The following is a 72089-nucleotide window of genomic DNA, read 5'->3' on the forward strand; positions in this document are numbered from 1 at the left end:
ATTTAAAACTACTTGCGGCTATTAATGAATTGTCGGTCCGACAATACACATAAAAGTTAATTGATAAAAACTGCATGGGATTTCCCCACAGGGAACCCCGAACCAAAATTTAAAAAAAAATGGCGTGGGGTCCCCCTAAATTCCATACCAGGCCCTTCGGGTCTGGTATGGATATTAAGGGGAACCCGCACCAAAATTTTAAAAAAAAATGGCGTGGGGGTCCCCCTCAAAATCCATACCAGACCCGGCATGGATTTTAAGGGGAACCCTACGCCAAATTTTTTTTAAAAAATGGCGTGGGGTCCCCCAAAAAATCCATACCAGACCCTTATCCGAGCATGCAACCTGGCAGGCTGCAGGAAAAGAGGGGAAGACGAGAGAGCGCCCCCCACCTGAACCGTACCAAGCCACATGCCCTCAACATTGGGAGGGTGCTTTGAGGTAGTCCCCCAAAGCACCTTATCCCCATGTTGATGAGGACAAGGGCCTCATCTCCACAACCCTTGGCCGGTGGTTGTGGGGGTCTGCGGGCGGGGGGCTTATCGAATCTGGAAGCCCCCTTTAACAAGAGGACCCCCAGATCCCAGCCCCCCTGTGTGAATTGGTAATTGGGTACAAATGTACCCCTACCATTTCACAAAAAAAGTGTCAAAATGGTTAAAAAACACAAGAGACGGTTTTTGACAAGTCCTTTATTAATTTCTTCTTCTTTTGGCTTCTTCTTCCATCTTCTTTCTTCTGGTGTTCTTCTTCTTCCTCCATCTTCTTCTTCTTCATCTTCTTCTTCTCCATCTTCTTCTTCCTCCGCTCTTCTCATACCGCATCTTCCTCCAGGCTTCTTGTCCGCTCCGTCCGCACAATCCACCTCAGTTGGAGTCTTCAGCCGTGTGACGCTTCACTTCTTTTGACACTTCTTTTATAACAGAGGGTGGGGCCACCCAGTGACTCCGCCCTCCTCTGACGCACGGGGAATTCCCGGGACTTCCCTGTGGCTTTCCACATGTTGAGGGGGGCGAAAGAACACCAGAAGAAAGAAGATGGAAGAAGAAGCCGAAAGAAGAAGACATTGATAAAGGACTTGTCAAAAACCGTCTCTTGTGTTTTTTAACCATTTTGACACTTTTTTTGTGAAATGGTAGGGGTACATTTGCACCCCATTAACAATTCACACAGGGGGGCCGGGATCTGGGGGTCCCCTTGTTAAAGGGGGCTTCCAGATTCCGATAAGCCCCCTGCCCACAGACCCCCACAACCACCGGCCAAGGGTTGTGGGTATGAGGCCCTTGTCCTCATTAATGTGGGGACAAGGTGCTTTGGTGGGGCTACCTCAAAGCACCCTCCCAATGTTGAGGGCATGTGGCCTGGTACGGTTCAGGAGGGGGGGCGCTCTCTCATCCCCCCTCTTTTCCTGCAGACTGCCAGGTTGCGTGCTCAGATAAGGGTCTGGTATGGATTTTTGGGGGGACCCCACGCCATTATTTTTTATTTTGGCGCGGGGTTCTCCTTAAAATCCTTACCAGACTAGAAGGGTCTGGTATGGATATTAAGTGGGACCCCATGCCAATTTTTTTTAATTTTGGCACGAGTTCCTCTTAATATCCATACCAGACCTGAAGGGCCTGGTAGGGAATTTAGGGGGACCCCCATGCCATTTTTTTTTAAATCTTGGTTCAGGGTTCCCCGTGGGGAAATCCCATGCAGTTTTTATCAATGAACTTTTATGTGTATTGTCGGACCGACAATTCATTAATAGCTGCGAGTAGTTTTGAATGACTTATTATTCTTTGAAACTTAATTTTGCTGTCAGACTGTTCTAAACACGGGAAACATGTGCCCCTTTACAGGCATACTTTAGACACCCCCCAGGTATGAAATTTAAAGGAATATTACACTTTTATTGTTTCACTTTAAGCATTATTAAAATCACTGCTCCCGAAAAAATGGCCATTTTTAAAAATTCTTTTTGCATTGATACATGTCCCCTGGGGCAGGACCCAGGTCCCCAAACAATTTTTATGACAATAACTTGCATATAAGCCTTTAAAATGAGCACTTTTGATTATTCATGTTTGTTTCCCATAGACTTTAATGGTATTCGCGTGTTCAAACAAATTTTTTGCCTGTTCACAAGTTCTGCTGTGGACCGACTAAACACCGACTTCAAACAGGAAAAAATTAAAGCCCGCTATTACATCAAATGGCACTCCTTCATGCTCTCAGCTCTTTCTCCAGAAGTACTAGCCAATTTCAGCCAATATTCTTTCTCTTACTACGGAACTCCCCCTTCAAACCCAAGAGAGGCAACTGCCCCTCCGAAGGATAACCCACAACCAGTGGACATTAGCCCTACCCACCAACTTCGTTCTTATTCTTATCAATATCTACCAACATTGTGAAGAAAACTACATTACAATGTCTTTACTTCGGTCATGATGCCCCCCTCCTATGCCCTAATCTAACCTCCTTCCCCCCTCCATTTTATTTTGCTTGGTTTTGTTTTCTTATGTTTCATCTTGCAATCCTAGGGATTTACAATAAACAGATCCATCCAGGTATCTTCTCTTAGAAGATAGCTATTGGAATGTTTTGTTCTGTTTTTTTTTTCTCAGTTTCCCATCCTGGTACGTATGTATACGACCCCTAGGCTATCTTATCTACCTAAAATTTCCTCTGTAAAATGTCTTACAAAATATTGTTTACTATATTTTACGCTTTGTACATCACAAGAAAAACTTCTTAAACAAAAATCAAATTTCTATATACATGTTTGGCTAGAATGTATTCTGGTTCATGTCTTTGATAAAAAAATACAATAAGTGTATATTATTTAGTTTGTGTGAAAGTTATACAAACTATAGTATATTTAGTTAAAAAATGTATCAAGTCTGATTTATTGAAGACTAATCTAATTTCTTGAGGCCCTTAAAATGGCAGGACGGTACAAATACTCCACAAATGACCCCATTTTGGAAAGTAAACAGTCTGAGGTATTTAGTAAGAGACATGGCAAGTTTTTTTGAAGTTGTAATTTTTTGTCACTTTTTTTGAAAATTAAGAAATTAAATAACATTTGCTATTTTTTTCTATTTAATTTTTTTTACATACTGGGGGTCATTTACTATAGCATTGCAGCGCTAATTACCGCAAATTACTGCGAATTAGCACTAAAATGGTATTCACTAAAAAAATACTCCCAAAAATCTAATTTACTATAGTTCCCTGAAACCAAATAGCACCCAAAACCTTACACTGCTAAAACCTGGAGTAGTGCACATGGAAATAATGTTTAGAGGAATGATATAGCTGCCTAGATGGTACTGAAACATTTGGTATACTATTTAAAGATAATCTGCTTTTAAACCGTGTGAAAAAGTGATTTCTACACAGAAATATCTTTAAAAGTTTGAGAAGATATAAATTCCTCGTTTTTGTACAACTAGGTGCCAACACAACTGAGCATGCTCAGACCTGAAAATAGCTCTCATTTTAGCTCCAGTGTCTTTTTTACAGGGCACCATAGTAAATACCAGAATGAGCGGTGTGTTAAAGAGCATTTTTTGGGAGTGAAAAATCTGCGCTATTCTAGTCCAATGCAAGTTTTAGCCATTGATTCTAATGGTACAATTGTAACTTCCCCAAATAAATCCTTTTAATGTTGAGATGAAATGTATCTTTCTCTGAAATAAGCAATAAGGATTTATTCCTGCGCTACCTTGGGAAAAATTGGTGTATGTGGACAGCTGCAGACACCGAATGGGATCAAACAGGGCCCATAGGCAGTGTAAGGCTAAAAGAAATGGGTGCTGCGCTAATCCAAAAAATGAAAAAATGTGATAGCTTATAAAAATGTGAATCAACTAAATAAGGTAAACGAGTAACACGCTTGTATGCACAGTGTCCTGTGATGAATTCCAATAGTAACAGTGTAGCGATAACTAACCTATATCAAATTAACCTTATGTGAAAACCGTGACAGCACAGTATGTGTAGGGAACCAGCCTCATACACACATAATATCGTTGTGACATGTTCAAAGTAAAGCTTAAAGTGCTAATGTGCCCCTGTGCAATCCTCAATAAAATATAATCATAAATATGTGTACAACAGACATAAGTATTATAACAAAAGATAGGACAAAAAACATATAATGAATATAACACATGTATATATGATACCTAAATAACATGTGTAGCACAATAAATAAGTAAAAAGTGCAAAACAAGCAAAATAAATAATTGAAAAAAAGTGTAAAAAACGTATCTGTGCAAATAAATGTGTACCATATATCTATAAGCCAAAAATAAACAAGATAAGATATATTAAAAATTGTGCAACAAACGCATCAGTGCAAATGAATATGTGGCATATATTCATAAACCACAAATGAAAATGACATAAAAAGTGACCACAAATATTGTCATTTAAAGTCCAGACACAGTCCAAAACACATCCAACATATGTGCCAGTGATAGCTCTAACATGCAATATATAGTGATCCTTTGGATGTGCAATAAATAACCAGTGGGGTGCCGAAAGAGAGAGAGTGTGTATCCTCTTCGTGCTTGAACACACACACAGGTGGGTAATGGCCCCTTACCTTGCGGTAATGGGACAACCGCATAGAAAACAAATGGAGATGGTCTCTCTTTGGGGTCCCTGGACCGGAACCGGCGGTCCCTGTGCTTTAGTCCCTCAGTATCAGCATCAGTAACGGCAGAGCGAACATAAGGAAGAACAGAAGGGTACCAGATAGTGTAGTATTTTGAACCAAACTATGTCTTTATTAAGTTTAAAAGCATGTACTCACATGAAGTAAATACACATCCTGTATATCTCCTACGAGCGGCAAGCTCGTCAATCTGAATCTCTGTCAGTGCCTATCCCGTCCCTACGCGTGACGTCACCCAATCACGAGACTTCATCAGGGGATACTAGGGGAGGCACAGTCATGTCCTTAAATAGTGTTTAACATTGTGGTGAATGAGCGGCCATTTTCTCGTGGCCCAATGTGTTATTATGGCAGCCATGTATCGAGAGATCAGTCTCCGGCCGTGTACGCGGCCATTTTGTTGGTTGAGAGGCAAGTCATTAGTGCCATAGACATCAGTGGTAGATGAGCGGCCATTTTCCTGTGGCCTAATACGATGTTTATGGCGGCCATGTCTCGGATGATCGTATGTGCGGCCGTTAACCTAATTGAAAGGCACATTAATAGTGACATATGCTATTGTATATGTATGTACGCAAGAACGGGAACAAATTATAAAGGCTACTAGATACATACCGTGCTCTTATAAAAGAGCCTTAAAATGACAGCTAAACAAGCTATGCCAAAAGCTATGTCAGAGTGACTATAAGCATTAATGTGAGAAAGAAAACTTATACTGGCAGCTCAGCATAGCACTCTGTAGGGGTAACGTAAAAAAATATTATAACTCGCATATATTTAGATTAAGCCTAATTAGTAACACTGTATCCTTAATGGGACCTTTTTAGTACAAAAAATCCTTTTATTAATACAAAAAATTTCATTAATACAAAAAATTTCTGCAGGGCTCTGTCAGTATGAGTAGGACGGGATAGGCTCTGACACTGCCAACTATATCTCAGTCCATACCAGACGGAACCATACAGATGATATAAAATACAATATAATTAAAACCCAAATATACATGTAAACATAATGTGCATCCATCTCTCATATGATGCACGAAAATCTAAAATAATAATAATTAAAAGTTAAAGCTTATAAAACCTCTACATAAGAAATATGCACAGCGATAGAGAAAAAGGAGGGGGGGAAGGCAGGGGAGAGGAGGGGGGGGCAGATGTGTGGAAAATAATCGTCATGTGTATAAAATGAATATAACTCAAATAAGTGCATGGAAGAGGAGCCCATCCTATATAGGTGACCATATAAAAACACTAAGATACATCAAGAGAGAAACGGGGGGAATCCAGGGCTAGTTAAGAAAATTAAAAATCACTAAGAAAACAGTTGAGGTCAAACTCGATATTCAAACCTCTGGGCGAGAAAGTGTCTAATGTGTATATCCATCTAGATTCTAGCTGGCTAAGGGTCCTCACCTTGTGTCCACCCCGCCAGTGTCTAACATATGGTTCTATTCCCCAGAACCTTAACTGCGTGGGATCCTTGTTGTGGTATAACAGAAAATGTTTCGACACACTGTGCTTGTCGTATCCTTTTAGGATGTTTTGCACGTGCTCTTTAATGCGCACTCTAAGAGGTCTTTTTGTGCGGCCTACATACTGAAGGCTGCAACTGCACTCCAGGACGTATACGGCCCCTTCAGTATTACAACAGATGAAATTGCCAATTTCATACGATTCTCCTGTGCTAGTGGACCTAAACTGGAATTTTTTCTCATTGGGACGCTTCGTTCTCAGACAATCAAAACATCTTTTGCAGGGAAAAAAAACTTTTCCTGTAAAAAAGGAGAAATTTTTCTTCGGTGGGTCAATTACACTCTTGACTACTTTATCTCTAATAGTAGGTGCTCTCTTATATACAAATTTTGGATTGATGGGTAGGGTATCATATAGGTCTCTATCTGCCAGAAGAATGTGCCAATGTTTTTTAACTATCTTCTCCACCTTCTTATATTGTACATTAAAATCTAGAATTATAGGGGTTACTGCTGATGGTGTCTCCTTCTTGACTTTTTCTTTGATTAACTCCTTACGATTCATCCCTGTCACCTCTGTGATTTGCTTCTTAATAAACTTCTGGTCATAGCCCTTCGTGACAAATCTTTCTCCTATTTTTTCTGCTTGATCCAGAAAGGTCTCCAAATGGGTGCAGTTACGTCTTACTCTCATCAATTGTCCCTTGGGTATATTAAAAAGCCAGTTTCTGTGGTAGCAACTTTCTATTGGCAAATAGCTGTTCCTATCCACATTTTTAAAGTGCGTTTGTGACCATAGTCTGGAATTTTCTTGTATGATATCCAGATCGAGGAATGTTACATTTTTCTCGCTCATTTCCCAGGATAGTTTAATATTCCTGTCATTAATATTCAATCTTTCTAAAAAACTGGTCAGCTGATCAGAGTTACCTTTCCATAATATAAATACATCATCAATGTATCTTTTATAGATTGCCAGTTCACTGGGTCTGTTGTTAAAAACGTATTCTTCTTCCCACTGGGCCATGAACAGGCCAGCCACACTCGGGGCGAACTTCGCTCCCATTGCCACACCTGTCTGCTGATGGTAGTAATTCTTGTCATACCAAAAGTAATTATTCTTAAGGCAGAACTCCAAGCATGTATCATATATACATGTGTTATATTCATTATATGTTTTTTGTCCTATCTCTTGTTATAATACTTATGTCTGTTGTACACATATTTATGATTATATTTTATTGAGGATTGCACAGGGGCACATTAGCACTTTAAGCTTTACTTTGCACATGTCACAACGAAATTATGTGTGTATGAGGCTGGTTCCCTACACATACTGTGCTGTCACGGTTTTCACATAAGGTTAATTTGATATAGGTTAGTTATCGCTACACTGTTACTATTGGAATTCATCACAGGACACTGTGCATACAAGCGTGTTACCCGTTTACCTTATTTAGTTGATTCACATTTTTATAAGCTATCACATTTTTTCATTTTTTGGATTAGCGCAGCACCCATTTCTTTTAGCCTTACACTGCCCATGGGCCCTGTTTGATCCCATTCGGTGTCTGCAGCTCTCCATGTACACCAATTTTTCCCAAGGTAGCGCAGGAATAAATCCTTATTGCTTATTATCATTATTCATTCACACATTCCTGCAGCAACCATGGAGGTGTTTTCATTCATGGAAAAGAGGAAAATCAATCTAGAAGAGGTTTTTAATACCACCAACACTCATACCATTAAGAATGTAGATCTTGAAAGCCTGATGAGAAAATTAGGACATAATATGGAAAAAAAGATAAGCCTGTGGTGGGACATTAGTGCTTTCGAAACATATCTTAAAGAGAGTATTGTACCAAGGAGGCTAAGATGGGACGTACCTCCAGACCAGGAGTCAAACGATGAGTGGTTTAAATTTTTTAATGAAAAGGGTTTGGAACTACTGGGGTTCCTATTGGATAGGAAACGAAGAAAAACCAAAATCATTGACCAGAACATTGCCAAAATAAGAGAAGAATTGGAAACATTTAAGGATACGGCAGAATTCAAAACACTAACGACACAATTAAATAAAGATTTAACGAAAAAAGACAGAGAGGTACAACAAAGGAAAAGTAAAAAATACATCAGAGATACTAATGATTTTAAGAACGATCAGGTTTTTAAATGGCAAAGCCAACTCGGGAAAGTGGATGCTATCTCAACATATTCAACACCAGAAAAACTAGTAAGAGTTTACTCGCAACAGGCATATGAGCCGTCTACACAGAACGCCACCAGGAGAGGATATCCAGACTCAAGAGAGGAAAATGAAGGAATGACACCAAGGAGGACACCGAGACAAGAAACCCATGATGAGAGATATGTTAATTATGAAACATACACACCCCACCAAGCTACCAGGAGACCCCAGTATAACGATCGAACACCACAGCAAGGGGGTAGGAAAGCATTCTATTGGAGAAACAATAGGAGATTTCAGAATGGGAACAATTGGTACAAACCCCCTTACGATCAAAGGGACCTTAGAGGACCACCACAAGATCATAGGGACCAGAGAAGGCAACCCTATGAATATAGAGATAACAGGGACCAAAGAAGGCCACGCTATGGGTATAGGGACAATAGAAGACCACCATATGACCATCAAGGCCCACGTGGCAGAAGTCCCATACGGGATTATGGACATAGTGAGAGAAGGGGGCCACATCAAAGGGAGTACCAACAATACGAACGGAGCCCAATACCCACTTATAATCAGTATGCACCACTCACGGATCGAGATGAAAATAATTATGATAGACAATATCCGACAAATCAAGGTGGGGCGGAGTATACCAGACCTTTTTTAGACAGAGGCAGGGAAAACCACCCACCAAGGAGTACAGAAGAAATAAGAAGCTCCAGAAGAAGTCAAGAAGGAAGAGAGGAAAAGGATCCGGGAAGAGAGAGCAAAAGAAAAAGAGAGTGAAAGGGGAAGGCATTTTTAACCTAAGTGGTCAATCGCTGACGCATGAGGAAATAGGAGTATTGGATAAAGGGCTGAAATATGCACCTATTAAGAACTTAGATAAATTCCAGACATACGTAGGCATCCAGAAATTTGTGAGAAAACTCAACATTAAGAAATATATTCTGGGAAACCCTTCAAAACAGAGATATGGAGACATAGATACTGATGGAATCCTACATAGCACACTAAGGAACAAATCGGTTTTTAATCCACCTGTGAGAGATAATACATTTTTAGACGTTTTTAAGAAAATGGTTTTAGATGATATTAAAGATTTGAGAATAAAGAGGAAAGAGGAACCTTGTTACATCAAAAGTGGTATTCGGAAACTGACTCAACGCAAAGATTTAGTCATTAGACCAGCAGACAAGGGAGGGGGTATCGTGATTTTATCAAAGGAACAATACCATGAGAGCATGATGAACATGCTGAAAGATGAAATCACCTACAACAAATTATTGAGTAACCCGATGTTTAAATGCAGAAGAGCACTCGAAAAGGTAGTACATCTAGGGGTAAAGAGAAATATTTTAAATAAGAAAGAAGCCCGTTTTTTAATACCAGACTCCTGTCAGACTCCAATCATACATTCATTACCAAAAATACACAAAAGTAAAACTGATCCACCACTAAGACCGATAGTAAACGGAATAGATTCACTGACTGCCAGGACAGGTGAATATATAGACTTTTTCCTACAACCAGCTGTTCAGAGCACGAAAGCGTACTTAAGAGTAGGGATGAGCCGAACACCCCCCTGTTCGGTTCGCACCAGAACATGCGAACAGGAAAAAAATTCGTTCGAACACGCGAACACCGTTAAAGTCTATGGGACACGAACATGAATAATCAAAAGTGCTAATTTTAAAGGCTAATATGCAAGTTATTGTCAATAAAAGTGTTTGGGGACCTGGGTCCTGCCCCAGGGGACATGAATCAATGCAAAAAAAAGTTTTAAAAACGGCCGTTTTTTCAGGAGCAGTGATTTTAATAATGCTTAAAGTCAAACAATAAAAGTGTAATATCCCTTTAAATTTCGTACCTGGGGGGTGTCTATAGTATGCCTGTAAAGGGGCGCATGTTTCCCGTGTTTAGAACAGTCTGACAGCAAAATGACATTTTGAAGGAAAAAACTCATTTAAAACTACCGCGGCTATTGCATTGCCGACAATACACATAGAAGTTCATTGATAAAAACGGCATGGGAATTCCCCACAGGGCAACCCCGAACCAAAATTAAAAAAAAAAAATGATGTGGGAGTCCCCCTAAATTCCATACAAGGCCCTTCAGGTCTGGTATGGATATTAAGGGGAACCCCAGCCAAAATTTAAAAAAAAAATTGACGTGGGGTTCCCCCTAAATTCCATACCAGACCCTTCAGGTCTGGTATAGATTTTAAGGGGAACCCCGCGCCAAAAAAAAAAAAAAAAACGGCGTGGGGTCCCCCTAAAAATCCATACCAGACCCTTATCCGAGCACGCAACCTGGCAGGCCGCAGGAAAAGGGGGGGGACGAGAGTGCGGCCCCCCCCCTCCTGAACCGTACCAGGCCACATGCCCTCAACATTGGGAGGGTGCTTTGGGGTAGCCCCCCAAAACACCTTGTCCCCATGTTGATGAAGACAAGGGCCTCATCCCCACAACCCTGGCCGGTGGTTGTGGGGGTCTGCGGGCGGGGGGCTTATCGGAATCTGGAAGCCCCCTTTAACAAGGGGACCCCCAGATCCCGGCCCCCCCCTGTGTGAAATGGTAAGGGGGTACTTACCCCTACCATTTCACTAAAAAACTGTCAAAAATGTTAAAAATGACAAGAGACAGTTTTTGACAATTCCTTTATTTAAATGCTTCTTCTTTCTTCCTTCATCTTCTTCTTCTTCTGGTTCTTCTGGCTCTTCTGGTTCTTCCTCCGGCGTTCTCGTCCAGCATCTTCTCCGCGGCGTCTTCTATCTTCTTCTCCTCGGGCCGCTCCGCACCCATGGCATGGGGGGGAGGCTCCCGCTCTTCTCTTCATCTTCTTCTCTTCTTCATCTTCTTCTTCATCTTCTTCTTCTTCTTCTCTTCTTCCTTCTTCTGTTCTTCATGTCTTCTCCGGGCCGCTCCGCAGCCATGCTGTGGCATGGAGGGAGGCTCCCGCTGTGTGACGGCGTCTCTTCGTCTGACGGTTCTTAAATAACGGGGGCGGGGCCACCCGGTGACCCCGCCCCCCTCTGACGCACGGTGACATGACGGGACTTCCCTGTGGCATTCCCCGTGACGTCACAGGGAAGTCCCTCAAGTCACCGTGCGTCAGAGGGGGGCGGGGTCACCGGATGGCCCCGCCCCCCGTTATTTAAGAACCGTCAGACGAAGAGACGCCGTCACACAGCGGGAGCCTCCCTCCATGCCACAGCATGGCTGCGGAGCGGCCCGGAGAAGACATGAAGAACAGAAGAAGGAAGAAGAGAAGAAGAAGAAGAAGATGAAGAAGAAGATGAAGAAGAGAAGAAGATGAAGAGAAGAGCGGGAGCCTCCCCCCCATGCCATGGGTGCGGAGCGGCCCGAGGAGAAGAAGATAGAAGACGCCGCAGAGAAGATGCTGGACGAGAACGCCGGAGGAAGAACCAGAAGAGCCAGAAGAACCAGAAGAAGAAGAAGATGAAGGAAGAAAGAAGAAGCATTTAAATAAAGGAATTGTCAAAAACTGTCTCTTGTCATTTTTAACATTTTTGACAGTTTTTTAGTGAAATGGTAGGGGTAAGTACCCCCTTACCATTTCACACAGGGGGGGGGGGCCGGGATCTGGGGGTCCCCTTGTTAAAGGGGGCTTCCAGATTCCGATAAGCCCCCCGCCCGCAGACCCCCACAACCACCGGCCAGGGTTGTGGGGATGAGGCCCTTGTCTTCATCAACATGGGGACAAGGTGTTTTGGGGGGCTACCCCAAAGCACCCTCCCAATGTTGAGGGCATGTGGCCTGGTACGGTTCAGGAGGGGGGGGGCCGCACTCTCGTCCAACCCTCTTTTCCTGCGGCCTGCCAGGTTGCGTGCTCGGATAAGGGTCTGGTATGGATTTTTGGGGGGACCCCACGCCGTTTTTTTTTTTTTTTTTGGCGCGGGGTTCCCCTTAAAATCCATACCAGACCTGAAGGGTCTGGTATGGAATTTAGGGGGAACCCCACGTCAATTTTTTTTTTAAATTTTGGCTGGGGTTCCCCTTAATATCCATACCAGACCTGAAGGGCCTTGTATGGAATTTAGGGGGACCCCCACATCATTTTTTTTTTTTTTATTTTGGTTCGGGGTTGCCCTGTGGGGAATTCCCATGCCGTTTTTATCAATGAACTTCTATGTGTATTGTCGGCAATGCAATAGCCGCGGGTAGTTTTAAATGAGTTTTTTCCTTCCAAATGTCATTTTGCTGTCAGACTGTTCTAAACACAGGAAACATGCGCCCCTTTACAGGCATACTATAGACACCCCCCAGGTACGAAATTTAAAGGGATATTACACTTTTACTGTTTGACTTTAAGCATTAATAAAATCACTGTTCCTGAAAAAACGTCCGTTTTTAAAACTTTTTTTTGCATTGATCCATGTCCCCTGGGGCAGGACCCGGGTCCCCAAACACTTTTTATGACAATAACTTGCATATAAGCCTTTAAAATTAGCACTTTTGATTTCTCCCATAGACTTTTAAAGGGTGTTCCGCGGCATTCGAATTTGCCGCGAACACCCCAAATTGTTCGCTGTTCGGCGAACTTGCGAACAGCCAATGTTCGAGTAGAACATGAGTTCGACTCGAACTCGAAGCTCATCCCTGCTTAAGAGACACTAAGGAAATGTTACAGATTTTGGAGGATATCCCTAGTGAAGAAGGCCCTTGGATTATGGCGACCGCGGACGTGTCATCTTTATACACGATAATACTCCACCATCAAGCGTGTGAGGTGGCTAAATGGGGCTTGAGGTCTTTTACCACACTCCCATGCACACAAAGAAAGTTTATAATAAAATGCTTGGAGTTCTGCCTTAAGAATAATTACTTTTGATATGACAAGAATTACTACCATCAGCAGACAGGTGTGGCAATGGGAGCGAAGTTCGCCCCGAGTGTGGCCGGCCTGTTCATGGCCCAGTGGGAAGAAGAATACGTTTTTAACAACAGACCCAGTGAACTGGCAATCTATAAAAGATACATTGATGATGTATTTATATTATGGAAAGGTAACTCTGATCAGCTGCCCAGTTTTTTAGAAAGATTGAATATTAACGACAGGAATAATAAACTATCCTGGGAAATGAGCGAGAAAAATGTAGCATTCCTCGATCTGGATATCATACAAGAAAATTCCAGACTATGGTCACAAACGCACTTTAAAAATGTGGATAGGAACAGCTATTTGCCAATAGAAAGTTGCCACCACAGAAACTGGCTTTTTAATATACCCAAGGGACAATTGATGAGAGTAAGACGTCACTGCACCCATTTGGAGACCTTTCTGGATCAAGCAGAAAAAATAGGAGAAAGATTTGTCACGAAGGGCTATGACCAGAAGTTTATTAAGAAGCAAATCACAGAGCTGACAGGGATGAATCGTAAGGAGTTAATCAAAGAAAAAGTCAAGAAGGAGACACCATCAGCAGTAACCCCTATAATTCTAGATTTTAATGTACAATATAAGAAGGTGGAGAAGATAGTTAAAAAACATTGGCACATTCTTCTGGCAGATAGAGACCTATATGATACCCTACCCATCAATCCAAAATTTATATATAAGAGAGCACCTACTATTAGAGATAAAGTAGTCAAGAGTGTAATTGACCCACCGAAGAAAAATTTCTCCTTTTTTACAGGAAAAGTTTTTTTTTCCCTGCAAAAGATGTTTTGCTTGTCTGAGAACGAAGCGTCCCAATGAGAAAAAATTCCAGTTTAGGTCCACTAGCACAGGAGAATCGTATGAAATCGGCAATTTCATCTGTTGTAATACTGAAGGGGCCGTATACGTCCTGGAGTGCAGTTGCGGCCTTCAGTATGTAGGCCGCACAAAAAGACCTCTTAGAGTGCACATTAAAGAGCACGTGCAAAACATCCTAAAAGGATACGACAAGCACAGTGTGTCGAAACATTTTCTGTTATACCGCAACAAGGATCCCACGCAGTTAAGGTTCTGGGGAATAGAACATATGTTAGACACTGGCGGGGTGGACACAAGGTGAGGACCCTTAGCCAGCTAGAATCTAGATGGATGTACACATTAGACACTTTCTCGCCCAGAGGTTTGAATATCGAGTTTGACCTCAACTGTTTTCTTAGAGATTTTTAATTTTCTTACCTAGCCCTGGATTCCCCCCGTTTCTCTCTTGATGTATCTTAGTGTTTTTATATGGTCACCTATATAGGATGGGCTCCTCTTCCATGCACTTATTTGAGTTATATTCATTTTATACATATGACGATTATTTTCCACACATCTGCCCCCCCCTCCTCTCCCCTGCCTTCCCCCCCCCCCCTTTTTTCTCTATCGCTGTGCATATTTCTTATGTAGAGGTTTTATAAGCTTTAACTTTTAATTATTATTATTTTAGATTTTCGTGCATCATATGAGAGATGGATGCACATTATGTTTACATGTATATTTGGGTTTTAATTATATTGTATTTTATATTATCTGTATGGTTCCGTCTGGTATGGACTGAGATATAGTTGGCAGTGTCAGAGCCTATCCCGTCCTACTCATACTGACAGAGCCCTGCAGAAATTTTTTGTATTAATGAAATTTTTTGTATTAATAAAAGGATTTTTTGTACTAAAAAGGTCCCATTAAAGGGGTTGTAAAGGTAACATTTTTTTTTTTTAAAAATAACAAACATGTTATACTTACCTTCACTGTGTAGCTCGTTCTGCACAGAGTGGCCCCGAACCTGGTCTTCTGGGGTCCCTCGGCGGCTGTTTCAGCTCCTCCCCGCAAGCATTAACCACCTTAATGCGAGCTCCCTCGCATGGTGGTGAGTGCTTGCGGGCGCGCTCCCGTGATACAGCCAGCGGCTATAGCCGCTCGCTGTATCACTCGGCCCCGCCCCCCGGCGCGCCGCGTCATCGGATGTGATTGACAGCAGCGCGAGCCAATGGCTGCGCTGCTTTCAATCCATCCACTACAGCCAATCAGCGACCAGGCTGAGCTGCAATGGAGATGACGAGAACGAGCAGCGGAGATTCGAGGCGTCAGGTAAGTAAAACGGGGGGGCTGGGGGCGGTGGTATTGTCAAAAGTTTTTTCACCTTAATGCATATAATGCATTAAGGTGAAAAATTTTTTACCTTTACAACCCCTTTAAGGATACAGTGTTACTAATTAGGCTTAATCTACATATATGCGAGTTATAATTTTTTTTTACGTTACCCCTACAGAGTGCTATGCTGAGCTGCCAGTATAAGTTTTCTTTCTCACATTAATGCTTATAGTCACTCTGACATAGCTTTTGGCATAGCTTGTTTAGCTGTCATTTTAAGGCTCTTTTATAAGAGCACGGTATGTATCTAGTAGCCTTTATAATTTGTTCCCGTTCTTGCGTACATACATATACAATAGCATATGTCACTATTAATGTGCCTTTCAATTAGGTTAACGGCCGCACATACGATCATCCGAGACATGGCCGCCATAAACATCGTATTAGGCCACAGGAAAATGGCCGCTCATCTACCACTGATGTCTATGGCACTAATGACTTGCCTCTCAACCAACAAAATGGCCGCGTACACGGCCGGAGACTGATCTCTCGATACATGGCTGCCATAATAACACATTGGGCCACGAGAAAATGGCCGCTCATTCACCACAATGTTAAACACTATTTAAGGACATGACTGTGCCTCCCCTAGTATCCCCTGATGAAGTCACGTGATTGGGTGACGTCACGCGTAGGGACGGGATAGGCACTGACAGAGATTCAGATTGACGAGCTCGCCGCTCGTAGGAGATATACAGGATGTGTATTTACTTCATGTGAGTACATGCTTTTAAACTTAATAAAGACATAGATTGGTTCAAAATACTACACTATCTGGTACCCTTCTGTTCTTCCTTATGTTCGCTCTGCCGTTACTGATGCTGATACTGAGGGACTAAAGCACAGGGACCGCCGGTTCCGGTCCAGGGACCCCAAAGAGAGACCATCTCCATTTGTTTTCTATGCGGTTGTCCCATTACCGCAAGGTAAGGGGCCATTACCCACCTGTGTGTGTGTTCAAGCACGAAGAGGATACACACTCTCTCTCTTTCGGCACCCCACTGGTTATTTATTGCACATCCAAAGGATCACTATATATTGCATGTTAGAGCTATCACTGGCACATATGTTGGATGTGTTTTGGACTGTGCCTGGACTTTAAATGACAATATTTGTGGTCACTTTTTATGTCATTTTCATTTGTGGTTTATGAATATATGCCACATATTCATTTGCACTGATGCGTTTGTTGCACAATTTTTAATATATCTTATCTTGTTTATTTTTGGCTTATAGATATATGGTACACATTTATTTGCACAGATACGTTTTTTACACTTTTTTTCAATTATTTATTTTGCTTGTTTTGCACTTTTTACTTATTTATTGTGCTACACATGTTATTTAGGTATCATATATACATGTGTTATATTCAATATATGTTTTTTGTCCTATCTCTTGTTATAATACTTATGTCTGTTGTACACATATTTATGATTATATTTTATTGAGGATTGCACAGGGGCACATTAGCACTTTAAGCTTTACTTTGCACATGTCACAACGATATTATGTGTGTATGAGGCTGGTTCCCTACACATACTGTGCTGTCACGGTTTTCACATAAGGTTAATTTGATATAGGTTATTTATCGCTACACTGTTACTATTGGAATTCATCACAGGACACTGTGCATACAAGCGTGTTACCCGTTTAACTTATTTAGTTGATTCACATTTTTATAAGCTATCACATTTTTTCATTTTTTGGATTAGCGCAGCATCCATTTCTTTTAGCCTTTCTCTGAAATACATTTTCCTTTGCAACATTGTTGCTTCTACTTAATCTATTTTGTTTTCAAGAATGCTAGAATGTGGAATGTTTTGGTAAAATATATTTTTCTCTGTCACTTTCACTTGTTACTCTCCATCTCACAACAATCTTTACCTAAACTCACACAGGTGTCTTTACAAACCACAAACTATACCATTGCTGATGCAAATTTAAAATGAGTCACTATTTTTTGTGCTTTTTATTTCCAAATAATCGTAATTTGAGCCCAAAAAATGTGATAGGTGTACCAACCTCAGAAATCAAAATGTTATTTCCAAAAATTTGAGGGTAATATCACTATTTCACACTCATCCACAAAGAACCACCAAATATCACAGAATAAATCAAGAAGAATAAATCTCAGGTAATGTAATTCCATCACCCGTATGTCCAAATAAATGCAGTATTTATGAGTATTTACAGTAGGTGCCGCCAATATTGTGTCAATCTCCCCACTGTTAGTGGGGAGATTGACACCTGCGAGCCCTGTTGTGGGAGCCAGCGCCGAGCTCTGTCGCTCCTCCTGCTCGCCAACCCCAATGGATTCCTTTGCTCTGTCACTCCTCCCGCTCGTCGCCCCAATGGACTCCTATGGATGTGTGGAATCTCGTGGGGACGCCGAGAGCGAGAAGCACAGCCTCGCAGCGGTGATTTCCAGCGCGATCCCATTGCGCTGGAAACACAATATCGGTGACAGGTATTGAATGTGTAGGAGATTCTCACATGTGGCAGCTCTGTGGCTTAGAGCTTAGAAATTCTGCTTGGCATCCCTGAGCATTTGGGTTCAAATCCCAAACATGCTGCTTCATCTCCCAGGTACTAAAACTATGTCTAAATGTAGTGTTTATGTGTAGGAGGGTTCCACCAACATTGTAAATCTTGCCAGATACACTATCAAGCCAAAAGTATTGGGACACCTGCCTGTACACACAAATGAACTTTAATGGCAGCCCAGTCTTAGTCCGTAGGGTCAAAAATTGATTTAGTCCACGCTTTGCAGCTAGAACAGCTTCTGGGATGGATAGGAAGGCTGTCAACAAGGTATAGTGTGTCTATGGGAATGTTTGACCATTCTTCCAGAAGTGCATTTGTGAGGCCAGGCACTGATGTTGGATGAGAAAGCCTGACTTGCCGTCTCTGCTCTAATTCAGCCAAAAGGTGTTCTATCGGATTGAGGTCAGGACTCTGTGCAGGCCAGTCAAATTCCTCCACCCCAAACTCGCTCATAAATGTAATTATGAACCATGCTTTGCGCACTGGTGTGCAGTCATGTTGGAACAAGAAGGGGCCATCCCCAAACTGTTCCCACAAAGTTGGGAGCATGAAATTGTCCAAAATATCTTGGTATGCTGTACCTTAAGAGTTCCCTTCACTGGAACTAAAAGGCCATGCCCAATCCCTAAAAAACAACCCCACACAATAATCTCCCCTCCACCAAATGATTTGGACCAGTGCACAAAGCAAGGTACATAAAGACATGGATGAGTGAGTTTGAGGTGTAGGAACTTGACTGGCCTGCACAGAGTCCTGACCTCAACACAACAGAACACCTTGGGGATAAATTAGAGTGGAGACTGTAAGCCAGGCCTTCTCGTCCAACATCAGTGCCTGACCTCACAAATGCACTTATGGAGGAATGGTAAAACATTCCCATAGACACACTCCTAAACCTTGTGGACAGAATTCCCTGAAGAGTTGAAGCTGTTATAGCTGCAAAAGGTGGGTCAAATAAATTTTGAACCCTACGGACTAAGACTGGGATGCCATTACAGTTCATGTGCATATAAAGGCAGGTTTCCCAATACTTCGGACAATATATTGTATATTGTTTGTGACACTGAGCATGGCTATGGACTTAGGGCTGGTTCACACCACAGAGATGCAGACAACATGTGTGAGGCTGCCCACTGGCTAAATGGGTAGCAAGTCCATCTAGCAACACTGGGGTTGCTGGCTCAATTCCCCGAAATCCTAATGCTTGTGTGGGGAGAAGGAATGATATTGTGCATATTGACAAACGCCCAACTAGGGCTGTTTGTTTGCTGAAGTTCTTGTGCATTTTTTCCATCAAAAGTGGATTTATGTGACCATGCTCTCAATGTTGTGTTGAACACTGTTCCTGTCTTACCATGCAAACATGGTTTGGGAGCATGTGCTGACCTTCTACTCTTTGATCTCATTGCTTAAAGTGGATGTAAACCCCAATTTTTTTTTTATATATATATATCATACTGTAGAGTATAAGATTCCCTATCATTTGAGCCCAGTCTTGCCACACAGAGTTAATCCATCTCTGAGCAATCCTCTTTTATTGTTCAGTGAGAAAAATCTTGACAAACTGAGAAAAACTTTGTCAAATACTCCCCCTTGCTGTGAGTGACAGCCTAAGACACAGGCATGATTTTTTAATTACCTCCCCCATTCCTTTCTTCAGCAGCTCTGCAAGGATTGGCTGTTCCACACCTCAGCATGATTTGGCCTGCTGAAGTCATGTGGTTACTTTCCTGTCTTTTCACTGGATGTTAGAGATCATAGCAGAAGTTCAGTGTTAGAAATACACAGGAGAAAATGCATATTGACAAGGGGAGTGTAGAGGTGGGCGGGGAGTCTACTGACATCACAACTCCACCCACCGAGCTCCAGACAACAGACCCACCCACAGAATATGCAGTTTTTCGGGTCTAATAACAGACAGAGGGGAGACATTTGACAGGTAAAGATACATGCAGGAGGCATGTATATCCCTATAGATAACCCCCATGGCAGTAGTTTAGAAAGGATGACAATGGGTTTACATCCACTTTAATCATGTACACAGAAATGCAGCTTCCAGCAGAACATGGTCACCAATGTACAGCGGGGACAGAAAGTATTCAGACCCCCTTAAAATTTTCACTCTTTGTTATATTGCAGCCATTTGCTAAAATCATTTAAGTTCATTTTTTTCTCATTAATGTACACACAGCAACCCATATTGACAGAACAACACAGAATTGTTGCCATTTTTGCAAATTTATTAAAAAAGAAAAACTGAAATATCACATGGTCCTAAATATTCAGACCCTTTGCTGTGACACTCATATATTTAACTCAGGTGCTGTCCATTTCTTCTGATCATCCTTGAGAAGGTTCTACACCTTCATTTGAGTCCAGCTGTGTTTGATTATACTGATTGGACTTGATTAGGAAAGCCACACACCTGTCTATATAAGACCTTACAGCTCACAGTGCATGTCAGAGCAAATGAGAATCATGAGGTCAAAGGAACTGCCTGAAGAGCTCAGAGACAGAATTGTGGCAAGGCACAGATCTGGCCAAGGTTACAAAAAAATTTCTGCTGCACTTAAGGTTCCTAAGAGCACAGTGGCCTCCATAATCTTTAAATGAAAGACATTTGGGATGACCAGAACCCTTCCTAGAGCTGGCCGTCCAGCCAGACTGAGCTATCGGGGGAGAACAGCCTTGGTGAGAGAGGTAAAGAAGAACCCAAAGATCACTGTGGCTGAGCTCCAGAGATGCAGTCCAGGGATGGGAGAAAGTTGTAGAAAGTCAACCATCACTGCAGCCCTCCATCAGTCGGGGTGTTATGGCAGAGTGGCCCAACGGAATCCTCTCCTCAGTGCAAGACACATGAAAGCCCACATGAAGTTTTCTAAAAAACACCTGAAGGACTCCAAGATAGTGAGAAATAAGATTCTCTGGTCTGATGAGACCAAGATAGAACTTTTTGGTCTTAATTCTAAGCGGTATGTGTGAAGAAAACAGTCCCAAAAGTGAAGCATGGTGGTGGCAGCATCCTGCTGCGGAGGTGTTTTTCAACTGCAGGGACAGGACGACTGGTTGCAATCAAGGGAAAGATGAATGCGGCCAAGTACAGGGATATCCTGGATGAAAACCTTCTCCAGAGTGCTCAGGACCTCATACTGGGCTGAAGGTTTACCTTCCAACAAGACCCAAAGCACACAGCTAAAATAACGAAGGAGTGGCTTCACAACAACTCTGCCCTGACTTAAACCCAATTGAGCATCTCTGGAGAGACCTAACAATGGCTGTCCACCAACATTTACCATCCAACCTGACAGAACTGGAGAGGATCTGCAAGGAGGAATAGCAGAGGATCCCCAAATCCAGGTGTGAAAAACTTGTTGCATCTTTCCCAAAAAGACTCATGGCTGTATTAGATCAAAAGGATGCTTATACTAAATACTGAGCAAAGGGTCTGAATACTTAGTACCATGTGATATTTCAGTTTTTCTTTTTTAATAAATCTGCAAAAATGTCAACAATTCTGTGTTATTCTGTCGATATGGGGTGCTGTGTGTACATTAATGAGGAAAAAAATGAACTTAAATGATTTTAGCAAATGGCTGCAATATAACAAAGAGTGAAAAATTTAAGGGGGTCTGAATACTTTCCGTTCCCACTGTATGTATGTGTGTAGATTGTGGGCTGGTAGTGGGTGTTCTATTTTGAATATGTGCCTTTTTTAATATTTCGTTCGAATGCTTTGCAAGAATAATGACTGTTAAGTTTGTGTCTATAATCTTGCAGCTAAAAATGATGTGGGTTGGTGGGTGAGTTGTAGTATGAAATGTTACCCGTTATACACTGAAAGTAAAGCTGTGTCCACTCTAAGGTTTAGACAAATTTTAGATTGTAAGCTCCTATGAGCAGGGCCCTTAAAACCCAATTGCTAACTGTTTTGCTAAATGTAGCACCATGTATCCTGTAGAACTTTTTTTTTAAGCTAGTAAATTAATTTACATAACTTTGTTTCTGCAGGCAAAATAAAAGTACGTTATTGAGATTGTTGTGTGTTTTTTTTTCTCTTTTCTATTTTCTTTTTAATTAGTTTTGGGGGCCGTGGTTTTGGGGAAGTGCAATATCTTTCTTTTATATCTTATAATTTCTATATGTATTTGTGCACTCATGAGGTGCTGCTCATTTACTGGGTAAGTGTAGGATATGTATTTGTGCTTACTCAATGTGAGGGTGGATGTAGTTCATTGATTTGTTTGGCATCATCACACATTTGCTTCTGGCTCACACATCACTTCTTGCATATGTTCTGCTGATGTAAATCAGTAAGGACTATGCAAATATAAAAGAGAGCTACTTTTTTAAAAAAAATATATATGACTTGTTTCACAGTTGGGTGACTTTTCCAGCAAATTTGGACCTCCGAGTTCTATGACAAGTTGTACACCATGAGACTCAATGATAACCATTCAAAATGTGCTACTTCAAGTTGCAACAACTTCAAAGTAGTCCCTGTACTACTTTGGTGTGACTTTCATATGACTTGAGGTACATAGGGTGCAATATTACACAGGCATTCCCAGAAGTTGGGGCCAAGTTGTAGCAGCAAAATAGTGTGACTTTCTGGTCGCAGCAGTGTGAATGAGATTCATGGATAATACCTTTGAATCCGGCACTATTCTCACTTGTTCATTCTGCAAGTGGGTCAAATTCGTCCCTGCACTACTTTGATTTGACTTTGATGTGACTTGAGGCCCATATACTGCAAGATTACACAGGCATTGGTCGCACAAGTTCAAATGGGGCCTAATTCAAAGGTGTTATCAATTAATCTCATTGGGTTCCTTTCACACTTGGCCGACTTTTCATACAACATGAGGTCCATAAGGCCCCTTTCACACTTGTGCGACCTGAAAGTCCCACAATTTTGCAGCGCTTTTTGCTGCAAATTCAATGTGATTTGAAGCAATGCCAGTGTATGGACGCAGGAGTCACAGGACAAGTCGCACAAGTGTGAAAGGGGCCTTAGGGCCGGTTCACACTGCTGTGCTGTCTGACATCGGATGTGATTTGCCCCACACTGCAAATCACATGCGATGTCTGTGTGATGCAAACTCAGCCACACAGATTTTATGGTTGAATTTGCATCGCATTCGGACCAAACTCACACAGGACCCTTTTTTGGTCTGCAGCAGAATCGGATCGCATGGGTGTTGTCTGAATTTGCAGGTCACTCTGCAATATTCAATCTGATTTGGGGGTGTCATTAGCTTTCTACTGACACTCCCAGCAGTTCGCATATGGCAGTGTGAACTGCCTGCAAGTTGTATGCGATGCTGGAACCCACACTGGATTTGCAGGGTTCCCGCATCGCCACAGTGTGAACTGGCCCTGACCCTAGGTTCACACCTATGCATTTTTTAGTGCATTTGCAGTTTGCAGATACACTCTACAGTCCATTTATCATGGTTTCCTATGGTATTAGTTCACACCTATGCGTTTTGCGGCCAGTGCATTTTTGGGAATGGTCAGGGACTTTTTTCACGCGATTTTCGTGTAATAGATTTCAACTGAACCGCACCAGAAACGCAACTGTTGCATTTGTGATGTGATTTTTGATATGTTTTGCGGTTCTTATTTTAACTCTGTATATAGCTGGTTGCTAACCGGCGGGCCGGGAAGCCAGTCGCTGCGTCCTTAACAACCAATAAGTCATCAGCTGTCAGTAGCTTCCCCACTGAAAGTAAAAAAAAACGTCAGCCAAAAAAAGCTCTTCAGGTCTAATATGGACCCGGGGGGACCCCCAGGCCAAAAGTAAAAAAAATGGCGTGGGGGGGGTCCCCCCAAAATCCATACAAGATCCTTTTTAGAGCACACAACCTGGTAGGCCATAGGAAAAGAGGGGGAACGAGAGAGTGCCCCCCATCCTGGACCATACCAGGCCACATGCCCTCAACATGGGGAGGGTGCTTTGGGGGCTTATCGGAATCTGGAAGCTCCCTTTAACAAGGGGGGCCCCCAGATCTCACCCCCATGTCAATGGGCATCGGGTACTTTGTACCCCTAACCATTCACCAAAAAAAAGCAGTGAAATGTGACAAAAAGCAATAGCTGTTTTTTGACAATTCCTTTATTGTAAAATAGCTCTGAGTGGTCCTCTTCCCTGAGCCGTGTCTGCCGCTGTCATCTTCTCCTGGTGGTGCCTCTCTTGCAGCCATCTTCTGTCGCTGTCTCTCCTGCCACCACCTACTTTTCCCGCTGCTGTGTTCTTCCTCGCTGCCATGTTCCTCCGTTGTGTTGTCACCCATTGTCTGGCATCTCTTACACAGCCATGGGGCATGACCATCCATTGATGTCACACTGAAAGCCCACCCCCTTTATTTTTTTTTAAAAGGGGGTGGGCTTTCCGTTTGACATCAACGGATGGTCACGCCCCATGGTTGTGTAAGAGACGCCAGACAATGGGTGACAACACAATGGAGGAACACAGCAGTGAGGAAGAACACAGCGGCGAGGAAGAACACAGCAGCGGGAGAAGTAGGCAGTGGTGGGAGAAGTTGGCGGTGGCGGGAGACACGGCTCATGGGAGAAGACCACTCAGAGCTATTTTACAATAAAGGAGTTGTCAAAAACCTGGCTATTGTTTTTTTGTCACATTCCTCTGCTTTGTGGGATTTTTGATGGGAGGGGATCTGGAAAAGATTTGTACAGAGAGGGGAGCTGGGTGGGATTTGTACAGAGAGGGGAGCTGGGGGGATTTGTGATGAGAAGTGAGCTGGGAGGATTTGTACAGAGAGGGGAGCTGGGGGAATTTGGGGGGATTCACCTTATGTGATGCACAGTTCTTAGCCTTAACTCTACAATTTTTTGGTGCCACTGCAATTCTCCCCTCTAAGGAAGGCGTGGCTGGGGGTGGGGTTTGGGCGTGGTTGAGGCAGAGAGTTGGACAGAGAGGGTGAGTTCCTGCATCTATTCTCTGAGAAAAAAAGCCATGGATCTATATATTTCTTGTACAAGTCTGATTGGTTTAGTTATTATTTGTTTTCCCTTTTGTTTTTGTGCTATTATTTTACCATTATTTTTCCATTGTCAATCACTTGCAGTCACTGCTTTTAATTGTATTACATTGTGCCTTATGGTATAAATATCCCCCTCCCTAAGCAGCCTTATCACTATGATTAAGCGCTATCAGGGTAAAATGAGCCTGAGTAATATGGCTAAGCATTGGGACTATTAGCCTACAGACCTAGAATAAAAGTATTTTCTCAAAGTGATGTCATCAGTGTGCAGCCCTCTGTTACATTGATTGCTGGGCTATGGCGTGAAGAGAGGCTACCACCCCAGACTTAAGCCCCATACACACTATTATAATTTTTGTTGATTTTTGTCTTCTGATTTACCAAAACCATATAATATGAAGTCAAACCTTAAGAGTTTCAGTTTGTTTGCAATCAGGCAGACCCTTGCACTTTATGGTTTTGTTAAATCTGAAGACAAAAATCTGCATACAATCTAATGGAAGAAACCAAAGGAGATTGGAGTGGTGCTCCACAGAATAAATACATCAAAATTTTGCTGCATAATACAGTATATGAGACTATATTTTCTAAAATGTTATTAACATTCTTATACATATTGAGTTTGTTTAACTTTATTTTCAGTAAGTAATAAGCTCATTTGGTTCTATTTCCAAGCAAACCTATTCTTGTGTTCAAGTCAGGTCTAAATAGAATAATGTAACATTTTGGCAAAAATATACAGCCAAGAAGTCCAGCACTTGATGCCATTATAGCAAAAATCTCAACAGCCACCATATATTTCCCTTTAGTGCTCAGATAGGCGGGGATCATGGCAATCCAGACACTGCAGAACACCAGCATGCTGAAGGTGATGTACTTGGCCTCATTAAAACTGTCCGGTAATGTCCTGGCTAAAAATGCTATAATGAAGCTCACAGCTGCCAGAAGTCCCATATATCCCAAGACAGAGTAGAAGCCGATAACTGAACCCTCATTACACTGTATGATGATCTTTCCTAGATAAGAGTAAAAGTCTTGGTCCTGGAAGGGGGGGGAAATAGATAACCAAGTCGCACATATTATTACTTGAACCAGGGAACACACAGACATTATAGAGTTGGGCAATCTGGCTCCCATCCATTTTTTCCAAGAACTTCCAGGTTTGGTGGCTTTAAAAGCAACACACACCATGATACTTTTGGCAAGTAGAGAGGACACAGCAACTGAGAAGATGACACCAAAAGAGGTTACACGCAGCATGCAGGTTACATCTACTGGACGGCCGAGGAACAAGAAGACACAGAGGAAGCTCAGCATGATGGAGACCAGAAGAAGATAGCTCAGGTTCAGGTTATTTGCTTTAACAATGGGCGTGTCCCGGTAATGTACAAACATCCCCAATATTAAACAAGCCAGAAGGCAAAAAAGTATGGAAACAGATGTAAATACTACAGAAATAGTATCATTAGTGTAGGAGAGAAATTCCACCAGTTTTAGAACACACCGATCCTTCTTCTCATTTGGCCATACATCATCAGGACATTTCATGCAGTTTTCACTGTCTGCAGGTATTGAAAATAACACACGTGATGGACATATATATTAAAGTATCTCGGGAATAAACAGTCTATTTTATAACTAGGCAACTCATATATTAACATTGATCAGTGGCTTCAAATTAATGATAACTAATGCAGTAGGGAAAAGACAAAAAAGATACACCCAGCACCTTTCCAAATAACTGTTCTGTATATTCAGTACTTTGAGGGTTTTTTTTTTTTTTTTTTAAAACCATGCTTACGTAGGTATCAAATGATTATTATTACAATTATAAACCATAAGTAGGCATGCTTTTTTTCTTTATCAAAATCTTAGGAACTGGTTTTGGGCAAACGGTTCGGGCAGAGCAAAAGTTTAGCCCGAACATTGCTCATTTTCTGGGCGCTTGACGGGATGTTCGCACAATCAATATATAGTTAAGGAGCGGGTCTGGGAAGCTGGCTGCAGTGTCTTTAACAACGAATGAGTCATCAGCTGTCATCAGGCTTTCCTGCTGACAGCTTAAAGAAAAAAAAAAACAAAATAAAAAAAAAACTGCGTGGGGTCCCCCCTTTCCTGGCCTGCTAGGCTGCCTGCTCAGATAAAGGTCTGGTATGGATTTTGGGGGAGGACTCCACACCATTTTGTCCTTTTTTTTATTTTGCCATCTGGGAATTGCAACCGCAAGTCAATTTAAATGTAATTTGACTTTTTTTTTTTTCTTTAGAAATGTAGGTTTTGCTGCAGCATGTTCTTTACATGCTACAGATGCACCATTTTACAGGCAGACTAAGGGGACCCCCGGGCACTATATTTAAAGGAATTTTTCATTTTTATTGTTGCACTTTAAGCATCATTCAAATCACTGCTTGTTTTAAAATGATTGTTTTTTAAAACAATTTTTGCTTTAATACATGTCCCCCAGGGCAGTACCCGGGCCCCCATACCCTTTTTATGGCCAATAACTTGCATATAAGCCTTCAAAATGGGGACTTTTGATTTTTCATGTTCAGGTCCCATAGACTTTCATGGAGTTTGCAGTTTGGGGTGAAACCTTTTTCCTGTTCGGGAGTTCTTTTGCAAACCAGAGGATGTTCGGCCCATCTCTATTAGGAATGTAAATACATGGCAGAAAGTTTGGTATAATATCAAGGATGTTTGCTGCAGTAGACAAAGCATACAAAATGAAATGCATGCACAGTATATACAGAGTTTACAAGTTCACTCTGTTGTTTTACATAAAAACTACGTTTGTCTTTAAAGTAAAAACCTGATGTGATTTCCATAAAAACATTTTTGAAAATATATCAGCAAAATTGGACCTGTTTATTAAATGGGGAGAAATACCAAATTTGTAAGAACATTCATAGTGGTAGGAATATACACTATGAAGCAGTTTGTGGTAAAAATGGTCTTTGGTTGCTGTATTGTTTGTAATATGATTATTTCCTATGATTTTCAGCTCCACCTGAAATGTTTTTTTTTCTTGATTAAGGCAAATTTGGGAAAATATTGCCTTATGGTCACTAGATGGATCTGACAACCATAGAAGATACTCATATTACAAACAATACAGCAATCATTCGAGGTGCATGTGCAAATGTTTAAGGCATCCCACAACATTTTTTTCTACACAAACCCACAGTGTGTTGCTATGTGTGCAGCAGCAATTGCAGAAGTGGGCAAGGGTTCAGTGGAGCAGTTTTGGGTGCAGTGATAGTATGTATAAGAAGAACAGCATGGAAGTATTGGAGTTTGCCATGTGTGCCAATACAAAGGCAGTCAGTAAAGAAGTGTGTGGTGTTAATGCAGTCAGTGGAGTAGTGCATTGGTGCAGTGGTACAGTGGACCTCTGCAGCACCGAAATCCTGTGCAGTTTTGTCATCCCTGTCAAATTCTCTTTCTGAACTACAGCACAAGTCTGTGGCAAATATACACTCTACCAGAAATGTTGGAGATCTCTCCTTCTGGACATGGGATGCACTCATAGCAACATTTATGAATTGAAGTTCCAAACTTTTTTCTGTTACCAGGCAAGCAGGGTCTTGAGCATCGAGATACCGGCACCTAAAAAAAAGGAAATCTGATTGGCTGCCAGCTGGCTTGTCAACTGATATGGAGGAAAAAGCAGCAAATGATCAATAGTAAAGTGAATATGTGGGGTTGGGGGCACTTTGCAGAGACACTATTATTTTGTCCTGAAGGGGCAAGGTCATAGTGTTTCTTTAAGACAAATCTGATTGGATGCTTAAAAGGAAAACATGGAAATCAGGAAAAATGAGCCTAAAACAAGACTTCAAATAAAATATCCCCAAAATTGTATTTCTTCTTTCTGAATTCATATTATCTATAGTTTACTCATTTACAGTATAATAAAGTAGGCTTAGTCAAAAAAAAAAGTAGGAGACATGACTTACCAATAATCTGATGTGTCCTTTGTACTTCCGGATCCTGGATTCCTTGAAATCTTCATCCTCTGACCCCTCCTACTGGAAGATTACAGCGGTGGGAGGTTAATAGAACTGGGGGGCTGTCACAGACTCTTGTCAAGAGTGCCCAACTATGCCTTCCCTTTCTGCTCAGCATCTCCATTCATAGAAACTATAACTACAGCTTCTTTGTGTAGCACCCTTCTAATGTAGGATGCTAGGTACATTTAGTTTTTGGATTCTTTTGTAATCAAGGGAGCAGTGATTGTTTGGTCCATTCTGTTCAGAGTTGTTCAGACTGGGAGTTTGATTGCTTCTCCCTGCCTTTAGAAGAAGTTTCTCGACCTTAGGGAGGGAGAATTCAAATACCCAGCCTAAATACTGATCAGGGCCCAGCCAATCCCTTGGGAGGTTTGTCCAGATGTTGGCTGGGAAGCTGATAAATAGTCTGGAGCTGTGAAGTGAGTTTTTTTCCTGAGCAAGGAAAGTTCCAAACCTTGGGGGGCTATTGCCCCTAAGGCAGCCTATGGACTGTGTTGCTGTTCTGTGAGGTCTTAGTTGTGGCAGAGCTGTGGCCTGGAAGTATTGTGTATCTGACTGCAGGATGTCACCAAAGGAATCTGGTTGAGAGAAGCACTGTCTCACTCACTGGGTTGCATCTGGAGGAAGCTGGAAAGTGGCAGCTGTCCTGGGGACTTATGAGTAATGACTCTGAATTGATTCCTGGTGACTGTGGGCTTTTGGGATATATGTGCCAGAATTAGCTTGGACTGAGGCAGTCCTCATAGCATCTCAGAGTACAGGGCATTCTCCTGTCCTCAGCAGGATCCTAGACTGTGAACCTAGAGAAGAGTGTTCCCCTGTTACTGTGTTCTGGAGATTGCCAGGGCCGTCTTTAATATTGATTGGACCCTGGGCAAAAAAATTCTTGGGCCCCCCTCCCCCATGCAGTTTCACTCTCCACCTGCTCTGAGACATACAATAAATAGCAACAAGACTCAAAATCCGTTCACTGAATCAGATCAGGCAGCGATTGCAATTGTTTGCCCGAGGTTAGTGTATCATTACTGCTCCCTGACTGGTTGCTAGAGGTTACAGCACATGATTGCTGCTTGTACATTGGTTGCTAGAGATTACTGTACACCAATACTGCTCACTGATTGGTTGCTAGAGATTTGACATGGACATTTACTGTACTGTTCATTTAAGCACAAGAGACTCCATTTTGTTCTCACTGTTGAAATATGTTCTGTAACCTTCACCTAACACACAGTCACATCTCCTATTAAATGCTCTCTACTCCCCCCTCCCTTCTCAAGGTTTTACTTTTGCAATTGTTCTATTTGCTAGCTTATAATAATATATTTCTATTTGTTATTTTTTAATAACATCTCACACCACCCCTTTCTTATCTATGTATAAAATAACATGTAATAATACATTTTGACACTGAACGGACATTTTAAACACAGTGATTGATTCCTGTGAATCTGTTCCTGAAGCTGCAGTTTTAACTTTGTTTTAGAGTCCCAATCAGAAATCAGTCATAACATTTTGGCGAGTCAAAACTCAGGCATTTGGCAGAGTCTCCTTCGATCGGAATCATCAGGAAATGCAGACCTCAAATGCCAGCTAGGTAAGCTGCCCTTAAGCTTGCTATATTTCTGCCTTTTCTATGTATCCTATCTGTCGGTTCTCAAGGAAACTAGACCACTCTCTGACCTTTCTGGTTGGGTAACGTGTGTGTGAGTGAATGTGTTTGTGTCCCCCTTCACGGGTTGGACTGTGTGTGGATAGGGAAAATCCTCTGCAGTTCCCTGCATTGACTCCTTGTGGGCGACCTGGGTCAGAGGTGCATGGTAGGGTCAGATAAAACTCACAGAGAAGAGAAGAGACGAGGAGGGTCTCTTAATGAGTGTTTTGTCTATTGTCATAAACCCCTTCTATCCACGTAGATAAGTGGAGACTATTCTTGTAAATCTGCAGATTTGTAAAAGGGTGTACTTACAGGCCCAAAAATACACCACTCAGCGCCAAGGGCCCTAGCAGTACCAGAGCAGTAATAAATGTGAAACAAACAGGGAACAAAATAAATAAGTGAAATGACACTAAAATATTAAGTGACAAAAAGTCTCAAATAAGACTAAGCAGAGAAGCAGCCGTTTAAAATTGCAAAGACATCATCATAAATCGTGACATACCAAAATCAGCAAAGTGATCATAGTAACACACTAAAAACAGCGCTAGTGTTGAGCTAAACGGATAATGTGGCCAACTACACATGCAGAAAAAGTCCTTCAAGAGAGAAGAGCAGTAAAAATGATGGTTCAGATAGTGTTCATAGGTGATCAAAAGTAGAAAAGTTCAGCGTGCACCTTCCACCGATCCATCCACTTCCACCCTGTGAGAACACACTCCCCTCAGGGGGTTAAACTCACCAGAGCCTAGTAATAGTAAGCATCCAAGAAAGGGTAAATCCAAGCCACCAGCCACTGTCTGCTACCCTCCAGAGGAATCCAAGATGGTCAAGGCTCATAAATCACCAAACAACAAAAGATAAAGCGCACATAGCGTAATCCTGTTTATTATATATAAAGCCCTTCACATCACACAAAGATCCCCCCTTCAAACATTATACGTACATTATAAAAGCAATCAAAAGAGCATATCACAAGGAAGCATTTAGACACAGCACTTCACCGTAATCGACTCCAGCCGGTTCCGCTTTCCAGGCACCAATTTCTGACTTCCTGGTTGCAGTACAGGCTGTGGTGGAGCGCAATCGTCACTTCCGGCGTCGTGTAGGCCACGCCCTGACGCGTTTCGTCATATCCTGACTTCAACAGAGGGCGTGCCTACGCGACTGACGGACAGGCTATATTGTCCTGCCCCATCAACCCTAACCAATCAGAACAAGTGTTCGGCGTGACGTCAGGTGCAAGACGTCCGCCGAAAGACATACTGACGGCTTCTCCACAGGAGAAGGGGAAGACTTATAGCCGCTCTGCACATTGGTTCGCATAGGCGAGTAAGCCCACTCACAGGCCAGACAACGCCAGCCGGTGAATGTGTAAACAGTAAAATATGACATTGCACATTGAAATTTAAAAATAAGGGGGATAAAATAGTATAAGATCCTATGCGATCAGCGCACATACTGAATCTATTATCTTTAGCCCTTCAGCATGTATAAACGTGCAGCAGCATACAATCGACAAAACGCTGCATGACACTGCAACATATCAGGCAATCGATGTAAAGTGCTCACTGCATGTTAACACAGCATATTAAAAACATAAATATATATAAAAAACATAAACCATATGTCAAATATAATTCATCAGAAACATTAAGTGTGAATGGTAAATACGCCAACACAGATACATAAAAATAGAGCCATTCGTAATATAATCTTCTATGCAGTAGGTTAGAAAAAACCAATAGTGGGTATTAATTAATAAAAACAGGGCCCATTCAGATACGGTGAGACCCATAAGCATATAAACGACATACATCAATACACATAAAAATAATAAAGAAAAAGTATACATCCATGATAGAAATTATGGCTACCAGCCTATGATAACGCATAGTTTAGGCTGGTAGCCATAATTTGTTTAATAATGTTTAATAAAAGTACTGCCCAAATTTACTATGTTTGGCCAGAAGACTCTGTAGAGGAGGACCCTCCACCTTATGTGGCTGCCAGTTTGGCTTGAAGGTGTCCACGCACAAAAGCAAAAGAATTAGATTACATGGAACACACAAAAGAAGAGCTGGGCAATATAGTAGAGAGCAGAGGTTTAACAACCCCATATCAACCTACAAAGATGGATTTGGCTCATATCCTAGAAATAGATGATTAGCCTAAATCAAAAGGCACATATGCAAAACTAGATCTCTCTGAACTTAAGGCTTTGGCCAGAGAAAGAGAGATAGAGTCTGAACTTCCAGAGCAAACCATAATTTCCAAATTGTGGCAGCAAGATGAAGAGATAAGGAAGGGAGATGCCACTTCTTCTGCACCTGGCACAGAGCAATCTGTTGCAGTTTATCCTGTCAGAACCCAATTAGTTTTTGAAGGTAATGCTGTTGACAGTAAGTCTCATATTAAATGGCATGTACCTTTTAGTCCCCAAGATATGAGAGCCATATTAGAGGGATTGGGAGATCCTAGAAAGAATCCAATTGGGTTTGCAAACAAACTAAGCGCTGCACAGGAAGCATATGAGGCTTCTGCTACTGACATTCATCAGCTTATTATTCAAACAGTGGATCAGGCATAGGAAAATGGCATGCAAGTATCAATCATGTTAAATAGGGGAGACAAAGGCCAGAGTAAAAGTATTTTTACAAGAACTCCCCTATCCTGGAGGAGAAACAGAATTAACCTGTTTAATCATAGTTACATAGTTACATATTTAGTCAGGTTGAAAAAAGACACAAGTCCATCCGGTTCAACCATAAAAAAAAAAAAATATATCATACAATCCAATATACCCAATTTTATACCCACAGTTGATCCAGAGGAAGGCAAAAAACCCCAGCAGAGCATGCTCCAATTTGCTACAGAAGGGGAAAAATTTCCTTCCTGATCCCCCAAGAGACAATTGGATTTTCCCTGGATCAATTTTACCTATAAATGTTAGTACCCAGTTATGTTATGTACATTTAGGAAAGTATCCAGGCCTTTCTTAAAGCAATATACTGAGCTGGCCAGAACCACCTCTGGCGGGAGTCTATTCCACATTTTCACAGCTCTTACTGTGAAGAAACCTTTCCATATTTAGAGATGAATTTTTTTTTCCTCTAGGCGTAAAGAGTGCCCCCTTGTCCTCTATGTTGAAAGTAAAGTAGATAACTCAACACCAAGTTCACTATATGGAGCTCTTATATATTTGAACATGTTGATCATATCCCCCTTATTCTCCTCTTCTCAAGAGTGAATACATTCAGTTTCTCTAATCTTTCCTCATAGCTGATCTCCTCTATGCCTCTTATCGGTTTGGTTGCCCTTCTCTGCACTTTCTCCAGTTCTCCGATATCCTTTTTGAGAACTGGTGCCCAAAACTGAACTGCATATTCCAGATGAGGTCTTATTAATGATTTGAACAGGGGCAAAAATCTCTCTCTCTCTGGAGTCCAATACAAGAAAGGACTTTGCTCGCTTTGGAAACCGAAGCTTGGCATTGCATGCTATTATTGCTTCTGATCTACCAAAACCCCCAGATCCTTTTCCACTACGGATTCCCCCAGTTGTACTCCCCCTAGTATGTATGATGCATGCATATTCTTAGCCCCCAAGTGCATAACTTTACATTTCTCAACATTAAACCTCATCTGCCACATAGTCGCCCAATTAGACAGAGCATTGAGGTCAGCTTATAAATTGGAGACATCCTGTAAGGAGGTTATTTCACTACATAGCTTGGTGTCATCTGCAAAGATAGAAATGTTACTTTTGATCCCAGACCCAATATCATTTATAAAGATATTAAAGAGTAAGGGTCCCAGCACTGAACCTTGGGGTACACCACTGATAACCTTAGACCATTCAGAGTAAGAATCATTAACCACTACTCTCTGAATTCTGTCTTTTAGCCAGTTTTCTATCTATTTACAAACTGATATTTCCAAGCCTGTAGACTTTACCTTACACATGAGTCGTGTGTGCGGAACTGTATCGAACGCTTTTGCAAAATCTAAGTATACCACGTCCACAGCCACCCCTCTGACCAAGGTTTTACTTACCTCTTCATAAAAAGAAATCAGGTTTGTCTGACAACTTCTGTCTTTCATGAATCCATGCTGTCTGTTGCTTAAAATGTTTTTTTCCAGCAAGAACTCTTCTATGTGGTCTTTTATTAAATGCTCCAGTATCTTCCCGACTATAGAAGTTAAACTAACAGGTCTATAGTTACTTGATAAAGACTTTGATCCCTTTTTAAATATAGGCACCACGTTTGCCCTGCACCAATCCAGTGGTACTATTCCCGTCATTAATGAGTCCCTAAAAATTAGATACAATGGCTTTGAAATTACAGAGCTCAATTCTTTTAGGATCCGTGGGTGGATGCCATCTGGTCCTGATGCTTTATCCACCTTTATTCTGTTTAAATATTTCTGGACCATATCACTTTTGAGCCATTGTGGATCATTTGGGGCTGCGTCACTACCACCCCCATTCTGGACATGAGCTCCCCCATGCTGTTTTGTATACACAGAGCTGAAGAAAGTATTTAATAAATTAGCCTTCTCCTTGTCCCCAGTCACCCACTCCAGATTATTTTGTAAAGGGCCTACATGCTCAGACCTGACCTTTTTACTATTAATATATTTGAAGAATTTTTGGGGTTTGTCCTACTATCTTTTGCAATCTGTCGTTCATTTTGAATTTGCATCCTTGATTTCCTTTTTACATATTCTGTTAAATTCTTTGCAAACTACACTAGTGTTCCTTCATTTTTATATTTTGTAAAAACTCTTTTCTTATTGTTTATAGCTTTTCTAACTTTGACCGTGAGCCACATAGGTTTTATTTTTAGCCTTTTAAACTTATTGCCCATGGAAATATACTTTGCAGTGAGGTCCCAAACAGTCATTTTGAACAATTCCCATTTCTGTTATGTGTTTATCGATGCCAATATTCCCTCCCAGTCTAAGTCCTGGAGAGCAGCCCTCATCCTTGGAAAATTTGCTCTCTTGAAGTTAAGTGTTTTTATCTTTCCCGTATGTATCTCTTGTTTACAGCTAACATCAAATGAAATCATGTTATGATCACTGCTACCCAGGTGTTCCTTTATCTGAACATTAGTAATAAACTCTGCATGGTTTAAGATTACCAGATCCAACAGAGCTTCATTCCTAGTTGGGGCCTCAATAAACTGGACCATAAAATTGTCCTGTACTAGGTTTATAAATTTTTGCCCTTTAACTGTCCCAGCAGTGCCATTACACCAGTCAATTTCTGGGTAGTTAAAATCCCCCATTATTATCACCGTCCCAGCCCATGCAGCCCTTTCCATCTGTGTAAGGAGCTGAGTCTCCACCTCCTCGTTAACATTGGGTGGTCTATGATTAACTTTGAACTACGCACATCGATATGCAGTTCCACCCATAATGCTTCAGACTCATCACACTCTCCATCAATCAGGTCCTCTTTCACACTTGCTTTGAGATCACTTTCCACATAGAGACAGACCCCGCCACCTTTCCTTTTTACCCTGTCTCTCCAAAAGAGTGCATAGCCAGGAATATTAATAATCCTGTGAGGATTGAAGCCAAGTTTCAGCAATACCGATTACATCATAGCTCTCCTCATGCACCAGAGCTTCCAACTCACCTATTTTGCTTGCAGACTTCTGGCATTGGTGAACAAACACTTTAATGCATTATTACATTTTGCTCTGGTGTTTTTCATATCATTTTTAGTAGTACAAATGGCACTATAGTTTCCAATGGCTGTTTGCAACATGGGAACTTTCTTGTCACCTGCCATAACCCTCCCCCCATCTATCCCCATTCCACCCTCCATTAATGTCTGACCCCTAACTGACCTGTCTTCCCGATGTAATTCTAGTTCACCCTCCCCCCTCAATCCTAGTTTAAATACTCCTCCAGCCTTTCCATAAACCTCTCCCCCAGCACAGCAGACCCCCTTCCATTCAAGTGCAAACCGTCTTTAGCATATAGGTTGCACCCCAATGGAAAGTCAGCCCAGTGCTCTAGAAACCCAAATCCCTCCTCCCTACACCAGGTCTTTAGCCATGCATTCAGCTTTCTAATCACCCCCTGCCTTTCCTGTGTTGCGCATGGCAAAGGCAATATTTCAGAGAATATCACCTTGGAGGTCCTTCCCTTCAACTTGCAGCCTAGTTCTTTAAATTGATTCTTAAGGAGCCTCCACCTTCCATGTATACTGTCATTGGTTCCAACATGGACCAAGACAGCTGGGTCATGCCCAGCCCCTCCCAGTAATTTATCCATCCGGTCCACCACATGCCGAACCCTAGCACCAGGGAGACAGCAAACCATTCGGCTGAGGTGATCCTGGTGACAAATTATTCTATCAGTCCTTCTGATTATAGAATCCCCTATTACCACCAACTGTCTAGGGCTACCTGCACTCCCCTCACCACCTCTACTAGATGGGCTGCTCTCCCAGCTGTTAGGGGTAGCAGTGACATCTAGGGCTGCCACCTCTGTGTTTGCCACCTCCACATCTTCACTCAACTTGGCAAATTTGTTTTGATGCACAAACACAGGACTGGCCTTCCTATTCTGCGAGCCCCTTCCACTCCCTCTAACTACATACTGGTGCAAGCCGAAGTGTTTTTAATATAGAGGACTTACCTCCAGGATTATTATCTACAAATGTTATCTCTGGTGTTGGCCTAACCGGGACCTCTACTGATTTGGCTGAGTCCAAGCCACTTAAACTCAGGCTAGGACAGCAAACAGAAATTGTCACTAAAGTGTTAGTTTCAGACACAGTTCCTACCAATCTTTTGGGAGCTGACATTTTGAACCAAATTTTAGCAAACATACACTACACTCCTACAGGAGTCCAAGTGGTCAGTAGTCTGTCAGGAGAAGTTTTAAATTCTGCCTGTGGAGTATTTGCAATCCAAGACTCCACTCCGCCATTTCTACCAGAATTGAAAGTGATTCCCGCTGAATTATGGGCCACCAGCAAATATGATGTAGGTCTGCTGGATTGCACCCCAGTCTCCCACAGATTAAATAGTACCCACTGAGTATTGCTCAGACTGAGGGGATAAAGGATCAAATCATTTAACTGAAAGCAGCATGGGTTGTTGTACCAATTAAGTCCCAAGACAATACACCCCTGTTCCCAATTGCAAAGAAGCCAGACAAGAAAGGTGGGCAGGTGACATACTGCATGGTGCATGATTTGAGAGCCATTAACAATATAATTGAGGCAAATACCCCGAATGTGCCCAACCCCCGCACTTTACTAAGTGGAATACCTGCCTCCAGCACCTGCTTTACAGTGACTGATCTTGCAAATGCTTTCTTTTTGGTGCCACTGCACCCAGATTGCTGGCACCTTTTTTCATTTACCCATGATGCCCAAAAGTTAGCATGGACAAGATTGCCCCAAGGCTGTGTGAGTAGCCCCTCTGAATATAATACTGCGTTAAAGCAAGTATTGGACCAATGGTCCCCCTCACACCCAAACACAGTTTTGCTTCAGTACATAGATGATTTGCTTATATGTTCTGATACAAAGGACATTTGTAGCAGAGAAACAGTAAGCCTTCTCATGTTTCTCTATAACAGTAACAACAAAGTTAGCAAAGATAAGCTACAATACTGCCAAGAGAAAGTGATCTTCCTGGGTCACTGCATTTCACATGGAATCCGTCACCTAACCCTCGATCGAGTTAAAACTCTACTAAATTTTGAAAAGCCAAGAAATGTATGGCAACTACGTGCCTTCCTGGGGTTAGTGGGATATTGTAGGGACTGGATTCCAAATGCATCAGAACTTATGGCTCCTCTATATGAGGCTACTACTAGAAATCCTTTCAAACTCACATGGGACAATGAATTGCAGATGAAGGAGCTTATTAAAATTTTGTGTGAAGCTCCCACCATTGGACTTCCTGACTATACTAAGACTTCCTTGTTGTTCTGTCATGAAGTCAATGGATTTGCTGCAGGTGTACTCACCCAGCTACATGGAGACAAACAGAGGCCTGTGATGTATGTATCAGCCTCATTAGACCCTGTCATCAAAGGCTCCTCCAGTTGTATGCGAGCCATAGCAGCCTGCATTTTGCTGCTAGACAAAGTAACTGAGCTTGTACTAGATTCTGCTCTGATCCTGTATGTGCCACATGCAGTACAGGAAATCATGAATCAAGTATATACCAGACATGTGTCTGCCAGTAGATTTGACAAGTACCAGTCTGCTCTTTTTGCTCCATCGAATTTAACAATCAAATGATGTGTTACTTTAAAAGGGGCTACTCTTCTTCCTATAATTGATAATTGAGGGAGATGCAACAAATGGTACTGATGTAGAACCTGAGAGTTTTTCTCATGATTGTATGGCTCTGATGGAGGTAGAAAGGGCCTCTGTCACACCAAAAGATGAGGCTTTATCAGATTGTGACACACACTTATTCATAGATGGTTCCAGATTTTACACTGATGATGGTCAGCCACACACAGGGTTTGCTGTAACCACTACAGACACCATTTTACATCAGGAAGCATTGACACCTCAGATGTTAGCACAGGAAGCGGAGTTGTGTGCAGTAGTCAAAGCATGTCATCTCCTAGAGAATCAAAGGGGAAACATTTACACTGACAGCAGATATGCGTTTGGAATAGCTCATGATTTTGGGCCTATCTGGAAAGCATGGAACTTTCTGACTAGTGCAGGGAAGCCAGTGAGACATGCAAAATTCATAGAGTGGCTATTTGAGGCCTTTCAGAAACCAGCAGAAGTTGCCATCTTGAAGGTAAAAGGGCATGCAAGGGGAAATGACATGACAGCCAGAGGAAATGCTTTAGCGGACCAAACGGCAAAGGATGCTGCCCTTATGGCATTTGGAGTCACACCCACTGTAGGGGTTGCCCAGGTAGCGGGGACAGATTCCCTCATCAAGAGCAGTGGGATGTAGAAACTCTAATTCAGTTGCAGAACCAGGCCCCCAATGAAGAGAAGGATAAGTGGATCAAATGTAATGCTACCCAAAATCATCAGGGCCTGTGGAGCGCTGACAACAGGTGGTGTCTACCCAGGAGTTTGTACCCAGTTTTAGCACAACTGGCACATGGCATCAGTCATCTTGCTAAGGGCGCGATGGTGGCACTTACTGACTGCTATTAGATAGCACCTGGATTTAGTGCATTTGAGGGGCCCACCTGACTGTCCGAGGTGTGTGTCAGTCTCACTGTCGGGTTCATGCCGCGGGGAGGGGGTTTTTCACCCACTACGCCGAGGGGAGAGACAGTGAGAGAGAAGCGCTGAGTTTGTGGGCTCCGCCCACAAACTCAGGCATTGAAAAAACTCAGCAGACCAATCCAGTGGAGGCGGGGGAGGAGATCTCCCCTCTGTGACTGCGCAGTGTGTGGAGTACCTACCTGAGGACCTGAGGCAAGCAAGGGATTCCTGGAGGAGGAACGCCGTGACGTGAAGGATAATCTCTGAGGAGGGGGAATCGATCGATTGATTGGCGGTAAGTCACCATTTTGCACTGCAATCAATCAATCCCAACCTCCACCACCTCTGCGGCTCTGCCTCTTACTGATCCCATCCCCTCACCACCACCACTGATCTCATCCCTATCCCCCTACCCCATCACTTCTACAACAGAGGTGATGGGGGGTGGGGGGATAGGGATGAGTTCAGTGGTGGTGGTGGAGGAGATGGGATCAGTAAGAGGTCCCCCTCCAGTACCACCACCACCCCCCCTCCAGTACCACCACCACCCCAGTACCACCCCCCTCCAGTACCACCACCACCCCCCTCCAGTACCATCCCCCCCTCCAATACTACCACCACCCACCACCACCCCCTCCAGTACCACCACCATCCCCCTCCAATATCACCACCACCCCCCTCCAGTACCAACCCCCCCCTCCAGTACCACTCCCCCTCCAATACCCCCACCACCCCCCCTCCAGTACCACCCCCCCTCCAATATCACCACCAACCCCCTCCAGTACCACCCCCCTCCAATACCACCACCACCCCCCTCCAGTACCACCACCATCCCCCTCCAATACCACCACCACCCCCCTCCAGTACCACCACCATCCCCCTCCAATACCACCCCCACCCCCTCCAGTACCACCCCCCTCCAATACCACCACCACCCCCCTCCAGTACCACCCCCCCTCCAATACCACCACCACTCCCCTCCAGTACCATCACCATCCCCCTTCAGTACCACCTCCCCTCCAATACCACCACCACCCCCCTCCAGTACCACCACCCCCCTCCAATACCACCACCATCCCCCTCCAGTACCACCCCCCCTCCAATACCACCACCACCCCCTTCCAGTACCACCACCTCCAGTACCACCCCCCTCCAATACCACCACTACCCCCCTCCAGTAACACCACCACCCTCTCCAGTACCACCCCCCCTCCAATACCACCACCACCCCCCTCCAGTACCCCCACCCCCCTCCAATACTACCAACCCCCCTCTTCCAGTACCACCCCCCCTCCAATACCACCACCACCCCCCTCCAGTACCACCACCACCTCCCTCCAGTACCACCCCCCCTCCAATACCACCACCACCCCCCTCCAGTACCACCACCCCCCTCCAATACCACCACCACCCCCCCTCCAGTACCACCACCATCCCCCTCTAGTACCACCCCCCCTCCAGTACCACCACCACCCCCCTCCAGTACCATCCCCCCTCCAGTACCACCACCCCCCCTCCAGTACCACCCCCCCTCCAATACCACCACCACCCCAGTACCACCCCCCTCCAGTACCACCCCCCCTCCAGTACCACCCCCCCTCCAATACCACCACCACCCACCACCACCCCCCTCCAGTACCACCACCATCCCCCTCCAATACCACCACCACCCCCCTCCAGTACCACCACCCCCCCTCCAGTACCACCCCCCTCCAATACCACCACCACCCCCCCTCCAATACCACCACCACCCCCTCCAGTACCACCCCCCTCCAATACCACCACCACCCCCCTCCAGTACCACCTCCAAGAAAAAATATACTATCAAAATCATGTTTTGGGGGGGCCTTCATGATTTCTTGCACTGGGGCCTTGAGGTTTCTAGTTACGCCACTGATTGTATGCAACCCATAGCAACGCTAGTAACTGGTGGGTGTGTTCTCACATCCCCAAACAGGGACAATACCCATGATAGCAATGCCTCTCAATTTCATTGATCTAAACAGGACCAGAATAAATGTCTCATACATAGTCTCCACAGCTAATGAGCACAGATCAGTAACTTTGATGGTTTCAAAACAGATAAACACTCCACAGATTTGTTTAAACATTACATGCCCTTTAACACTAAATGTACACGGTTGGGCAATTCAGATTGCACCGGAGCAAAAAAATTACAGTTTATGGAGGAAACTATGGTCAATATTATTATATTCCACATCCAGAACTAAATAGAACCCTTTATAGTCCAAATTGTTCACAGTTTCCAATATGTGAAAATATTGGTTACCTGAGATTCCATGTTATTGCTTCCAGTTTTTTAGGAGCAGGCATACCATCCATACGTACAGGGTTACATTATATATGTGGAAATAAAGCTTACGCCTGGCTTCCTACTAATGTTACAGGTACATGTTATATTGGGCAGTTAGCACCTGCATTGGCTGTTCATAAAGATACAGTGTGACCAGATCAAAGTCCAGAATACCCTTTAGTGTTCAAAAGAGAGCTGTTCACTGAAGGTGACATGTCATGGTCATGGTTCCCTTCCTGGACAGGATGGGGAATTGAAGCAATGAAAAGAATAAATAATTACACTAGAAAATGTTTAAGTTACTTTTTAAAATGCAAGAAGTACTATGTTTACACTTTTCAATTCAATATAGTTTTTTGAATAATATTGAAAATTTGCCTCGGCTGCTATATTTTGTAGTACTGTACATACACATGCATAATTCTTGTATAAAGTTACTGGTGAGACTCAGGATACACACCTTAATACTGAAAATGATCTGTGAGAACTCCATATGGCGTCTATAAAATTCCTTACTTGGAATGTGAGGGGCTTGCGTGAACCGCTTAAGAGGTCGGCAACCTTCACATTCCTTAAAAAACAGAGGGCTGATGTAATAGCATTGGTGGAGACCCATATAGATGGCAAGCTACAGATGGCCCTACGTCGCCCCTGGGTAGGATGGGCATTCCATTCGACGTTTACATCCCATTCAAGAGGTGTATCTATTTTAATTGCAAAATCCATACACTTTGAGCTAGGAGAGATATGCATAGACCCTCAGGGCAGATATGTTTTTATATCTGCTAAACTATACGGAGAACCCTTCCTAATCTTAGCTTTCTATGTCCCCCCTCCATTCTCAATTACTATAATACTAGAGGGTGTTTCCTTCATGGCAAGATACCCTACAGTGCAAGCAGTGTGGATGGGGGATTTTAATTCCACAATGAATGATGCCCTAGACAGACTTCGCCCACTGACACTAGCTGCAATGAGGACAAATGACACTAAACTACATAAAATAACCTCATCCATCCATCTAATTGATACATGGAGACATAAATTACCGCATACCAAGGCTTATTCATGTTTCTCCTCCACGCATAACTTGATGTCCCGAATAGATTTCATTCTGATATCTAAACAACTTTTACCTAGATTATTGACAGTGTCCTTTGGACCCAGGCTGTTGTCTGATCATAGCTTTTACTCAATTACTCTCAGCGTGTCCCTAGCCAAGCAGAAGCGGACCTGGCGCTTGAACCCATTTTGGTTGTCCCTGCTGCCAGAAGATGATATGCTTGAGGTGGAATGGACTCGGTTTTTTACGGACAATGAACATTCTGCTCCCGCGCCAGTAGTGTGGGATACGTTTAAGCTGCATGTCCGAGCTGTCCTGACCTCACGCATCAATCAGATTAAAACAAACTCCACGGAAGCCTTAGATAAAGCAATCATAGAACTATCCTCTTCAGAACAAGCATATATAGCTGACCCATCCATAACAAATGCCAATACTCTTAAACTGCAGACAAGAGTGGTGTCTCAGATACAATATGTAAAAGCCAAGCAGAAATTATTCTTCAATAGACAGCGGTGGTTCGAACATGGAGAAAAAGCAGGTAAATTGCTTTCATATCTTGTTCATAGTGAAGACAAACCCCCAATTGTAATTACGCTTCATGATAAGGATAGACAGCCGATCACGGATCCTTTTGTCGTGTCCTCCAAGTTTAGAGATTTTTTTACAGAACTTTACACATCGACGGTCTCGGAGGACACGACGATAATGGATCACTTCTTGAGCAACATCATACTTCCGCAACTCTCAGAGAGTCAAGTCGAACTTCTTGAGGCACCTCTCACGGTGGAGGAAATAAAGTTTGCTATTGCAGACTTTACTAGGTCCAAATCTCCGGGGTCTGATGGTTTGCCCATTGAATTTTATGCACACTTTTCTGAGATACTTATACCCAAACTGCTGTCTCTGTATAACACTATGTTCGAAACCTCAACACTACCTGCATCCATGAGAGAGGCCACGATAGTACTTATACCCAAACCCGGGAAAGATTTAGGATACCCCGAGTCGTACCGCCCCATATCTTTACTCCAAGTAGATGTCAAAATATTAGCCAAAGTACTTTCCAAACGTCTAAACCAAGTAATACTATCCCTTATACATGTAGATCAGTCAGGGTTTATGCCTGGCCGTAATACTTCCTTTAATTTAAGGAAGTTATTTATCAATCTCCAGGCCAAGCATGACAATGTAGGCACAAGAGTGATAGTAACATTAGATACAGCCAAGGCATTTGATTCGGTTGAATGGAGCTATCTCTGGAGATGCATGGAGGGATACGGATTTGGGCCCAAATTTATTAGATGGGTGCAACTGTTATATCAGCAACCAACTGCCCGAGTGGTGGCTAATGGCTGCCCCTCTCGGGACTTTGGCCTAAGCAGAGGTACGAGACAGGGATGTCCGCTCTCGCCTTTGCTGTATGCTCTGGCATCGGAACCCCTCGCCGTGTCCATCCGTACTAACCAGGAGATAATAGGATTGACATTCGGATCCCTTACCGAGAAAATTAGCCTATATGCAGATGACACTCTCCTCTACCTGGCAGACCCTGGCCTCTCTCTACACACAGCGCTTAACGTAATTGAGCAATTTGGGACATTCTCGGGCTTGAGGATTAATTGGGGTAAATCACAGATATTACCAATTGACAGTTTTCCACCTACAGAATCACAGGCTAATTTACCCCTTCAACGGGTGGATATAATAAAATACCTTGGCGTTAAAATATCCAAGAATCCAGTAGACTATATTTCCTTGAATATTGAACCATTATTCTCCCTAATCAAATCTAAGATCCAGGTCTGGTCCCGCCTCCCTCTAGGAGTATGGGGCAGAGTCAATTTAATAAAGATGGTACTACTGCCTAAGGTACTGTACGTTCTATGGCACACTCCAGTATATCTACCCCTTAAGTATTTTAAACTATTGGAAACACTACTTAAACCATTTATATGGGGGAAATCTAGACACAAACTCTCATGGCAAACACTTAAAAACTCAACGGACATGGGTGGAACAGCACTACCTGATTTTAACCATTACTATATAGCGTCACAGCTATCCCAACTATTTCACATTGACAAAACTGACAAGGAACGTTTTCTCATTCTGCTGAGCCCCCGTTGGGTTCAGTATACTAGGGACCCAATAAACGGGATAGCGGTGGGTGTAGGGAACACACAGTCAAAAGATTATAGACATTCCTTGCTATATCATTATAGACGCATATGGGAATTAGCCTCTTCTAAACTAGAGACACCATCATTTAATGACTATACACCACTTTGGCACAATAACAAGCTGCAGGAACTTAATGGAGTCCAGAACTCAGACTTATGGGCTGCCAAGGGCATATACTATTTACACCATCTGTTCACAAATGGAACTTTTAAAACGTTTGAGGCACTTAAGATGGAGTTCCAGATTCCGAATCAAATGTTTTATTGTTATCTCCAGATCCGCCATGCGATCCAAACGCAGTTTTCAAGGGGTCTTCCTCAGCCCACTCCTAACCCTATTATAGCCATAGTCAAGGATACAGACTCAAAAAAACTAATTTCCTGTTTTTACAACATGCTATCCGCCCCTACCTCCGCAAAATTAGCTTACGCGTTGAAACCAAGATGGGAAAGGGAAGTTGGGAGGATGGAGGATGAAGAGTGGGAGGAGGCCCTGGAGACATGCAAGTTGGTTTCACCCAAACTTTCAGACAGACTGTCCCAAATTTATATACTTCATCGTGCATACCTCACTCCTCTTAGGGTAGCTAGATATAAAAGAAGTCAATCCATCACATGTCCAATGTGTGGAACTGAAACAGGCACATTCTTTCACCTTATATGGTCTTGTCAAAAGATACAAGATTACTGGAAACAAATAGTTGCCTTCTTGCATGACGACATGGGGTCCCCATTAACTCTTGACCCAAAGCAATGCCTACTGGGGATTTTTCCATATGTACTAGATAAATTTACAATGATATTCCTACATGAAACTTTATTTTCGGCTAGGAAAATTATCGCCAGGCAATGGATGAGATCCGAACCCCCTCAATTGGTGGACTGGAAAAGAGACATTAACACAACCCTTCCATATAAAAAATTCCTCTATATTAACAGAGGTTGTCCAAACAAGTATAACAGAATATGGCATAGATGGTTACAAGAGTCTACGACATGCACATAAATGGTGCTTATCCTGATACTTACTAAATATGAGTGTGGAAGTGTACGGATTATATATGAACCTAAAGTACTAACTACAGGATAGAAATGTATGTGTATGTATCATGTTCCTTGAGTACGGAATATCCTCTGTAAGATGTTAAACATGTGTACCAATGCTTTTCATGTATTATGTACAATCTTTCAAATAAAAAGTTTGTTATAACGTAAAAAAAAAAAAAAAATTACACTAGAATTGTAGATGAGATTATTAACCTTACTACCACTGATATAGGTTTATTAAATGAAGAAATGGCTCAGCTTAAAAAAGTGGTATTAGAGCACAGATTAACGCTAAATTATCTCACTGCAGCTCAAGGTGGGATGTGTAAGGTATTTCACACTGAGCGTTGTATACACATTTCTGATAATGAGGACATTATTAAAGGGCATCTTGCTAAGATAAGAGAACTACAGAATAAGGCCAGAGATATTACTAAAGTGGGATGGAACCCCTTTCAGGGTTTAGGAGGTTTTGGTGACTTTTTATATGGCATAGCAACATGGTTACAGAAACTAGGCGCTTACAGTGTGATGTTCCTATTTCTCATATTTGTTATTTACTTTCTGATCAGTCTATGCCTCTGTGTGACTACCCGCTGTACCAACAAATGTACCACCAGCCCTGATGAACCCATTATTGTGAGAAAGCTAGGAGAGAGATGAACAGGACGCCATCTCTCTGTGGCAATGTAACAGGAGTTACCAGCAATCGGCTGTACGTAACGCGGAGAAGAATGGTGTCAAATAAACAAAAGGAGGGAAATGACATGGACATTCACTGTACTGTTCATTTAAGCACAATAGACTCCATTTTGTTCTCACTGTTGAAATGTGTTCTGTAACCTTCACCTAACACACAGTCACATCTCCTACTAAACGCTCTCTACTCCCTCCTCCCTTCTCAAGGTTTTACTTTTGCAATTGTTCTATTCGCTAGCTTTTAATAAAATATTTCTATTTGTTCGTTTTTAATAACATATTTCTATTTGTTAGTTTTTAATAACATCTCACACCACCCCTTTCTTATCTATGTATAAAATAACATGTAATAATAAATTTTGACACTGAATGGACATTTTAAACACAGTGATTGAGTCCTGTGAATCTGTTCCTGCAGCTGCAGTATTAACTTTGTTTTAGAGTCCCAATCAGAAATCGGTCAAAACAGGTTACTGCACATCATTACTGCTTACTGATTGGTTGCTAGAGGTTACAGCACATCATTTCCTCACTGCCTGCACACTATGGACGGGGGAGGTGAGGGGACCCATTAATAGACAGAAAACTCTTAGGGATCCTAGGACTTCTGGGATCAGTGGCAGTGTGATCAATAGGCAATGCAGATTTTTTTTCACTGACTACCAATATAAAGAGGAGTTTCAACACTGGCCACCAATAAAATAGGGGTTTACACTGACCACTAATGTAATAGGGGTTTACACTGACCACCAATATAATAGAAGTATTCACAGTAACCACCAATGTAAGGAGGGATTTACATTGACCACCAATGTAAGGGGGTCATTCACACTGACCACTAGTGTGAATGAAAGGATTCTACACCAAGCACAAATGTAATGAGATTTACACTGACCGCCAATGTAACTGAGACATTTAGCCTGTGCTTACATTTCTGTGTGTTTAGAACACATGCAAAATCACTTTCCTGACACCATAGAAACTACTGGCCTTTAGCAGATACACAGCAGTGCCATTAATTGTTTTTGTGTGATTTTGAAAAAGGGTTTGGGACTCATTTGTAGCGCATAGAGCAGCCCACTGAAATGAATAGGCTGCCCTACATGTGACCTACATCTTTATCCACCCTATCAGTACACCTCTGCATCCTAAAACCCATGCTAACCTCTGCACCCAAACCTCCCCCATCCTCACCATTCCAATCCCCCTCCCCTTTAACTCTACCTGCCATCTCTGCTCATCTTTGCACCCACCTTCCTCACCTCCATACATCCCCTCCTTGCTCACCTGTGCACCCCAAACTATAATTCCTTCTCTTTCTACCTCTGCACACCCCATACTACCTCCCCCCCCCCCCACTAATATGCCTACCTTTGCAGAACAGGTTGATGGTAGGCCTAATGATCACAGTTTCAGGCAAGACTTTCAAGCATTCCCCTTTACCTCTCCTGTGTGCAGCATTCAGTATAGGTGATGGTGGATATGAATACCGCCTCTATTTACATATCTATGCTGCTGGTCCACCGCTATTTACATATCAATGCCACTATTTACATGTGAACACAGGGACTGCAGGTGAGTCATCCGTACACAACAATAGGGCAGAGCTGGGCAGCATTAGTAACAGAACTTCACACTGAGATATCAGGACACAGCATGGGACTAAAACCTCAAGGGACAAGTGAATTTAAACTGGGATAGTTGGCAAGTATGAGGCAGATGCTTTGGACCCCACAACAATGACAGGGCCCAGGGCAGCTGCCCTTTTTGCCCTGCCTTAAAAATGGCCCTGGAGATTGCACTGGTTACTTATAGCTGTGCAGTAGTGTAGGGTAACCAGATGCCAAAGAAATGTTTCTTTGGTCTACAGCTGTGAGACCTTAGACTGTCCAACATTTTCCTCTCACAGCTAATTGCTAACCATTTTGGAACATACCATGTCCTAATCCCCCTCTCCTGTTACTGTACAAGTTTTACAAACAATACATCACAAAAAGACAACCTCTGGACTGTTTATTGGAGCCAGGATGAATGGACTGTTGCTTGGACAGATGGTGGTCTCTATATGGTTTGGGGGAAAAAACTGTTAAAAACAGCAGCCCCTGCAGGCTAGCACTACATATCTATAAAATGTAATCTATGAATGGAGGACAGGTGGATGATTGAAAGGTCTATCCCCTACATCCATAGTGATCACGTTTCATTCACAGAAGCTGTAGTACACCTTCTATGAGTGAAGAAGCAGGGCAGAAAGGACAGACATAGTCAGGCACTCTTGATGAGAAGATTATGGCAATGGAGTTAGGGCAGCATCGGTGGATGAAGACATCAAGGCATTCAGGAGTCAGCAGTACAAGGAGCACATCAGATTAATGGCAAGTCATGTCCCTTTATTTTTTATTTTTTTGAAAAAGAACATGTCTATTGTTGAAAAAATAAATCAACATACAATTATAATGCATATCATACAATCACAGGAGAGGGTATTGTCCATTGAACGTAGGTAAGTATGTGTAATCTGTATAGTGTACAAGTGCATAGATACATGTATGGCTTCGAATATCATAAGGTAACGTTTCCTCCCTATATTTCCCCTACTATTATCAAGATTTATAACATTCAGTAAAGACTTTAATGTGTCACATTACGGCATTATATCACAGGGTGACCATGATCAGCTCACCAGATATTCAGGTTACATCATAAGTTAATTCGTACAAGTATTAGCATTATTCAACCATTTGTCCCATATTTTATGGTATTTATTCGGGCATCCCCTATGTTTGTACATAACCTTTATATATAGCAATGACGCACTCACCTCCCTAATCCAGGCCTGTATGGTGGGAGAGTCTGTACACATCCAGTGTTTAGCGACTAGTTTTCTGGCACAGAATAGTGATTCGCTAAGGAATATAACTATGGATCTATCCTTGATGGCATCTGGGAGTAGCCCAAGGAGACATAGCTTGGGGTCTAGTTGGATCGGTGATCCCATGTGATAGTGGAGGAATTTTATAATCTGTGTCCAATAACTTTGTATCTCCAGGCACAACCATAGTAAGTGGAAGAATGAGCACGGGTTACTAGAGCATCTTGGGCAATTTGGGTTCTGATGTGGGGAGAATTTAGCAATACTAGCGGGCGTAAGGTAGGATTTATGTATTACATACAGCTGAGTCAGGCGTTCTGAAATTTTAGGTGATGTTTTTTTAACATTCTCTAGTATGTCTTCCCAGTCAGAATTATCTATAGGCCCTACGTCATCCTCCCATCTAATCTTTGCAGTGTCAGTAATCCTTGCTACCGACTTAGTTCGTAGTGTGGTATATAGAGTGGAGATAGGTTTGCCAGGGTTCGTTCCTGTGATCACATCTACCAATGATAGTGTTTGTGGGTTGGGGAAGCCATTTGCAAATTGTGTTTGGAGCGCATGTTTCAATTGCATATATCTAAATTGCATATGGGGGGGGGGTCATACTCCTCGCATATTGTTTGGAAGTTTCTAGCGCCAAATATAGTAATGACCTGGAATAAGAACACTATTCCTTTGGCGGCCCAACTGGTAGCCCCAGGTAGGGACACCAGCTCCTCCAGCTGGGGGTTGTGCCACAGGAGTGTGTGCGAGTGAAAGAGATCAGTTCCAATTAGTCTGATTGCTCTCTCCCACACGCATCTGTGTTGGGACAGCAGCAAGTTTCGGTCCTCACTCTTATGCTTCCTGTTCCCGCCTCTAAATAGCACTTGCAATGGGGAGTACAAGTCACTATTAGTTTTCTTGCATACTTGGGTTTGATATCTTTCTTCATCTGCTTTATGGATATAATAAAAGTGCGAGAGCTGAGCTGCTATGTAATATGTATATAAATCCGGTAGGGCTGTCCCTCCAGAGGAGGTTGGGTTCTTGAGCGTATTCCAAGCCAATTTGTGTCTATTAGAACCCCAAACAAAGGAGTTAATAATTTTGTCAATTGTTTTAAGGTTTTTAAGGGGAATAAGTATTGGGGAGTTCCAGAGCACATAGAGGAACTTCGGCAATAGTATCATCTTAAACAAGTTAATTCTACCCATTATTCCCAATGGGAGTTTTGCCCAGGTTTGTGTGCGGGATATTAAATATGAAAAGAGCGGTTCAATATTGTTATTGATATATTCCAGCAGGTCTCTAGTGATCTCTACACCTAAATATTTGATGGAGGGGGACGTGGCCAGGCAGCGCATGTAGCAGGACGCACCTCTCCTCTGCTCCGCCGAGAATCCTGTCTCTAATCCTGTGGACTGCCCATCCAACCCAAAGATACCCCCGATCGGAACCGCACACTATTTGTGCCTCAGCCGGTCCATCTAATTGCTCGATTTGCGGCTGAATAACATGCCAAAACGGGGCAAGGATGGCGGGGGCCTGCCCGCGGCTCAGGCCCAAGATGGCGCTCTGCCACAGAGATCGCAGAAGGAGAAATACCAGGAGGCTGCCCAGAGACTCTTATTTGGCAATAAATCCGCCAAGGAACTACCCTCACCCACATCCGACCTTAGTGAAGAGGAAGGAGGCCAGCTGGAGATGGATAACACTATTCCTCTGGAGGATGGCACTGGATCTCCTGCTGACTGGGCCACAGTAAGTACAGCTCCACACTCATATCAGGGCACTCAGACACCATCCCTGCCCCTGGATAATGCTGAACCCACTCTCAGAGACATACTCTCAGCAGTGACTATATGTAATAGATCCATCTCAACTCTGACAGATGAAGTGAAAGGCATTAAAGCTGAGATATCCTTTGTGAGACAGGACATGCAAAAGCTAAGAGAGCGCACAGCTGCAATAGAGAGTAGGGTGAGTGTGATTGAAGATGACTTAGTACCCATGCAGAGAGACTTAAAATATAACTGTCATCTCACAGACCAGCATGCAGCTCGCCTGGATGATTTAGAAAATCGCATGCGCCGCAACAATGTCCACGCCGTGGGATTTCCAGAAAGGATAGAGGGTAAAGATCCAGTCACCTTCATTGAACAATGGCTTCTCAATACATTTGGAAAAGAGGCTTTCTCTCCGCTATTTGCAGTTGAAAGAGCCCATAGAGTGCCATCCCGCCCACTACCCCCTGGCAATCACCCTCGAGCTTTTCTGTTTAAACTCCTCAACTACAAAGATAGAGATGCCATTCTTGCTAAAGCCAGAACCATGGGAGGCAAGCTAGCTGTCGACAACTCCAAGATATCCCTGTTCCCAGATTTCTCGGCTGAACTCCAGAAGCAGCGTGCAAAGTTCACGGATGTTAAACGAAGATTAAGGGACCTTAATTTGTCATATGCGATGCTGTATCCTGCCCGCCTCCGAGTGGTCAAACTCGGGGAAACTCGTTTTTTTGATCGCCCGGACATGGCGGCTCAATGGCTAGATCGAGAAGACACAGCCCTTAAAGCTGCCAGATCACAAAGAGATGTTCCTGCTTAAGTGTTGAGTCTCATATCTGCATCAGGCCGACAAGGCCCGGCTTCTCCTTCTGGAACGGATGCCTGGGCCATGGGTGGGCCTTAAGCTCTGATTTTGCTGACTTTTTTTGTTAAAAAAACATTTCTTTTCTTTTTCCTCCCTTCTTTTTGTATACGCTTATTGATGCGGACAGTTTATGCACTCACATCCATTGCCCAGGCGGACGAGGAGTACTGCTTGTTTAAACCCCTTTTTTCCTTTTTGATTGCAATCAAAGAAGGACTATGTGCTTGCCACAGTTGTAAAACCCCTGCAAGAACTAACTTGCTAGTTAACCTGGAGTTTTCAAGGCTTTTACCCCCCCCCCCCACACACCGGTTGTGTGGGAAATGTTAATACTGCAGTCGGTGTGGCTGCGTGAATTGTTGATCTTTAGAGTTATGCCATACAGAGCAATATACATTATAAATATTAAAATATAAATTTATTGTTCTCTGTGCCTGTACGCTAACCTGCTAGTGAATTATTTTCTGCTTTGTAATCTGATTTCATGTTTACAGGTGCCTATATATGTCCAGGAAGAAGAGATTACGTACAATATAGTTTTTCTTTCAGGTGGCATGCTGATATGCAACTTTAGAGACCTAATGGGGGATATGCTAGACTGGCCAATGTTTCTAAAACAAGATGGGGATAGCTAAATTGACCATTGTGACGTGGAATGTCAGAGGACTGGGTAATCCAGTGAAACGGATGGCGGTCCTCAGGCATGTCAAGTCGCTGAATGCGTGTGTGGTTTACCTGCAAGAGACCCATTTCTCTGCAGACCCTGCTCCCAGCTTTAGTCCAAGATTGTATACGAATCAGTTTCATGAGACATATTCCACCTATTCTAGGGGGGCAAGTATACTGATCAGGAAGGATATTCAATTTAACTGTATCAGAAAACGAATAGACCCGGCTGGCAGATATGTATTTCTTTTATGCACAATCTCGGGCCTAAGATGTATTCTTGCTAGCATTTACATTCCCCCACCGTATACCTTAGAGATTATCAAGCACTTGGCATGGCCCAATACCCAGAGGTACCCTTACTGGCAATGGGAGACTATAACAACTTTCTAAACTCCCTCAAAGATAAATTACCTGTGCCCGTTGCCAGTGCATGTCAAGTAAAAGGTAATACCCCCTTTGCTAAAATGCTTGGATAAATGGGACTGATAGATGTGTGGAGGTGTAAACACCCTGATGACAAAAAATACTCCTGTTATTCAGCCTCATATGGTGGATTGTCTAGAATAGATTTGGGCCTGGGGAATGACAAAATGCTACATTTAATATTGGAATCAGGATATGCAGATAGGCATGTATCTGATCATTCTGCCTTCTGGGTGACCATTTCATTACCAAATAGGATCAGACGCCCAATCTGGAAGCTTAATCCCTTCTGGCTTTCGCTGTTCACTGAACCAAACCCCATACGAAATATGCTTAAGCTTTTTTTGCAGGATAATATTAATACTGCTATATTGGGGGTGGTTTGGGATGCAGCGAGGGCCTTTTTGAGAGGACAGCTTATCAAAACAATATCACAGATTAAAACAGACACTAAGGCCTGGGAATTATTGGTACGGAATATGGTCACTGAAACTGAGAACACTTATACTAATAACCCCACAGAGGATACCAGGAGAGCATGGTTAAGTGCGCAGTCAATGTCTGGGCAGCTGGCGTTGCAGTTGGCAGAGAACAAACGTTTTTTTTTTTTTTCAACAATCACATTTTGAGGAGGGGGAGACAACTGGTCATATGCTTGCAGTAATGGCAAGGTCTCAGCAATCATCCTCTCTCATCCCCGCCATCTGTGATGAACAGGGAACCTTGAAATGCTCTACTCCTGATATCCTAAAAGTTTTTAGTGATTTCTATGCTGATCTCTATACTTCCAAGGTGACACCCACTGACAGTGCAATAGAAGATTTCTTAGGAAGCTGCGAGCTCCCCAATTTGCCAATAGAAGATAGGACCATGCTTAATGCCCCTTTAACAGCAGAGGAACTAGACATTGCCTTATCCCAAACTAAAAATAACAAATCATCAGGTATAGATGGCCTCCCATCGGAGATATACAAACGTTACGCCGACTTCATGCTCCCCACACTATTGAAAGTCTACAATGAGGCATTAGGAGAGGGCTCCCTGCCAAACTCAATGAATGAGGCGATAATTATTGTCATATTAAAACCGGGTAAAGATGCGAACTCCCCTGGCTCTTATAGACCCATATCATTGCTCACATCTGATATCAAACTGCTGGCTCGGGTGTTAGCAGACAGATTAGCCAAAGTAATTCATAAAATTGTACATAGAGACCAATCCAGGTTCATCCCCACAAGATCCACGGCCCAAAATATAAGACGATTATTCCTGAACCTACAACTCCCAGTGGACAATACAGGCAATAGAGCAATTTTTTCACTAGACACAGCTAAGGCCTTCGACAGTGTAGAGTGGCCTTATCTGTGGAAGACGTTACAGAACATGGGACTAGGGGACACTTTTATTCGCTGGATACAACTTCTGTATGCTGCACCCACTGCCAGGATACGGATTAATGGGGAACTTTAGGAACCTTTTCCATTATTTAGAGGCACCAGACAGGGGTGCCCACTGTCACCCCTGCTGTTTGCCCTGGCCCTGGAACCCTTAGCGGCAAAAATTGGAGGGGACTCAAGAATAGCAGGTTTCCAGAGAGGAATGGATAAGGATGTAGTGTCCATGTGTGCGGATGATACCTTACTTTATTTATGGGATACAAAAGATACATTAGGAACAGTCATGTCCCTCATTAAGGATTTTGGAGAGCTATCGGGCTTCTCCATCAATTGGGATAAGTCGGTGCTGATGCCGCTTGACCCCCTGAATACTCCACTGCCCTTAGGTGCAGAGATGGTACAACAGGTGAGCTTGTTTCGCTACCTGGGGATTCAGGTGACTTCGGATCCGGCCACCTATATTGATCAGAATTTGACACCTTTGCTAACTAAATTTTAAGAAAAGTGCAGGGCTTGGTGTAAACTGCCCCTGTCCGTAGTAGGTAGAATCAACCTTATTAAAATGGTTTGGGCACCACAACTGTTATATATTTTTAATAACTCCCCGGTATGGATACCTAAAAGATGGTTCAATAGAATAGAGACCCAATTTAGAGAGCTTATTTGGAGGAAAAAAATAGCGAGGATAAAATTATCGACATTACAATATGGCAAGGAGGAGGGGGGACTTGCAGTCCCTCATCCCAGAATGTACTATCTGGCATCCCAATTACAACAGCTAGGAGGATGGGGTTTACTAGATCCAAACGACCCGATTTGTAGGCTTATAACACTAGATGAAAATAACTGTTCAGCATTGGCAAATTTGGAGGCGGGATTCCTACACTTAGACCCGGAAGCTCCTACGATTAAATTGCTGATTCTGCTCTGGTCCTCTGTTAAGAAATTGCTAGGCATTACAGGTTTTTTGTCCTGCACGCCTCTTTGGCGAAACAGACAACTTAAAGAAGTACAAAAATTAAAAGGCTTCAAGAGCTGGGATGATGCAGGCATCAAATATATTTCACAATTGTTCCAAGACAACACCCTCAAATCATTTCAGCAGATTCAAATAGAGTTTGAGATCCCGCATAATAATTTCTATAAGTATCTCCAACTGCGTCATGCCCTGCAAACTTAGAATAGAACTGTCAGGATTCAACAAACAGACCATGCGATTATTCAGGATGTTTTTATGGATGAAGTTAAAAAGGGTATGATATCTAGATGTTATAACACTCTCCTTGCCCGTATACAGGACCCCTCTGGGCTACCATGTAGACAGCGATGGATGGAGGACATAGGAGTGATGGATGGGGAGAGCTGGGATATATGCCATGTGAATGCCCCCCTGGTATCAATATCTGCGTCCCAGAAACTCTCACACCTCTATCTATTACATAGGGCATACAGAACCCCCCTTCAACTTTATAAATGGGGAATTAGAGATTCACCTCTATGCCCAAAATGTGAACGCGACCATGGGGACTTGCTCCATATGGTCTGGAAATTACCCAAACTGTTCAGATATTGGAAGGAAGTATTGGATATGATCTCGGAAGTATATATGATACCTCTTGCAAGAACCCCAATAATTTGTTTACTGGGGGGGATAGATGATGCGTTGGTGCCCCCACCCACTCGCATAGCACTTATTCGCCTATTATACATGGCAAGGAAACTAATTGCTCAGTGATGGATTACTCCGCGAGTTCCCACCAGGGGACAATTGATAGACAGTGTTAACAGGCTCCTAATCAGAGAAAAGATTACCTGTCAACATAGAAAGGCCCCACAAAAGTTTTTTTCAATATGGCAGGCGTGGTTGGACCTCCCTGGTCTGGCCCCACACCAATTAATTAAAGACAGATTACTCTTGGGCTGATGTAGACCTGACTACCGCATGGAAACTGAGCACATGCACAGGAGAGGGGTATACAGGAAGATACATTTTCTGTTGGGTATAAGGCAGAGTATGTTATATTGTAATGTATGGCATTGTTTTGTTTTGTTTTGCTTATGTTTTTCTCTTTTCTCTTCTTTTCTCTTTTTCTTTCTCTTTTATCTTTTTCTCCTCTACTAGTGAATATTATATTGGATTAAATATAACAAACCTAAACAGGGTTAATAGAGTCATAATGTAGTGGAGTTGTTCCCAATGATCTTGTCAGATGATCGTTATGTTCTCTTTTCATAACTCAAGGCTATTGTAGATCCCTGGAGTCCTCACTGTATGCAGTAACATTATCATAGTTGGAACTTGCTTATATTAAACTACACCTAGGTACATACTCTTTGCGAGTTACATTACACACTGGGTCTATTGTTAAAAGATAACAGTATACTAGTTTATACTCTTGATAGAATGTGAATAGTGTCTTCTTATAGCAACCTTGGGAAGTTGATAACTGTCTCCATAAAGTGATGTGGGAGAACTCCAAGATGTGTATACATAGTTCATTCTAACCTGTATGTTATATATATATATTTTTTTTATGCATAATAAAAACCTTTCTGATTAAAAAAATATTTGATGGAGGCAACTCTTTGCAAAGGAAGAGAATCAGCGCTGTGTGTTGGGGGTGACATGTCTAAGGGGAGGATCTGAGACTTGGACCAGTTCATACTGAGACCTGAGTGTTTTCCAAATTCCTCAATGGTCAATAGGGCTGCTTGTAGAGATGGGCCAGTATCCTCAAGGTAGAAAAGCATGTCATCAAGCTTAGCGTCTCCTTTAAAGATACTATTTGTAGCCCTCGTAGGTGTGGGAGATAGCAAGAGGCTCCACCGCTAGTGCGTACAGTAGAGGGGACAGCGGACATCCTTGACGGGTTCCCCTTCCCATTGGGAAGGGATCGGATGTCCAACCGTTCACCACCACACTTGCCACCGGGAAGTAATACAGCAATTGTACCCATTTTATAAAGTTAGGACCAAATCCACATCCCCTCAGGCATTCCCAAAGGTATCCCCATTCCACCGAATCGAACGCCTTTGCGGCGTCAAGCGCCACTACTGCTCTATCTCCCGTATTCTCATGATCAGCTTGGATATTAATGTGCAGGCGTCTTAGATTCATGGCTGTGTTTTTCCCAGGCATGAATCCCGTCTGATCGGGGTGAATGAGGGAGAGAATACTATTATTGAGGCGCAAAGCTAGAATTTTAGCTAGTATTTTTATGTCTGCTTGGAGGAGTGAAATTGGGCGATAGGATTCTGGTAATTGGGGATTTTTACCTGGCTTGGGAATTACTATGATTACTGCTTGGCAGAGGGTTTCAGGGAGGGATTCAGTTTCAAATATATAATTATACAGTTTCAAAAGTTCAGGGGCTAGTATCTCTGAGTAAGCTGGTGCTAACGACGCTATAGCTAAGGCAATCTCATCTACCGTGAGAGGAGCCTCTAGATCTTGCAATTGAAGTTCAGATAATTGTGCAAAAGAGACATCCTGGAGGAATGTCCTAGTTTCCTGTATGGTGGCTTTTACCTTAGAGGAATATAAATCCAAATAATATTTCCGGAATGCTTCCGCAACCGCAGGGGGGTCTGAAAGTATGTCATTGTGAGTACCTATTAAGGTTACCACCACTGGGGGGTTAGTGTCCTGGTGGGCCAGGTATGCTAATAATTTACCGGCGCGCTCCCCTTGTTCCAACATGCGTTGTTTTAGAAAGAAGAGTTTCTTTTCAGCTTTTTCGTAATGTAGCTGGTCTAAGAGACGGGTGTGGAGCCTGAGTGCCGCTGCTCTGTCCTGAGTGGGGTCTTTTTGAAATTCCCTTGCTAATAGATTTGCTTTATCTAAGGCCTGATCAAGAGTTAGGTTGGAGGAGGCTTTTATTCTGTTTATTCGTCAGGAGAGGACAGTGCGAATATGTCATTTGTACGCTTCCCAGACATGTCCCACTGGGGCAGTGTCTTTGTTAACATTATAGTAAAATTGCCATTCTTTGTGTATATCCTCTTGATCTTTCAACATTGATAACCAAAAGGGGTGGAGGTGCCAGGTTTGCGGTCCTATGCTCTGGGTTAGTTGCACAGTTGCCCAGCAGGGGGCATGATCATAAAGGGATCTAGTGTGGTATCCTGAGCCTGATAGTCAGGGAAGCAGCATGTCAGAAATTAGAATAAGGTCAATTTGGGACATGGTGGAGTGAGTCGCCGAGAAGCATGAGTATGTCAGGTCGTGGGGATGACTGTATCTCCATGTATCAGTTAGAGAGAATTCTTTAAACGTGCGCCCTAGCCTGGTGGTATCAGGGGGGTGGGCATTCTGACTCGACTGTATTCTGTCTGTCTGGGGGTTCAAAACCATATTGAAGTCCCCCAGCCAAGCAGCAGGTATATTGGGGTGTTGTGCCATATATAACAGACCCTCTGTGATTAAATTAGATTTATACGGTGGAGGTATGTAGAATGCCATTATCAAGTATTGTGAACCATATAGTGTGCAATATAGGAAGACAAAGCTACCTTGGGGGTCTGTGCGCACCGAGATTAGTGCGAAGGGTGCAGTTTTAGCTATAAGCACTGAGACCCCTCGAGAATATGGAGAGTGGGTGGCATGGAACGCCCATCCTATCCAGGGCCGCTTCAGCGCAAGCTGGAGTTGTCCTGTAACATGTGTCTCAACTAAGACAGTGATATCTGCACGATATGTTTTAAGGCAAGTAAAAACTGCCGTGCATTTTAGTTTGTCACGGATCCCACGGATATTCCAAGTAAGGAATTTTAGGTTAGCCATATTAATGACATAGCTAGTTTTTTAATGATATAAAGAAGGTATGTTATAGGGACACATGCCACCCCCCTCCGCTCCAAGGCAAATATAACCTCTCCTCTCCCTTCCTCAGGATAACACACACATTCGTTCACTTCATTATATTGCAGGTTATTATTCATGTTCTTTAACTTAACTTCAACCTTAACATTTTCCCTTCCCGCTCCCCCTGCCCTCAGTCCCCCAAACTTGACTGGGGCTTGCATCCCATAACTTGTGCTGCTGTAACAAAATGGCATTGCTTGCAAGACATTTAAAGCAAAAAATAAAAAACAGATGCACATTGAACATGTCAACACCGGCGATAGCCTATTGGGCAATGCCAATCCTGACATAGCAAACTCCTGTTGGGGGCGAACAAATACTGGATATTAGGGATGAGCTTCGTGTTCGAGTCGAACCCATGTTCGACTCGAACATCGGCTGTTCGATCGTTCGCCGAATTGCGAACGTTATGGGCCGTTCGCGCTAAATTCGTGTGGCGCGTCACGGCCCATAATTCACTGCGGCATCGCAGTGCATTGCTGGCTGATGATTGGCCAAGCATGCACTATGACCCGCATGCTTGGCCAATCACAGCGCCGTCAGTAGAGAGAGCTGTAATTGGCCAAAGCCAGGGTGGCTTTGGCCAATTATGGCTCAGGGGATTTAGTACACACCCCACACTATATAAGGCCGCCTGCACGGCGGCCCTGTGTAGTGTGTGTTCCGGTGTGCTGAGAGATAGAGAGAGAGAGAGACAGTGTCATTTGATTTGAGTTAGATAGATTAGGCAGAACAGTCAGTCAGTTAGCTGCACTTACAGTGTATTGTGTATATATATATGCATCCCAGGTGTTGCATATATATATATATACACTGTATTCAGTTTAGCTAGATCCGTTCCTGTTATCTTCTATCTAGACTATTTACATTTAATGCAGTGCGTCCTGCTCACAGTGTTCAGCTAGATCCGTTCCTGCTATTTACATTTAGTGCAGTGCGTCCTGCTCACAGTGTTCAGCTAGATCCGTTCCTGTTATCTTCTAGACTATTTACATTTAGTGCAGTGCGTCCTGCTCACAGTGTTCAGCTAGATCCGTTCCTGCAATTTACATTTAGTGCAGTGCGTCCTGCTCACAGTGTTCAGCTAGATCCGTTCCTGCTATTTACATTTAGTGCAGTGCGTCCTGCTCACAGTGTTCAGCTAGATCCGTTCCTGCTATTTACATTTAGTGCAGTGCGTCCTGCTCACAGTGTTCAGCTAGATCCGTTCCTGCAATTTACATTTAGTGCAGTGCGTCCTGCTCACAGTGTTCAGCTAGATCCGTTCCTGCTATTTACATTTAGTGCAGTGCGTCCTGCTCACAGTGTTCAGCTAGATCCGTTCCTGCTATTTACATTTAGTGCAGTGCGTCCTGCTCACAGTGTTCAGCTAGATCCGTTCCTGCTATTTACATTTAGTGCAGTGCGTCCTGCTCACAGTGTTCAGCTAGAGCCGTTCCTGCTATTTACATTTAGTGCAGTGCGTCCTGCTCACAGTGTTCAGCTAGATCCGTTCCTGCTATTTACATTTAGTGCAGTGCGTCCTGCTCACAGTGTTCAGCTAGAGCCGTTCCTGCTATTTACATTTAGTGCAGTGCGTCCTGCTCACAGTGTTCAGCTAGATCCGTTCCTGTTATCTTCTAGACTATTTACATTTAGTGCAGTGCGTCCTGCTCACAGTGTTCAGCTAGATCCGTTCCTGCTATTTACATTTAGTGCAGTGCGTCCTGCTCACAGTGTTCAGCTAGATCCGTTCCTGTTATCTTCTAGACTATTTACATTTAGTGCAGTGCGTCCTGCTCACAGTGTTCAGCTAGATCCGTTCCTGTTATCTTCTAGACTATTTACATTTAGTGCAGTGCGTCCTGCTCACAGTGTTCAGCTAGATCCGTTCCTGCAATTTACATTTAGTGCAGTGCGTCCTGCTCACAGTGTTCAGCTAGATCCGTTCCTGCTATTTACATTTAGTGCAGTGCGTCCTGCTCACAGTGTTCAGCTAGATCCGTTCCTGCTATTTACATTTAGTGCAGTGCGTCCTGCTCACAGTGTTCAGCTAGATTCGTTCCTGTTATCTTCTAGACTATTTACATTTAGTGCAGTGCGTCCTGCTCACAGTGTTCAGCTAGATCCGGTCCTGTTATCTTCTAGACTATTTACATTTAGTGCAGTGCGTCCTGCTCACAGTGTTCAGCTAGATCCGTTCCTGTTATCTTCCTACTGACAGGCAGGCTTGTCTGGTTACAGTATATAAAGCTACCTGAAGAAAATTACAGGTGTTCTATTTGATCCTATTAGTACCACGGTCAGGCAGCTAGACTATTTACATTTAGTACAGTGCGTCCTGCTCACAGTGTACAGCTAGATCCGTTCCTGTTATCTTCTAGACTATTTACATTTAGTGCAGTGCGTCCTGCTCACAGTGTACAGCTAGATCCGTTCCTGTTATCTTCCTACTGACAGGCAGGCTTGTCTGGTTACAGTATATAAAGCTACCTGAAGAAAATTACAGGTGTTCTATTTGATCCTATTAGTACCACGGTCAGGCAGCTAGACTATTTACATTTAGTACAGTGCGTCCTGCTCACAGTGTTCAGCTAGATCCGTTCCTGTTATCTTCCTACTGACAGGCAGGCTTGTCTGGTTACAGTATATAAAGCTACTTGAAGAAAATTACAGGTGTTCTATCCCAGCTTAGTGCAGCTACAGGCCATTAGTATGTCTGGAAGGCCAAGAAGGAGAGGCAGACAGTCACAAGCCAATAAGAGAGGGCAAGCAGGCTCTGTGTCTAGTGCTGGTCGTGGAGACGGTGCATCCTCATCAGCACGTGGCCATGGGACACGCTTGGCCTTTTTTTCGGCAGCTGGCCGTGTTGAGCCGCAACATGCGGAAGACTTGGTCGAGTGGATGACCAAGCCGTCCTCATCCTCCTCATCCTCTCTCACCCATGCCCAGGGTGCTTTGTCTGGCAAAGCAGCGGCCTCTTCCCTCAGCTCAATGTCATCAGTGACTCCTTCCCTAGCTCCACCATGTCCTCATGAGGATTCCCTCGAACTGTTTGACCACAGTGTTGGGTACATGCTCCAGGAGGATGCCCAGCGTTTGGAAGGCTCTGATGACGATACTGAGCTCGATGAAGGCAGTAACATGAGCACGGACAGAGGGGGTGCCCAAGAAGGACAGCAATCTGGCAGTCATGCTCCCCCTGCTGCAGCATACTGCCAGGTTTGCTCCAGTGATGAGGAGGGAGGGGATGATGAGGTCACTGACTCAACGTGGGTGCCTGATAGGAGACAGGAGGAGGAGGAGGAGGAGGAGGAGGAGGCGGCGGCACATCACCAACGAGGCAGGATGCCCTCCAGGGGCCAGCCTAAGGGCAGCACATTGACTGCATCACACCCCAAAGCTCCACATGTGCAGGGCGCTGCAGTCTCTGCACGTTATTCAAAAAGTTCTTTGGTGTGGGCCTTTTTTGAGACGAGTGCATCAGATCGCACCGCTGCTATTTGCAACATATGTCTCAAGCGTATCTCGCGTGGCCAAAACATCTCCCGCTTGGGTACCACATGCTTGACCAGACATATGTTGACCTGCCATGCAGTTCGTTGGCAAGCGTATCTAAAAGACCCACACCAAAGAACAAAGAGGATCTCTCCTTGCTCCTCATCAGCTGAGATTTCCAACCCCACTAGACCTTCAGTCCTCTCTGAGACCTGCAGTGAGAGGAATGAAGGTGTAGAATTAGGTGTGTCACAGCCAAGTACTTGTGGGCAATCTGCTTTTGGTACACCGACGTCAGATTGTACCAGGCAAATTTCCCTGCCCCAGCTGCTGCACCGCCGAAAGAAGTTTGCTCCCAGCCATCCACATGCCCAGCGGTTGAATGCTAGCTTGGCAAAATTGCTAGCACTTCAACTGCTGCCTTTTCAGTTGGTAGACTCTGCCCCCTTCCGTGAGTTTGTGGAATGTGCGGTTCCTCAGTGGCAGGTACCCAAACGCCACTTTTTCTCACGGAAGGCGATTCCGGCTCTCTACCGGCATGTGGAAGGCAATGTCCATGCCTCGCTGGACAGGGCGGTCAGCGGTAAGGTGCATATTACCGCTGACTCATGGTCCAGCAGGCATGGACAGGGACGTTACCTAAGTTTCACGGCGCATTGGGTGACTCTGCTGGCAGCTGGGAAGGATGCAGGACAAGGTGCAGTAGTGTTGGAGGTTGTTCCGCCACCACGCCTCCAAAATGCTGATTGTGACACACCTCTCTCCTCCACCCCCTCCTCTTCTTCTTCCTCCATGGCCTCTTCCTCGGAACCAGCGGTGCTCCGTAGGCGTTCAAGGGGCTACGCAAGTACGCAGGCCAAAAGATGCCATGCGGTGCTTGAGCTGGTGTGCTTGGGGGACAGGAGCCACACTGGGGCAGAGGTTCTGTCAGCTCTGCAGGGGCAGGTTCAGAGGTGGTTGACGCCACGCCAACTTAAGGCAGGAATGGTGGTTTGCGACAATGGCACCAACCTCCTCTCTGCCCTCCGACAGGGACAAATGACCCATGTGCCCTGTTTGGCTCACGTCCTTAACTTGGTGGTGCAGCGGTTCTTGGGCAGGTACCCGGGCTTACAGGATGTCCTGAGGCAGGCCAGGAAAGTCTGTGTGCATTTCCGCCGGTCATATAATGCCAGTGCTCGGCTGACGGACCTCCAAAAGGAGTTTAACCTGCCCAAGAACCGCCTAATCTGTGACATGCCCACCAGGTGGAACTCAACGTTGGCCATGCTGCAGCGGCTGCACACGAAGCAGAGGGCCATCAATGAGTACCTGTGCGACTATGGCACCAGGACAGGGTCAGGGGAGCTTGGTTTTTTTTCCCCACGCCAGTGGGCCATGATCAGGGATGCATGCACTGTCCTGTCACCATTCGAGGAGGCCACGAGGATGGTGAGCAGTGACAGTGCATGCATCAGTGACACTGTCCCCCTTGTCCACCTGTTGGAGCACACGCTGCGTGGAATAATGGACAGGGCACTTGAGGCAGAACAGAGGCAGGAAGAGGAGGACTTCCTTAGCTCTCAAGGCCCCCTTTATCCAGACAGTGTTCCTGCGTGCCCGCCGATCACACAGGAAGAGGACGAGGAGGAAGAGGAGGAGGAGGAAGATTGTGTCAGTATGGAGGTGGAGCCTGGCACTCAGCATCAGCAGCAGTCTTTAAGGGATCAGTCCCAAGAAACACATGGACTTGTACGTGGCTGGGAGGAGGTGGCTGCGGACCATGTCGTTCTTAGTGACCCAGAGGACTCCGGACCGAATGCCTCAGCAAACCTACGCTGCATGGCCTCCCTGATCCTGCAAAGCCTGCGTAAGGATCCTCGTATTCGTGGTATCAAGGAGAAGGACCAATACTGGCTGGCAACCCTCCTTGATCCACGTTACAAGGGTAAGGTTGCGGACCTTATCTTGCCATCGCAGAGGGAGCAGAGGATGAAACATCTTCGGGAGGCCTTGCAGAAAGGTCTGTGCAACGCGTTCCCAGAGACTGGGAGGTTACAAACTCCTGTTTCTGGACAACGTGTTGCTGAGGCTTCGGTCAGTCAAAGAAGGAGCGGTGGAGAAGGTGGCCGTCTGACCGATGCGTTCAGACAATTTTTTGGTCCGCAGCCCCAAGGTATGATCGGTTCCAGCAACCATCGCCAGCGTCTGTTTTACATGGTGCAGGAATACCTAGGGGCAAGATCAGACTTGGACACCTTTCCCACCGAAAATCCTCTGGGTTACTGGGTCTTGAGGATGGATCACTGGCCAGAGCTTGCACAGTATGCAATTGAGCTACTGGCCTGTCCTGCATCCAGCGTTCTTTCGGAACGCACATTCAGTGCTGCTGGAGGCGTGGTAACCGATCACAGGGTGCGTCTGTCCACCGACTCGGTCGATCGGCTGACCTTCATAAAAATGAATGAGTCTTGGATCACCACCAGCTACCAAGCACCTGATGCTGATGTAACCGAATAATTTTTTTTGAAATCTCAGATCCCTTCAAAGACTGCCTATGCTGATGCTGAGTGACTATCCCTGAGTAATTATCCTCTTCCTCCTCAATCATCACGCTGATAGCTTGTAAGAACATTTTTGGTTCTGGGCGCCACCACCAGTGCCTAAGGCACAATTTTTCAGCCCCTGTTTGACAGGGGCGTGTAATTACAATTTTTGATGTAATACTTTGCAGCAGGGCTCGTTCCTGCATTCCAACTAGAGTGTCTGTGAGGGGTTGCAGTGTTGTGGCACCAGCACCAGTGCCTAGGGCCCAATTTTTCTGCCCCTGTCTAACAGGGGCGTGTAATTACAATTTTTGATGCAATACTTTGCAGCAGGGCTCGTTCCTGCGTTCCAACTAGAGTGTCTGTGAGGGGTTGCAGTGTTGTGGCACCAGCACCAGTGCCTAAGGCCCAATTTTTCTGCCCCTGTCTAACAGGGGCGTGTAATTACAATTTTTGATGCAATACTTTGCAGCAGGGCTCGTTCCTGCGTTCCAACTAGAGTGTCTGTGAGGGGTTGCAGTGTTGTGGCACCAGCACCAGTGCCTAAGGCCCAATTTTTCTGCCCCTGTCTAACAGGGGCGTGTAATTACAATTTTTGATGCAATACTTTGCAGCAGGGCTCGTTCCTGCGTTCCAACTAGAGTGTCTGTGAGGGGTTGCAGTGTTGTGGCACCAGCACCAGTGCCTAAGGCCCAATTTTTCTGCCCCTGTCTAACAGGGGCGTGTAATTACAATTTTTGATGCAATACTTTGCAGCAGGGCTCGTTCCTGCGTTCCAACTAGAGTGTCTGTGAGGGGTTGCAGTGTTGTGGCACCAGCACCAGTGCCTAAGGCCCAATTTTTCTGCCCCTGTCTAACAGGGGCGTGTAATTACAATTTTTGAAGCAATAATTTGCAGCAGGGCTCGTTCCTGCGTTCCAACTAGAGTGTCTGTGAGGGGTTGCAGTGTTGTGGCACCAGCACCAGTGCCTAAGGCCTAATTTTTCAGCTCCTGTTCAACAGGGGCATGTAATTACAATTCTTGATCTAATATTTCACAGCAGGGCCCTGTGAGGGCTTACAGTGTTGTGGCCACAGCAACACCTAAGGCCCAAATTTCTGCTGAGTATATAGGGCAGGACCCTACTTTCAAACATCTAACTTACAAACGACTCCTACTTGCAAACGGAAGGAGACAACAGGAAGTGAGATGAAATCTACCCCTAGGAAGGGAAATTCTCTCCTGTAAGAGTTAATATGGGAAAACAATTTCTCCTTTCCACTGATGCTTTCCAATCCTTGTTCCACAAAAAAACCCAAATTTTCAAAAAACATTTTTCATTGGGACAAAAAAGTGAGGTGAAATCTTCTGAAGAGGAGGAAAGACAGCAAAACAAATGTCACAGGGGTGATAACCCTTCCCTATGTTTTCCAAAAAGCTTAGAAAAGATTTTTTGGCTGGAGCTAAACACGTTAAAAATGTTCAAAATTACAAACAGATTCTACTTAACAACAAACCTACAGTCCCTGTCTTGTTTGCACCGCCTGTATACTGCTGTTCAGAGTATATAGGGCCTGGTGGCCCCACACCTTTCCTTATTTTAATTTGGGTGCGGGGTTCCCCTTAATATCCATACAAGACCCAAAGGGCCTGGTAATGGACTGGGGGGTACCCATGCCGTTTGTCTCACTGATTTTCATCCATATTGCCATGACCCGACATGACATTAAACCCGCAAGCAGTTTTAAATGAGATTTTTTCCTTTAAAAATGACATTTGGTGCAGGGACTGTTCTAAACATGGGAAACACGCGTCACTTTACAGGCATACTATAGACACCCCCCAGGTACGATATTTAAAGGAATATTTCACTTTTTTTTTTTTACTTTAAGCATCATTAAAATCACTGCTCCCGAAAAAACGGCCGTTTTTAAAAGTTTTTTTGCATTGATACATGTCCCCTGGGGTAGGACCCGGGTCCCCAAACCCTTTTTAGGACAATACCATGCAAATTAGCCTTTAAAATGAGCACTTTTGATTTCGAACGTTCGAGTCCCATAGACGTCAATGGGGTTCTAACGTTCGTGCGAACTTTCGGGCCGTTCGCGGGTTCTGGTGCGAACCGAACCGGGGGGTGTTCGGCTCATCCCTACTGGATATCAATCCAGCGATGGAACAAACGCAGTGATAGTTATTCAGCAGATTAGGAAAACCTCATAAACTTGAATCCGTGCTCTGCTGTGGCATCTAGCAAAGAAAAATGAGCAAAGTCTATTTCAGACACCATATATATAGTGTGATGGTAAGGCGATAGCCTTTTCTCTGCATTCCATTCTGGTACAGTTAGTGGCATGGTAAGGATTTAAAAGAAATAAGAGAAGGAGGAGAAGACTGGCTTGATGATCCAGGATATTTGCCTGCTCAGGTTAGAGATGGCCGCCATGCGGGCAGTCTTTAGATAAATGTACAATTCCTGTGGTGTGAGTCATATACTATTTAAGCAGTAGTGAAGGCATAATGGTGTCACAGGATTTTATCAATAGAGGGTTGGGATCATTGATAACCAGATTCAGGGCAGTTTATTGTGGTTGTCTTTGACCATCCATTAACATGCAGACTGGGATCATTATAATCACACCTGTGGATGTATGTTATGGCAGTCATGAGAAGTAGTGCAGTCAAGGGATTATAAAGTGGCACTTACGTTGTTTGGCGGGCTAGGACATGCTTTAGGCAGGTCGGTTCCTCTGTGCGTCTTGTTGATCCAGGCACGCTGATGCCAGAGCTGGATCCTCAAAAGTGTACCCGATCTTCGCCTACTATTCGGAGGCCTGCTGGGAACAACATTGCATACTTTATATGATGTGTTCTTAGGCGGCGTTTAATTTCAGAGAATCGTGCTCTTTGTCGCTGGACCTCTGCCGAGAAGTCCAGAAACGCTGAGATAGATCCGGATTGATATGGGATGTTTCCTTTTAGTCTGGCCAGACGTAGGACCGCATCTCGATCCCTGAAATTCAGCAATTTCGCAATAAAAGTACGTGGGGGTGCCCCCTCGGGTGGACGGCGGGCTGGCATACGGTGGGCCCGTTTCACCACAAATGTGGCCGTAAAGGCCTCTCTACCATATGTTGCAATCAAGAGCTGCTCCAGGAAAGTGGCTGGGTCTGTGCCCTCAGAGCCCTCCGGCAGTCCAATAAACCGGAGGTTGGACCTGCGGGCCCAGTTCTCCAGGTCATCATGCTTTTGCGCCAATTGTTGCAGCTGACGTTGCAAGTCCTCTTGTGAATTCTGCATGGGATATAATGTGTCCTCCGCCCGCCTGATCCTAGTCTCAGCTTCAGTGACCCGTTCCCAGAGTTTTGTCATGTCATGCCTGATTAATGAAATGTCCACTTTTACCTCCTCTATTTTAGATGTTAAGGTGGATTGGCATAGGGATATTGCCTCTAATACCTTTGCAGTGCCGTCCGGCTCCTGCACTGTAGGAGAGGCCGCGTGTTCTGCTGGCGTGGCGCCATCTTGTCCCTCAGAGTCCCGCTCCATCCTCCGGTACCGATCTGGCGCTCAGGTTACTGTGCCAGATCCCACAAGTTTTGGGGGAAGATTTCAGTGTTCCTGAGGTGCAGGATAGGAGTAGAAGGATCTGCCACGAGCGGAGCTTCAGTCACGCACGTCCGCTCACATCGCTGTCCAGGCCACGCCCCCTGTCCCTTTATTTTACTTTTTTTTTTAAACCTAGTCTTTAAATTATGAGATTGTGGGCATTGAATGAGACATCCAAGTTTATTTACCCTAAATATTAATGATGGGCGAACGGTTCGGCCCGAGCATGAGTTCGGCACAAACATTGGCTGTTTGCCCATTCAACGATTACCCAAATTATGAGGACGGTCGACCGTTTGTTCAGCACGCTGTATGGTGACAATGCACTGCACTACCGTACAGTGCTTTGGAAGCCCTTATTGGCTGAAGCAATGAAAGCTTTGCCCAATCAGGGCACAGAGCACTGTCAGAGCCATGATTGGAGAAAGTAATGATGACTCTATTCAATCATGGCTCGCTGCTCTTAGTCCCACCCCACACAATAAAAGTTTTCTTTCAATAGTGGCCATTTGTTGTGTGATATTGGCGTGGAGAGAGATAGAACAGGGCTCTGTTCAGTGCTACTAGGCAGTTAGTGTTCTATGGTGTGCTGTTCTGATTCTATTGTCAGTGTAGAATATCATGTAGCGATAGTTCAGTCAGTGTGAGTGTAGTGACTAGGGATAAGCCGAACACCCCACTGTTTGGTTCGCACCTGAACAGGCAAAAAATTTGTTCGAACACACGAACACCGTTAAAGTCTATGGCACTCGAACATGAATAATCAAAAGTGCTAATTTTAAAGGCTTATATGCAAGTTATTGTCATAAAAAAGTGTTTGGGGACCTGGGTCCTGCCCCAGGGGACATGTATCAATGCAAAAAAAGTTTTAAAAACAGCCGTTTTTTCGGGAGCAGTGATTTTAATAATGCTTAAAGTGAGACAATAGAAGTGTAATATTCCTTTAAATTTCGTACCTGGGGGGTGTCTATAGTATGCCTGTAAAGGGGCGCATGTTTCCCGTGTTTAGAAAAGTCTGACAGCAAAATGTCATTTCAATAGAAAAAAAGTAATTTAAAACTACTAGCGGCTATTGATGACTTGTCGGTCCGACAATACACATAAAAGTTCATTGATAAAAACGGCATGGGATTTCTCCACAGGGGAACACCGAACCAAAATTTTTTAAAAAATGGCGTGGGGGTCCCCCTAAATTCCATACCAGGCCCTTCAGGTCTAGTATGTATATTAAGGGGAACCTCGTGCCAAAATGTAAAAAAAAAATGGCGTGTGGGTCCTCCTCAAAATCCATATCAGACCCTTCAGGTCTGGTATTGATTTTAAGGGGAACCCCATGCCAAAATTGAAAAAAAAATGGCGTGGGGTCCCCCCAAAAATCCAAACCAGACCCTTATCTGAGCATACAACCTGGCAGGCCGCAGGAAAAGAGGGGGGGATGAAAGAGTGGCCCCCTCCTGAACCGTACCAGGCCACATGCCCTCAACATTGGGAGGGTGCTTTGGGGTAGTGGCCCCCCAAAGCACCTTGTCCCCATGTTGATGAGGACAAGGGCCTCATCCCCACAACCCTTGGCTGGTGGCCCCGCCCCCTCTGACGCATGGGAACTTGATGGGGACTTCCCTATGGCTTTCCCCGTTATGTAACCGGGTGACCCTGCCCCCTCTGACATCATGGGGAAAGCAATAGGGAAGTCCCCGTCAAGCCCCCGTGCATCAGAGGGGGGCGGGGTCACTGGGTGTCCCTGCCCTCTGTTATTTAAGAAGTGTCAGAAGAAGAGAAGCGTCACACAGCGGGAGCCTCCCATGGATGCGGAGCGGCCCAAGAATGAAGCGGGAAGAAGACGCCGCAGAGGAAGATGCCGGACGAGAACATCGGAGCAAGAAGCAGATGATCGGAGGAAGAACCAAAGGAAGAAGAAGATGGAGGAAGAAACTGAAGGAAGATAGAAGGAAAAAGGAAGAAGACCCAAAGAAGATGGAAAGAAGAAAACTTTAAATAAAGGAATTGTCAAAAACTGTTTCTTGTAATTTTATATTTTTGACACTTTTTTGTGAAATGGTAGGGGTACTTTTGTACCCCATTACCATTTCACACAGGGGGGGCAGGATCTGGGGGTCCCCTTGTTAAAGGGGGCTTCCAGATTCCAATAACCCCCCCGCCCGCAGACCCCCACAACCACCAGCCAAGGGTTGTGGGGATGAGGCCCTTGTCCTCATCAACATGGGGACAAGGTGCTTTGGGGGGCCGCTACCCCAAAGCACCCTCCCAATGTTGAGGGCATGTGGCCTGGTACAGTTCAGGAGGAGGGGGCACTCTCTCGTCCCCCCCTCTTTTCCTGCGGCCTGCCAGGTTGCGTGCTCGGATAAGGGTCTGGTATGGAATTTAGGGGGCCCCCCATGTCATTTTTTTAAAATTTTGTTTCCCCTGTGGGGAAGTCCCATGCCGTTTTTATCAATGAACTTTTAT

The 72089-nt window shown here is 43.9% G+C and overlaps 1 protein-coding gene across 1 annotated transcript; it reads right to left on the bottom strand.

Annotated features, from left to right (window-relative positions):
- Positions 1-25638: 25638 nt before the first annotated feature.
- LOC141128205 (vomeronasal type-2 receptor 26-like) lies at positions 25639-31974 on the bottom strand. The gene is made up of 3 exons (XM_073615354.1): positions 31915-31974; positions 28467-28590; positions 25639-26546 (listed from the first exon to the last, which is right to left on the bottom strand). The coding sequence occupies exons 1-3, from the start codon at positions 31972-31974 to the stop codon at positions 25639-25641; spliced, it is 1092 nt and encodes a 363-aa protein (XP_073471455.1).
- Between the last annotated feature and the right edge of the window lie 40115 nt (positions 31975-72089).

This window comes from Aquarana catesbeiana, linkage group LG01, assembly GCF_042186555.1.
Source record: "Aquarana catesbeiana isolate 2022-GZ linkage group LG01, ASM4218655v1, whole genome shotgun sequence".
Classification (NCBI taxonomy): domain Eukaryota; kingdom Metazoa; phylum Chordata; class Amphibia; order Anura; family Ranidae; genus Aquarana; species Aquarana catesbeiana.

Coding starts and splice junctions, on each gene's coding strand:
- LOC141128205 (XM_073615354.1), bottom strand. CDS start 31,974: ATGCGAACCAATGTGCAGAGCGGCTATAAGTCTTCCCCTTCTCCTGTG. Junction 28,591..31,914: donor CTCCTGTGGAGAAGCCGTCA/GTATGTCTTTCG, acceptor CCTTTTTTTTAG/GTGCCGGTATCTCGATGCTC. Junction 26,547..28,466: donor AGAGATCTCCAACATTTCTG/GTAGAGTGTATA, acceptor CAATACCTGCAG/ACAGTGAAAACTGCATGAAA.